The sequence below is a fragment of the Tachyglossus aculeatus genome, chromosome 17 (assembly GCF_015852505.1).
Source record: "Tachyglossus aculeatus isolate mTacAcu1 chromosome 17, mTacAcu1.pri, whole genome shotgun sequence".
Lineage (NCBI taxonomy): Eukaryota > Metazoa > Chordata > Mammalia > Monotremata > Tachyglossidae > Tachyglossus > Tachyglossus aculeatus.
This window is the reverse complement of record NC_052082.1, coordinates 28633471-28705559: the sequence shown is the minus strand read 5'-3', so window position 1 is coordinate 28705559 and position 72089 is coordinate 28633471. Positions and strand designations below refer to the sequence as shown.

The following is a 72089-nucleotide window of genomic DNA, read 5'->3' as shown; positions in this document are numbered from 1 at the left end:
TGAGCTGGATTTTCAAAGATATAAATCTGTTTGCTAGCACTTGGCAATGTGCAATTTAATAACATGACATTTAACAGCTGCTTTGAAGGCTATGCTTTAAAGGACGAAAAATCAATAAAAAATATACATCTACACAGAAATGTCAAATCCTACTAAAGGGAGAACTTGCATAATTTGAACTGAGAGGCTTTTTCTCGGGCATTTCAGCAGTGGCTATTTCTCTAGTTTCAGCCCCACAATCTGAAGGTTTCAAACATAATAATCCCACTCAAACAAGAGAGTCTTAACATTTCATTGCTCTAAACTCAAGGAACAGAGTGACCAACTATGGTCACTTCGCTTCTCTGGGCCTCAGTTACCTCAACTGGAAAATCTATTTATATTGATGCTATTGATGACTGTCTACTTGTTTGGTTTTATTTTCTGTCTCCCCCACCTTCTAGACTGTGAGTCTGTTGTTGGGTAGGGTTTGTCTCTATCGCGAATTGTACTTTCCAAGCGCTTAGTACAGTGCTCTGCACACAGTAAGCGTTCAATAAATGATCAAATGAATGAATGCAATACCCAATATAAGATGTATTTAGTCCTAAAGAAAAGATGACCCCTAGATTGGTAGCAGAATATTCATCCTGGCCCCAGGAAGAGGAGGAACAGTGACTGGGTCACCTCCAAACATGTCCAAAAGAAAACTCCTCATCTTCACACCCAAATCCTGTGCTCCCCATGACTTTTCCCATCACTGTAGAAAGTACTGCCATTCTCCCTGTCTCTCAAGCCAACAACCTTCGCATTATCCTCGACTCCTCTCTTTCAACCCATATATTCAATCCACCACTAAATCCTGCTGATTCAACTTTCACAATATCACTAAAATCCTCCTTGATTACTATGTCAGCCTCCTTGTTGACCTCACTGCCTCCTCTCTCCACTCCATACTTCACTCTGATGCCAGATCATTTTTTTACGAAGACGTTCAATCCATGTTTCCCCTCCTCAAGAAATGCCAGACAGAAACGTCTCACCAAAACCCTCAATGAGCTCTCCTGTTCCTACCTCACTTCACCATTTTCCTACTACAGCACAGCTCACATAGGCCGTACCTCTGTCACCCCATTCACTGTACCTCAATCTCACATGTCTTGCTGCTGATCTCTCTCCCACATCCTGCCTCTGGCCTGGAATGAGATCGCTCTCTCAACTTCTGAATCCTTATTGAAAGCACATCTCCTTCAAGAGGTCTTCCCTAAGCCCTTATTTCCTTCTCTCCCACTCCCAAATGCATCATCTTTACTTACTCCATTTATTCACCCTCCCCAGCCCCCCCACCAAAGCACTTATGTACCTACCTGTAATTTATTTCAATGTATGTCTTCCCTGCTAGACTGTAAGCTCATTAAGGGCAATGAATGTGTCTGTTATTTGGCACTCCCAAACATTAGTACAGGGCTTTGTACACAGTAAATGCTCAATAAGTATGATTGATTGACCACATTAATCTTCCTCCAAACAGCCCAATTTCCCTTTACACAGGGGCAGAATCAGGCTTAAGGACAGTGAATCGGCCCTTTTGATGGAAATGTATTTTAATCTTCAACACATTCCTACATGCCTTGACTCTGATAGAGGTTTGATTTGCTTTAGAAAAGCTTCTGTTCATGCTGAAAATCAGTGTTGTGAAGAACTAACCTGCCTTAGCCTGGAGTATACCAATTGCTATATCTAGTGCTGTAGCTGCAGTTTAACCTGGTGTCACTTCAAATTATGTTGCATTGGCAGCCGTGGTTACTTAATTTGGAAAAATGCCAGAATAAACAAACCCAGAGAAGGATACCTCAATGTATTTATTCTGTTTGATGATCAAATTTTTACTTTGTTCTAATGTCCCACAACACTTTCACCTAACAGCAGAAAGTGGCTGGACATCCAGCCAAACTGTTGTGCTACTGTGAATTTGAAGTAAACTAAAGTTAAATATCTAAATTCTTTATTAATTAAACAAAGGAATAGCAAACTTGAATAAGCTATCTTGTAAAATATAATAGGCTTGACATACTAATGATGATAACCACTAGTATGCCCACTAGGGAAGAGCATAAAATAATCACTTAGAACTACAGCTCGTGTTCCCAAGTTTCTCTTTTTATTACTATTATTTGTTAAGTGCTCCACTGTTGGGTAGGGACTGTCTCTATATGTTGCCAACTTGTACTTCCCAAGCGCTTAGTACAGTGCTCTGCACACAGTAAGAGCTCAATAAATACAATTGATTGATTGATTGTAGGCACTGTATTAAGTGCTGGGGAAGATACAAGTGAATCGGGCTGGTTACAGTTTGTGTCCCAAGTGGGGCTCAGTCCTAATCCCATTTTACAGATAAGGTACCTGAGGAACAGAGAAGTTAAATGATGTGCCCGAGTTCACACAGACAAGTGGCAGAGCCGGGATTAGACCAAAGTCCTCTGACACCCAGGCCTGTGCTCTTTCCACCGGGTCATGCCACTTCTGCTTTCAATCCCACTGTGCCAGGCACTTCACCTTCAAAGCCCTACTGAAGGCTCACCTCCTCCAGGGGACCTTCCCAGATTAAGCCCCCTTTTTCCTCTGCTCCCCCTCCCCATCACCCCAACTCACTCCCTTGGCCCCACCCTCCATCTCCCCACAGCATTTGTATATATATGTACATATTTATAATTCTATTTATTTATATTAATGTATACATATATCTATAATTCTATTTATTTAAATTGATGCTATTGATGCCTGTTTACTTGTTTGGATGCCTGTCTCCCCCCTTCTAAAAATAAATTATTTAACAGATAAAACGAAATAATTTTCAACACTCCTGCATGGCTTTAGGGGAAAATATGGGCTCCAAAAGCTGGTAAACAAATCTGACTCACCAAGTTCACAGAGATTATTTGACTCTTCCTCACTGGTAAATATCATCAAGACAGAGTTATAGATGTTGTATCATATCCCTCCCCTATCATAAGTGAAAAGCACACCTGTGTGGTAGGTCAGCCCTGCGCAATTTATGGCATGCCTAAAGATGCAGTGAGGGATTAGGATGCTGGAGACTCTTCCAACTCAACTGATTAAAAGCATAATCAATAGTCGAATGGTAGTGATATTTTATAAAGCATTTACTACAGACCAAATAATGTGCAAAATGCAGGGATAGGTACAAGACAATAAAGTAAGACACCAATCCTGAACTGGATAAACAGTTAAAGTGGACTGAGAGATATTTCATCACCATTTAAAACATGTTGCTTCTCTCTGCCTGTGTCATGATTTATAATCTGTCTTGTAGGTTGTAAGCTCCTTGAGGGTGAGGATTGTGTCTTACTGGTACAGGGCTGATATTGTGTACTCTCCCACATTCATAGCACAGTGCTATGAACATAATAAAGACTTAATACTATTGATTGATGTATTCATTCGTCTCATAAGGTCCACTTGGCCAAGTTATGTTGTCATGACCATAGCCTCAAAGCTGGATACAAGACCTCCTTCTTGATTATTTGATGCTTTGAATTTTGACTTGCTTATGAAATTGATAAAGGGACAAGAAGGGTTTGTAAAGAGGAGAGGCACAGGTTAGAATTGTTGACTAGAATTTAAGAAGAGAAGAGAGCAGGGACTTGAAGTGAGAACATTCCATTAGTAGATACAACCCAATTTATATCTAAAGACACTGAGCTGATAACTGTTCTTTGCAAATCTTTTTAGAACTAGGTTAACCCTTGTGGAGAATCCTTAGCCCCAAAATTATTCCCGTAGCCTTTGCTGTTTTCCAGGTTAGACAAACCCCAACGTCCTTTTCATTGATCTATTAATTTATAGTTTGTTGCCTCATGTGAATGCACCATAAAATTATTCAGCTATTAGAGTTTGCTTGTGCAGACAACTTGGAGGAACAATTTATCATTTTCCATTATCATCCCCACTCGTACTTGTCTCCAATGAATTGAAGATACCTTCATTCCAAAATTATGCTGAGTTTGATCCAATGAAAGCTTCAACCATGTAAGTACTATTTATTGTTCTTTATTGTGGGTCTTTCAGTGCATGAAATAGAACAATTAATTTCACCAAGAGCCATTAGCATAATGTGGCTGTCTCCATATCTATATTGTTTAGAGTAACATACCGTCCTTTTAGTGCATTGTATCGGTGTGTGAAAATTAGTCTTGTTAAATAGAAGACACAGAATGGGAAAAAATCTTTCCAGATATTTGACAGAAAATTATTAAACAAAAATTAGTTCCTAAAAATCCATCGATACACTCCTTCCTTGAATCTATATTTTCTATGTTAATGAGACTACCAAGATTATGTAAAATCCCTCAACAGTTAGTTTTCTTTTCCAGTGTGTAAAGGAGAGTAGGCTTGGGAGTCAGAAGGTCATGGGTTCTAATCCCAGCTCTGCCATTTGTCTGCTGAATGACCTTGGGCTAGTCACTTCACTTATCTGTTATCTCATCTGTAAAATGGGGATTGAGACTGTGAGCCCCACATGGGACAGGGACTCTGTCCAACTCGATTTGCTTGTGTCCACACCAGCACTGAGTACAGTGACTGCCACATAGTAAGTAATTAACAAATACTATCGTTATTATTATATTAGAGGAGGGAGAGGAGGGAGAGGAGGGAGAGGAGGGAGAGGAGGGAGAGGAGGGAGAGGAGGGAGAGGAGGGAGAGGAGGGAGAGGAGGGAGAGGAGGGAGAGGAGGGAGAGGAGAGCATTTCAAGTGTAACTGTTCCTTTAAGGTAAATGATGCAAAGTCAGTCTTTTGTCCTAGAGGTAAATTCCCTTATGAAGAACAAGTTTTGTGCTTGCTGTGAATCTGTTGGTAGGGTTACTTTGCAGTGTAACTCACTGTTTTGAAATTCCAACAAAATAGATTCAAAACCACAAGGTGTCCCTACATACTTTGGAAAAAATAATGAATAAGCACATTGATATGCACAGGATGCTTTCCTCAGGCAAACACATTAATCTTACCCTTCATAGGATAGAATTTTATCTTAAGTTTGGCCAATAAAACCACCTTTCTAGACAAGTTTTTCTTTGAAAAAACTTAGCTCCGGCATCATTGTTATTTAGTTCAGTGACCTTAAATCCAATTTTAGAATGATTCCTGAGTCCTTCATTGAGCACCTGTGTGCTGGCCACTGCACTAAGCACTTGGGAGGGAACAACAGAATTGTTTAGCAGATGTAAATCTGCCCTCAAGTGACCCAACTTTTCTATGAAAACCAATACACGGTAAATGTTAAGTTCCTTTGGATAAAATATGTGACCACACATATAGAGCCTAACATTATTCTATACATAAAATAATTACATCATCCTAGGGCAAATTTATCATTCGTTGCTCTGTCTGTTAGGAATAACAGACAATATCAGAATGCCCACTCAGCTGCCAAGGGGAAACGGGAAATAAGATGCTCCTTTAGAGGGCAGAAGATAAAATATTTTAAAAGACAGGGTGAAGCAGTCTAAAACAGTGCAATAACAGTGAACTTTATGGCGATTCCTGAAGATGACAAAAGCCATGTGGCCAGAAATTGGCTGACTGGTGGTCGCCTTTTAATGAACAGAGGGTGCAGCAGTTCCATGCCACCAGTCAAGTGGTGGTGCCAGCATTTGCTACTGCAGATGTATGAGTCTCACCTAACAGTGGCGTGAGACCCGGATGAGGGCATAGCTGGAAATGTTGATGAAAGGGAAAACAGTAGTGTGATGTTCCACCACAGGACTGCATATGTACCCTAACCAACCCCCGTGCTCTGCGTTTGTTTGCAAGAGAGTGTAGATGGTTCTGTGTAATCCATCACCACTACTGAAAAATGGAAGCATGTGTCCTGCTGCTAGAAGGATTTCATAACTTTTATTCAGAAACAGCGTGGCGTGGCTGGATAGAGCATGGGCCTGAGTCACAAGGTCATGTTTTCTCATCCCAGTTCTTCCAGTTGTCTGTATGACCTTGGGCAAGTCACTTCACTTTTCTGTGCCTCAGTTACCTAATCTGTAAAATGGGGGTTGAGACTGAGCCCCACTTCGGGACAGGGACTGTGTCCAGCCCAATTTGCTAGTCTCCCCCCCGCACTTACTACAGTTCCTGGCACATAATAAGCGCTTAACAATTAGCATAATTATTATTAAAAGTGCTACATAAGTAGGCAATTTCAGGATCTTGGTCATTTGAAGGCCAGAGAAGCAACCCTGCAGTTTAGCAATTCCTTGGATGCCAGAGCCTACTTAGGAATGCACTGCCCACTTTGGGAAAGGGGACTGGAAAAAGGGGTCTGAGTTCCTGCCTCCCTCAACCTAAACAGGGTTCAAAATGAATATTCTAAGAAAATGACTGTTGCCGCTTGGAATATCAGGACACTGAAACAATCAGCAGCCTGTAAGATCGTTTGTTATCACACAAGAACTGGCCAGCCATGGAGCCAGTATCGTGACAGTAGGTGAGACTACTGCTCCATGGTGGCCTGCAGCTCACAGGGATAGGGGCTGGCTACCCTGTGTTTTAGTGAGGTCTTTCCTTCTCAACACTTCCATCACCACAATGACAAACCATGAAAACCAAAAAGCGTTATCTACAATGACTTAGTGCTAGTGCTGGAGAAGCTAATTATGGCAGTTTAAATATTAGGTGGAAAAGATGCCACTTATGGAGCAAAGTCACTGGCCTTCAGGGGATTGGCAAATTCATCAAGAAAGGCTTACATTTGCCAAGTGACTTTGCCAAACACCATCTCAAGGTCAGTCACATTTCCTGCCTAGGCTGTAAGCTTCTAAAGGACAGGGATTGAAGCTATTTACTCTGTGTACTTTCTCAAGCACTTAGTACAGTGCTCTGCATACAGCAAGTGCCCATTAAATACCGTGGATAAGTTCTGCCTGCTAAATAAATGAAAAGTTTCATCCATTACATAAGCAGTGGCATCTCACTTACCTAAATTATAGCCTGGTGGAAGGATCTCAAGGATGTATAGATCCTTAGCAGTTGTGCTTGCAGTTGCTGAGCACAAGACAGACCATTGTCTGATAGTCCTCCAGCTCCTGCTAACGAACTGTGGTCCTACCAGGAACCATGGGTGAGCCTTGGTCTGAAACCTCCTGAACCACTATAAAGGAATTGACTGATTATAGTGCTAGGATTTCCACAGTCTCACTTGTACCCTCTCTCCCCCTTCCAGTTATATACCTTGTGGGCATGGAGTGTGCAATGAGCAGAGAGGGCTAAGGGTGCAGCACCATGGTAAGAACCCACTAAGATTCTTCCTGGGCAATGCCTATTTATGGCCACTTATGGCACAGTGCTCACACTGGGCTGTAGATTCAAGGCTCATACCTGTCAGCTCTCTTATACTCTCCCAAGTGCTTAGTACAGTGCTCTACACATAGTAAGGACTCAAATACCATTGATGATGAATGAAATTCTCAGATGGAATTCTTTAATGGAGCAGGAGGAGGCAGAGTGACAAGCAGAGAGGCCTGAAGTAAGACAAACCTATCTGTGCAACAATGATCTTCCTTGTGATAAAAGGAACAGGGTACAATCAATCTCACATTGGCCTCTATAGCCGTATTCACATGTGCAGGGGAGAACTCACTATCATTAGTGACTTATTCAAAGGCTATTATAGACATTTACTTATGTGTAAAGTGTGTGTGGACATAAAGGTAAGGGAATGTAAGGGAAAACTAAAAAAAAAATTAGAGGAAGAGCGTCTTCTACATTATTCCCTCTAAAAATGTATTACCACACTTTCCATTCATATAGAGTGAGCAGTTCATTCCAAAACAGGGCTGAGCACCAGATTGATAAAGGTTATGCATCACTTTAGTAACCATGAGAACCCCATGGGGTTATCTTCATTTTAGAACTGGTGGTGGAGGTAAAAGATCAATATCATATTCAATAGTGGTTTCTACTGGCCCTTAATGAGTAATAATTTGCACAACCTGACAGGAGGATACAACCCAACCTAGACCCTTCCTTGCTATCAGATGGCTCACATGCTAACAGGGTGTAGAAAGAAAGATCAGAATAGTTTAAAGTGCATAAGAATCTAGTAGATGATATTCTGCCATCAGAAGGAAAAATATTTTGCTCTCATTTATAGTCATGTCAAAGAGCATGAATTACAATTGGCAGAGAGAGTAAGTGCAGTGTATGATGAGGGAACATAACTCCTGAGCCCATTTCCCAAGTGTGGCACTGCCACTGATTGTTGGAGTTGTGGGAGGATGAAAAGAGTTTTTAAGTAAGCTAGGCAAGCTTACTATTGCATGGAAATATACATGTACTTTTCATAGTACTGAAAAGAACTAGGGACATTTTATTTTACTTATTAAATCCATGAAAATATAGTCCAAGTTAAATCTCTATGTGTTCCAAGTAATTAATGTCTTGGCTACATTGAATTGAACAAGAAATACATCTTTCTTTCCTTCTTAATTGGCCATGCTATCCTGGTTCTGTAATTTGTAGGTTTGTATATCTTACAATGGGATTAAACATATAGTTAAAACTACAATGTCCCTACTCCCCACCCCTACTCAAAAAAACAAACCCAGTACTGTCCAGCTAAAAACAAAAAAAAAAAACAACAAAAAAAAATCATATATGGTCATCTCAAATAAAATGTTTTTCCTCATAGGACAGATTTAATAAATTTATCACTACTTTTAACATTCATTAGTCTCTCAATATTCCACAAATCCATAGGTGTGCATGAACATGCACATATGCAAAAGCACGAACTCACACTATTGAAAGACAAGGCCATGTTTTCATTCTTTTCCAATCCTGCCCCGTATTTCTTAGCTTGATTCTCTGTCTCAGTATGGGGAGTTAAAGCAACAGCAGGTACCTGACACTTTCATAGTTCCTACACCCTGAAGAAGGATCAAGCAGCAGAGCTCTCACTGTAGCCCTCAGTTGGTCAAAATCTTTTCTTCAATAGAGTAGCAGTAACATCAAAGACCCACTGGTAAAGGGGTAATAATAATAATAATAATAATAGTGGCATTTGTTAAGTGCTTACTATGTGCAAAGCACTGTTCTAAGTGCCGGGGAGGTTACAAGGAGATCAGGTTGTCCCACGGGAGGCTCACAGTCTTAACCCCCATTTTACAGATGATGGAACTGAGGCGCAGAGAAGTTAAGTGACTTGTCCAAAGTCACACAGCTGACAATTGGCAGAGCTGGGATTCAAACTCATAACTCCTGACTCCAAAGCCTGTGCTCTTTCCACTGAGCCATGCAGGCTTGTAGGGCAGAAGCAGACCAGGGGAGGACATGAAAGCAATCTGGAAGGCCACTGAGCTACCCAAACCTAAGTGAGATTTTTCATATTAAAACACAAAGTTTAAGGGCATGATTTGGAGTTTTACTGCTTGAAAGCTGATCAGATCTAGCAGTCTTGTTTTACTGTCCTAGGTTAGTCAACATAGCACTTCATGACTTCAAATAAAAAAGAAGTTAGTTGTCAAGTAGGGGTTCAAGGCTAAAGATACTCAATCCTTAAAACATCAGAAGTGTCATGGGACTCTCCCAGCAAATAGGGGATAGCTCATGAAAAGTCTAAGTGGAAAGATTACTAGGGGTGATTCTGGGAGACTTGTGCTCTTTGTGGTCAAGACCCAGCTCTGTCTCTTGCCTGATGGTCAAATCATTTAGCTTCTCTATACCTGAATCCTAATTTGTTAAATGGGAATAATGATCCTTACCACACAGTAACACTGTAAGGGCCAAAATGAGATAAGTAATGTGAAAGGGCTTTGGGAAATAAACAAGTGCTGCATAAAATCCAAGGTGCGTTCATTTCTGTATTCTAGACCTTTGAGAACTCCTGAAGCAGTTTTCACTGAACTCATCCTAACTATAGAACCCTTGTCCCTATTCACTTAATGAGGACTCCAATCGGGGTAGCCAGAGAGCTTAGAGATAATAATAATAATAACAACAATGATGGCACTTGTTAAGCGCTTACTATCTGACAAGCACTGTTCTCACTAGTGCTTAAGGAAAATACTAGAGCCCATAAGTCAGTGAGGTACAGTTATAAAGGCAAGTTTGAGAAGAGCTGATGTGCTGGTGGCTATTGGTGGGAAATGGTGAATACTGGATGAAGTTAGTATATAAAATTCAAGCAAACTGGTGGAGTATCTTCTACACAAAGAGAATGAATGCAGTATATTCAAACAGCTGTCCAATGGTAATGTAAAATGATGAAATTAATTAGGATGGAAGAAAATTGTAAAGACTCAAAGATATAAAATTCTGTCTTTTAATCAAACCCTTAGCCCTGGTTCTTCAGACTATAACACTCAATTATACAATACATCCAGATAATTTGTCACCTAGCTCAATCCCTTGATTGACAACCTTTCTTCTTGTTCTAATGATTCAGTTAATTTAGTTACAGTTTGTTGTACTGCCTTTAATAGACACTAATGAACACTTGCTAAATATCTCAAAGCAAATTCACTTTAATTTAATTAACTATGGAAATATACAGTTGTCTTACTATTCAGAAAACAACTTTTACATCCTCATTTAGAGTGCACCTGTAGCTTTATTGTATGTGAGGCACTTAATTATGATTATATTTTCCAAACTTCTTGAAAACTTTTTTAATTATGCAGCTATAAAAACAAGGTGATTTTCACAGTGGATTTAATGAACATGGGACTGAAGAGTTTAACAGCAATAATTTATTCCCAGTTTGTTTGTGGGTTAAGAATAAGTTCAAAAATCAATAATGGCATATTCAGTAGTAGTGATAATTATTGTGCACCCTCTGGACAGCACTTGGGAAGTAGAAAAACTGAAAAATGTCATAAGCTCTCTCAAAGGAGCTTACACTAATGGAAGAGAAAGATAATTGCAGAATCAACAAGATGAATACTTCAATAAGACTTTATAAAATACAAATTGTACACACACAAGTTAAAAAGTGCATAAGTGTTTGAGATGGCTATTGGGTTAGAGAGAATGGGGTGCCTGGGAATTAACTGAAGCCTTGTTGGAGGAGGTTAGATGGTATAAGGGCTTTGAATATAGGTAGAATTGTGATGGGGAGAACTGGGATGGTGGGGGAATGGGGGAGCAAGATTCAAGTCAGGAGAACAGAATGAGCGGGTGAAAGTAACAAATGCAAGTTGTAGAGAACCTTGAAGGTGACAACAAGGAGTTTATGCCTGGTGAAGAGAAATGCAGTTAATGCAGAGTCTTCTAGCAGTAGAGAAATGTGTCAAGTCACTGAACGATGATCTCTGTAGCAGTGAGAGGTACAGATTGAAGCGGGGAAGAGGCAGGAGGTAGGGAGACTAGCCTCCAAAGGGACGTTCCTTGGAGGTAAAGATCAAGTCTATTTTTTAAGACTGACCCACACATCATTATGGACAGGGATGGGGATGTGAAGTGGCTGGAGGAAGGGAAGTATCAATCCTTTGAGTGAAGAACCATCATGGGAATCTCATGTGGTGAACCAGCATAGCACAGATCCTGAAAATAGCTGCATTTATGTGGGCAAAGACTTTAAATGCCATCAAGACAGAAACCCATTTGCCAGTCTCCAGCTCCAGCACTAAATGTTCTGACTGTGACTTCCTCCATCCAAAAGGCTGCCCTACCAGGCATATAAAAACTAACCAAAAGGTACAGTGAGGCCTTTGGGAGACAACTAATGCAAACAGAACCTCTAATGGGCAGTAATTACATGAACAATTCTTCTTTTGAGTAAATAATTCATTAAGATTGAGGCTCATAATCAGAGCAACGATTCCATTCTTCCATTCCCTAAAATTAGGGAGATAGCATTAGTCTTTTCAGACGCTCGTACACATGGAAAGGATTAACATCTGCAGTGTGACTGAAAACTGAATGACTATATATATTTTCAAAAACATTGACTTAATTATACAAAAGCTTTTTAAAAGTTAACAGCTCTGCTCTTGAAACACACAAATGAAGAATCATGGACTGTTTTTTTGAGTTCAGCCTTGGGCTGAAGATTAAAGATTCCATGAAATACCCAGGCTTGAAATAGATCTTGGTGTTGAGTAGCTCACTGTGGGAAAGCATCTACCAACTCATTGTATTGCACTCTCCCAAGTGTTTAAAATGGTGCACTAAAAAATGCCATTGATGGATTGGGTACAAACTAGACTGAACTGAGGAATAGTTTGATTCAGAGAGACCCATAAGGAAGCTAATATAGCAGTTCAGCAGGAAATATGGACAAAGGATTGAGTTAAGACTTTAAGTGCAAAGAAATAGGGACATATTCAAGACATTGAGAAAACACATCAGGATTTATAAATAGTCTAAATATAGAAGGTGAAGGATACAGAGGAAGCAAAGATGAAATGGGATGGAGGTATTTTCAATTGTGGTGCAAAAATTAGAAGAAGGTAAGTTTAGAAGGAAAATAGAGTTCCTTTGTGCTATATTGAGTTTAAGATATTGGTCAGCCATATGCGTTTTGCCCAAGAAGCAGGAGGGAAGTGATAAGCTGTAAGCTCCTTGAAGGCAAGGATTACATCTACTATTTTACTGAACCTTCCCAGAAACACTTAGGACAATGTTTGGTTCACAGTAAGTGGATCAATCAATACTGCTGATTATCAGTAAAGCAGCTGAGAAGAAGCTGTCCAGTTCTGGCCACACATCCAGTCCCCTCTCAAATTAAGTCAGCTCTGCTTGATTCCCCATGGTACTACACTTCTAAACTCAGATTTCTCCTCTATTTCCCCCAAACACACAGAACCTTATCACATCAAGGATACCCCAAGCTTTCCAGGGGACCAGGAACTGCAGCTAAATTCATCTTGGCAGTGGGTCCCAGAGGCAAAGTTGGGAGAGACCTGGATAGGCAGTGTACTCACCACTATCACTCTCAACTTTGAGTACATTACTAAGTGGCACGATGTGCAGTTGAGGGTTTTATGGACAGTTCCTGACAAGTACTTGTGAGGAGAAAGCATGGTGGAGTGCCATCTCTCCTTATCATTCACTTTCTGACTAGAAAGCACAATGGGGCACCTCCATGATTTTAACTGGAAAGAAGAAAGAACTTATACTAGCGCCAGAAAACGCATGTTGCTGTAAATGGAATATATAGGAATTAAGTTAGTTTTTTTGGTTTTTTTTTAAAATAATCACTCTGGAAGTTGAGTGCCTTTCTGAACTTTTGTAACCTTTCCACAGGTTTACCTGGGGCCTTCCTATCTGTCTCTCACCCTCTCCTACATTCTTCATTGTACAACTGTGATAACCTTTTCCCCTTCTCAATGAATGTCGTACTTCGAAGGGTAATCACTGCTCTGTGGGAAGCAGGGTGGTCTAGAGGAAAGAGCATGAGCCTGGGAATCAGAGAACCTCGGTTCCAATCCCAAATCTGCCATTTGCCCACTGTCTGCTCTTGGGCAAAGTCATAATTTCTCTATACTGCAGTTAATTCATTTGTAAAATGGGAATTAAATCCTACTTCCTCCTGCTTAGGCTGCGGAACATGGACTGTGTCCAACTTAAATATCTTGCATCTAACTCAGTGCTTAGTATAGTGTTCGGTACATAGCAAGTACTATAATAACAAGAAATAATAATAATAAGAATAATGGTATTTGTTAAGCACTTACTATGTGTCAGGCACTGTACTAAGCACTGGGGTAAATACAAGCAAACCGGGTTGGACACAGTTCCCTGTTCTATGTGGGGTTCACTGTCTCAATACTCATTTTACAGGCATAGAGAAGTGAAGTGATTTGCTCGAGATCACAAAGCAGACAAGTGGTAAGGCTGGGATTAGAACCCATGACCTTCCAACTCGCAGGCCCATGCTCTATCCATTGTACCATCCTGCTTTTATACCATAATAATCCTATCACCAGTTATACTGTAAAATATCGAGGGCAAGGATTGTTTCATCTGCCTGTTGTACCCTCCTGAGGACTTAATATAATGGTCTGCATACAGAAAATTCCAAGTTCTAATGAGTTTTTGGTTGATTAGAATAAGTACTTGATTTTTTTTTTTTTTAATTCAGCTCTGATTCAGCCAGTCTCTCTTGTGCAGTCTCCCATTGCCAAAAGTGCACACTGGGTGATAGCTGCTATAGGGAATCTCATGAGTGGTCCCAAATTTCTTAGAATGCTCCCTCTTAACAGCAGTGTGTCCTCATCCACCCCTTTCTATTGTTGAAGGTGTATTCCAGATACCCATCTCTCCAGGTAATTGAAGTCTGAATTAACTCTATTGAGGTGATACTTACTTCATTCTCAGCAGCTTTTGGTGAAAGAGTGCTCCTTAGTTATTGAATATATTCTATGCTCCCTGGGATCTGGCCAGGACTGAGTTTTCCTGAATTATTAGCCTCTGCTAATTATGTACCTTGGAAGCATAGGCATCTTAGCAAGAATTCATTTTTCAAAATATGGGACAATTTCACTTGCCTCAGACTGAATTGAATCTGAAAGTTGCAATCCGTTTAAATCCCTTCATTCCATTTCTGTTTTATTTTTATGCAAACTAATGCTTTCCTGTTCAAGCTTCTCTCTCCATTCAGCTAATTTGTTTGGCCTGAAAATAGAAAGGAAAGGGCAGGATCTGCCAGTTCTGCATGATAAAGAGATATTGGCAAGTTTTATTAGCAAAAATGTCCAGAGTAGTGACTTCCTGTCTTAAAGGGGAGAAGCTTAAGAATAATTTTGAAGCATTAAGAATGTTATATGCTTTATCATTGAACACTGTGTGGACAAATATGCTCTTGAAGCAAGTGATCAAATAAAGGTCAAAGTTCCAATTCTTCATCTAAAATGTAATCATTGAATAAAGATGTACTTGACATATGTCAGTACATTTTACAGGTCTTTATGTGTTTGGAACTTACTAAAGCTTTTAAATCAAAATGGGAAGGTAGCAGTTGGTGAAGACATGGATGGAAGAGTGCGAATATATATTCAGTCAGTCATATTTATTGAGAGCTTACTGTGTGCAAAGCATTGTACTAAGCACTTGGGAGAGTATGACAGTAAAGTGTCACATTTCCTGCCCGTGAGCTCACAGTCGAGATATACATACTAATATACATAGTAGTCTCATTAATCTAAGCTAGTACCAAACCTTAACTGCAGCAGCTTGTCACAAAATTTTAACTTCAGAATAGTGAACCTGCAATATAGGCTTGTGAGTTTCATTCATTCAATCATATTTATTGAGTGCTTACTGCATGCAGAGCACTGTACTAAGCGCTTGAGAAGTACAGGTCAGCAACATATAGAGATGGTCCCTACCCAACAACGGGCTCAGTCTAGAAGTGGGAGACAGACAACAAAACATATAGACAGGTGTCAAAATCATCAGAACAAATAGAATTATAGCTATATGCACATCATTAACAAAATAAAATAGTAAATATGTACAAGTAAAATAGAGTAATAAAACATTATGTGCATACAATACCAATTTTTATCATTTATCTCTTCTATTCTCTCCCTTCTTTCTGTGTGACCATCATAATCACCCAATGTTCTTGCATCCTCCCTGGCTGACACTATCCATCTTCCATTTATCTTGAACTTTTTCCTGACCTGAAGACTCCACCTCTTCACCATTCTTTTAAAAAGAGAGAAGTAACTGCAATAAGTTCTTCAAAAATGCCACTACATTGTGAATGGCTTGTGGTAATATACGTTAAACACTTATTGTGTACCAGGCACTGTAGTAAGCATGGGGATGGATAGAAGCAAGTCAGGTTGGCACAGTCTCTGTCCCACCTGGGAATCACAGTCTCAATCCCCATTTTACAGATGAGGTAACTGAGGCACAGAGAATTGAAGTGACTTGCCCAAGGTCACCAAGTGGCACCACCATCCTTTCTGTCTCACAAGCCCTTAACCTTGGCTCCTCTCACTCTTTCAACCCACATATTCAATCCAGCATTAAATCCTTCAGTCCCACCTTCACAACATCACTAAAATCCACCCTTTAATAATAATAATAATAATAATGGCATTTATTAAGCACTTACTATGCACAAAGCACTGTTCTAAGCATTGGGGAGGTTACAAGGTGATCAGGTTGTCCCAAGGGGGGGCTCACAGTCTTAATCCCCATTTTACAGATGAGGTAACTGAGGCCCAGAGAAGTGAAGTGACTTGCCCAAAGTCACACAGCTGAGAATTGGCAGAGCCAGGATTTGAACCCATGACCTCTTACCCCAAAGCCCGGGCTCTTTCCAGTGAGCCATGCTGCTTCCACCCTTTCTTCTCCATTCACACTGCTATCACATTAATACAATCATTCATCCTATCCCACTGGATTACTGCATCAGCCTCCTTGCCAGTCTCCCAGCTTCCTGTCTCTCCCCACTCCAGTCCATACTTCACTCTGCTGCTCGGGTTATTTTTCTACAAAAACATCCAGGATGTATCTGGACAATCCTCAGAAAACTCCATCCACCTCTGCATCAATCCAAATTTCCTTACCATTGGCTTTAAAGCTCTCCATCATCTTGCCCCTTCCTCCCTCACCTTACTACTCTCCTACTATAACCCAGCCCACAAACTATGCTCCTCTAATGCTAACCTGCTCACCGTGCCACAGTCATCTTTTTTGCCACCGACCCCTCATTTGTGTCCTGCCACTGGCCTGGAATGCCCTCCTTCCTTAAATCCAACAGACAATTACTCTCCCCCATTTCAAAGCCTTACTGAATGTACATCTCCAAGAGGCCTTCTCTGACTAAGCCCCCATCACCTTTCCTCTTCTCCCACTCCCAGCTCTACAGTACTTATGTACATATCTGAAATTTATTTGTATGAACATCCATCGCCATCCTTCTAGACTGTAAGGAAGCTGTGGGCAGGCAATGGGTCTGTCTATTGTTGTATTCTTTCAAGTGCTTAGTACAGTTTCTGCACACAGTAAGAATTGAATGAACAATTGAACTGTATAAACACTTAGCTGTGTGACTTAGGGCAAGTCACTTAACTTCTCTGTGCCTCAGTTACCTCATCTGTAAAATGGGGATTGAGACTGTGAGCTCCCATATGTGACAACCTGATTACCTTATATCTACCCCAGCACTTAGAGTGGTGTTTGGCACATAGTAAGTGCTTAATACCACCATTATTATTGTTAAGTGGCAGAGCCAGGACTGGAACCCAAGACCTTCTGACTCCCAGGCCTGTGAGCTATCCACTATTCCATGCTGCTTTCCCACTGACTTAAAATGTTGTTAGGCATGTTTTAGCTAGCAATATCCTTTGACCAGAGGTTATGTAGGATGGCAGGAATTGGACAAGCCCAGGTAGTTCTCTCTCAGATCAAGAGAATGGATGTTTGGGATATATCATTTTAGAATACAAGTACCTATCTGGTTTGCTATCCCCCTTTTTTTGGATTCTTTACAATTTTTGCAAAGGCTTGGCTTGAATGGCAAAGAGTCCACTTTGTGACCATTAATGTCTGTGGTCCCTCTTTATCAATATTATTTATTGAGCCCTATTGTGTGCAGATCATTGTACTAAGCACTTGGGAGAATAGAGGTAGTTACATGCCCAGCCCACAAAAAGCTTACTCTTTTTTTCCCCTCTGTTTACTGTGCTTTGAGGATAATCTGACTTTCTCCAAACTACTTCTACATCCTTTCCCTTTGTCTCATCATAATCTATTAGTAACTCAAATACCAGTGGAATAAGGGAAGAATTAAGATGTAATGACTTTGCCACATTCAGTTTGAGGTCAGCCTTCAGAGATGTTGTGATGCTAACAACAGCTATGAATTTTTTTTTTTTATTTTTATTCTCTCCTTTTATGTACGCAGATCCTTGGTGTGGAAGGTCAGAGGACTTTCATAGACCTTTCTCTTACCTCCCATATTCTTTGGTGGATGTTAAGTGCATAGCTATGATGTTGCTTTAGAGGAAATCAAAACGACAGTTCCTGCCCCAACTGCCCCATCCTTCCCCTGGTCCTTCTCCTTCCCAGGCCCAGAAACAGACTGAATTTCTGTGGACCCAGCCAGGCAAAGTCCACCATAATTTGGCTGACAACCAATGGGAAGTTTCTAACTGAAATGACTTGCTAGGTTATGAGGCTGCAACCCTCCCCTGAAGATATGAAGTTTGAAGCCTGAACTTGAATAAAGAGTCAAAGGTTTGTGCTGGTGGTGATTAGCTTTGGTACTTGACATACTTCACACAGCTGCCTGGATAATTTTCTATAACATCATTTTGCACAGCCTCCATGCTCCTCAAAAATCTAACAGTTCTTCCTGTCTCTCTGAATCAAGGAGAAACTACTGATTGTTGCCTTCTGTGTGACCATCATTATAATTACTAAACTGAGACACCCATCAACTATCTCTCTTACTTGCCACTCAAGCTAGTTTACCATATCTCGCTCTTCTCCCTTCCTCATGCTATTTTTCACCCCCCCTTTCCTGCCTGGAAAACTCTTCTTCAAATCCCCAGAGGACTCCACCATCTTTAAAGTCCCTCTGAAACCCCTCCTCCTCCAGTAAAATTTCTGCAGTTAATTTTTCTTCTTCCAAAGTCATATCACCCCAACTCCATTTGAGTATTTTCACATTAGTAATAACAATGTTGGTGTTTATTAAGTGCTTACTGTATGCCAAGCACTGTTCTAAGCACTGGGGTAGATACAAGGTAATAAGGTTGTCCCACGTGGGGCTCACAGTCTTCGTCCCCATTTTACACATGAGGGAACCGAGGCACAGAGAAGTGAAGTGACTTGCCCAAGGTCACACAGCTGACAAATGGCAGAACTGGGATTAGAACCCATGACCTCTGGCTCCCCAGCCCGTGCTCTTTTCACTGAGCCACGCTGCTGCATTATGTCTCAACTAATGCATTTAGAGACATCCTTAACAATTTTTGTGTACATGAACTTGAACTTCCTGATCTACAAAGTCATCTTCCAGTCTCTCCCTTCTAGCTTTATGTTGTGTCTGTTCCTCTCTCTATATTGTAAGATCTTTGAAGACAGGGATCAATCAGTGCTATTTATTGAACACTAACTGTTCACAGAGAATAGTACTAAGTGCTAATGAAATTGCAATACCACAGAGCTGGTAGTCACAATCCCTCACCACAGGAAGCTTACAGTTCCTTGATGATTGCTAAAAATCCACCCTTTCCTCTCCATCCAAACTGCTTCCATGTTAATACAATCACTCATCCTATCCCACCTAAATTACTGTATCAGCATCCTTTATGACCTTCCAACCTCCTGTCTCTCCCCACTCCAGCTCATACTTCACTCCCCTGCCCGGATTGCCTTTCTACAAAAACATTCTGGATATGTCACCCCACTCCTCAAAAGTCTCCTGTGGTTGCCCATCCACCAAGGTCTCTCTCAATCAGTAAAGTTTCTTTTCAACAGAAAGCTGGATGACAATCCCTGCTTCATAGTGTGTTGCTAGGCAACTGAGACATCATTGTTCTGTAGCTTGTGGCCTTGACCTAGCAAGTTATAGGGGCCTAGAAGAGTCCAACTAGATATGGGAGCCTTGTGGAGCCATGCCTATGGTGGTCTTCGAAACTACCCCACGGTAGCATCTTCCTTGCCCAGATGTTAGTGTAAACTCTAACTAGGCCTTTTTTCAAGCCTGGATGAGCAGGGGACAGGTTAGCAGAAGAACCATTCTCAAATCAACTTCAGACAGTTGACCTCATTTTCTAATGGATTTATGCAAAAGAATATCCTTGTGTTTATATATCCTTCAGCTAGCTCTCAGAAATATTGACAAACCATGACATGATCATCTTTCTCCCTCCAAGTGTATTTTGTTTACTTTATTTAGCACTTCTAAAAACCAGTCATTTTTACTACTTGTAAGCAGCTTTGTGAAAAAGTTCAATGAGGGACTATGGAGGAAATATTAGCCAGTTGATGTTTAGACATTACTTGAGGATTTCTGTTTGGAGCTATATTATTTCCTCCTCAGGAACTGGAGAATTTATAAACTAAACATTGATGTGAGTAGCTGTCTTGATGAATGATTCTGTTAGCAATCTTGAAAACACCCTTTGCCTTGGATTTGATATAGACATTGTCAAGGGAAGTAAAATACCTCTTTATCATTCCCAAACAAAATCTTTCCTGATTTCCAAACTTTATCATTCTACTTTAGGTATAACCATCCTTCACTTTTGAAGGTAAAAAATTTTACACTGAGATTCTATTCTTGCGTGAAAGTGACTGAAAAGACCCATACATAAATACATGAAGATAATAGTTACTATGTTAATGGGTTAGTCCCATTCATGATCTATCTGTCCTTAGGCCTGCCTATTAAAAAGCAGTATAGCCTGGTTGAAATAACATGGATCTTCAGGTCAGAGGATCAGGGCTCTTATACCAGCTCTGTCACTGTCCTGCTATGTGACCTTAGACAAGTTACTTAGCTTCCCTGTGCCTCAGTAACCTCATCTGTAAAATTGGGATTGAAAACATATTCTCCCTCCTACTTGGCCCGTGAACTCAAGTGGGACAAGTACTGAATCTGACCAGGTTATCTTGCATGACTGTACTTCATTCTTAGTGCAATTCTTGGCACAGTGTAAATGCTTAAAACCATTATTATTGTTCACATCCCAATTTTCATAAAACTTTAGTTCCCAGAGAGCAACTCCTCTCCAGATTGCTGCCTGCCTGGCATGTCAGTCTGCTAGATAATGCTACTAAGGGTGATGCCCTATTATTTGAGTGAGAGAGCAAAACCTAACTTTCTATTTTAAACCAAAAGTAAGAAAAATATGAGTGAAAACAAATGTCAGGGAAGCCTAGAACTCAAAGCAATGTGGAGAGAAGCTTTGGTAATGTTTTCTTCTTTTGAATTTGAAATGCACAAATTTAGGACAACAAGTGAATGAGGATGAAGGAAGAGTATAATAAACATGGAATTTGAAAGCAAGGAACCATCTAAAGTCATGTAAACATTAGGCTAACCATTGCAGATTGAAGAAAATGAAAGTAGTGAAAGTGGAAACCCACACTTGCTTAGCAGATCAGTGTTTCCAGATTTCTTTCAAAGGAGGAATGGCTCTTCCCAACTTCTCAAATTCTTCCAATGATTGCCATTCTTCTACACATCAGACACTCCTGACATCAGCTTTAGAGTCCTCAATCAGCTCTCCCTCCCTTATTTATCTTCACTCCCACTACAACTCAGACCACACTTCACTTCTCAAGTGCCAAACTACTCACTATGCCTTGTTCTCATCTCCCTCACTGTGTACGTCCTGCTAACACCCTCTTTCCTGGTTGAAACTCCCTCCCCATCCAGCAGATCCTCATCAATGCCTGTGGCTTAGTGGAAAAAGCAGGAGCTTGGAAGTCAGAGGACGTAGGTCCTAATCCCAGCTCCGCCACATCTGCTGTGTGACCTTTGGCAAGCTGCTTAACTTCTCTGTGCCTCATTTATCTCACTTGTAAAATGGGGATTAAGACTGAGCCCCATGTGGGACAATCCGATTACCTTGTATCTCAGTGTTTAGAACAGTGTTTGGCACATAGCAAGCACTTAAATACCATAATCATTATTATTCTAAAAGTCATATCTTCACCAAGAGACCTTTCCTAATTAAGCCTCCATAGCCCCATTCCACAACCCCTGCCCACCCTTACTTCAACACATGTGTCACCTAGGCACTTGGATAATCCTTTGGTTATTTTGGATAATCACTCTACTCCTCTTTCCCCCACTCCTCCCACCCCAGTAGCACCCATAAACATATCTTTAAACTCAACTATGCCCCCCTAGAGTGTCAGGCTCCCAAGGTAGATTCTAAGCACCTTGAGTCTAGTCATTCTGTTTTACCCCACGAAACACGTACTATTATAGTCCAATCACACGAATATTATAGCTTTATTGATTGAAGTGCATTGTATACATTTTTCCATATGTGGTTACTCTTGTTCCCCAAAGTTCACACAATGGAGAGCTTACACCTAGGTCCTGGTGGCTTTGCACCTCACTGGAAGCCTGTCTGGATTTCAAGAACTACCCAGTCAATGATGGAGAGCAAGAAAACCTGAAATTCTCATCAATTATAGGGAATGTTCTAACATACAAATTCCTGCCTCTTTATGGATATTTGTCTTCATAGGCAAAAAAGAGTTTGTGAGGTTTTGCACTGGCTATTAGACTTGTTCTGAATTATAATTATACCTTGTGTAAAATAATCTTGTTATCTTACAATCTTCTCTGTCTTTGACCTCTACAATCAGTTAATTGCTATTAATCCTGCCAGTTCTTTTATAATGTTTCTTGGATACTCTTATAGCAACCATCTTCTCCCTACCTGATTATCATACTATCATATTAATCTTTTTTATTGGGTGCTTGTGTGCAGAGCACTGTACTAACCACTTGGAAGAGTAGAACACAGAGTTGATAAACACACTTCCTGTCCACAACGAACTTACAGTGTACAGTGTTAGACATTAATGTCAATTACAGATATGTACATAAGTGATATGGGGCTGAGGGAAGAGTGAAAAAAGGAAGCAAATCCAAGTGCCAAGGTGACACACAGAAGGGAATGGGAGAAAATGAAATTAGGGCCTAATCAGTCTCCCTGCCTCAAACTTTTTCCCTTTTCACCCAATTCCAAACTCAGTTGAATGAATCATCTCGAAGCATCATTCTATATACATCACTGCCCTCTTCAAAAACCTCCACTGACTATGCAGTTTTTTTGCCTAAAACAAAAACTCCTAAACATTAGCTTTAAGGCTCTTCATCAATTACCTTCAACTTTTCTATCTGCTCTGATCTTTCAGGACACTCAGGAGTATGGCTTGCTCCTCCTAAGTAAACCGCAGGACTGTTATTTGCTCCCAACTTCCCCATCTCTGATCCAAGGCATTTCCCTCTGTGTAGAATTTTTTCCCATTCAAATCCAAACCACAGTCAAGTCACCTTTTAAAGGAAACAAAACCCTCCTAAAAAGACTCATCTACTTCCTGTCTGATCATAACACCCTACTATTCATGTGTATATGATTCTTTATTCATTTATTTGTTATTTTTCTTGTGTGGCAATGATTGTGTTTAAGCACTTACTACATGTCATGCACTATAAAAAGTGCTGAGGTATACAGAAGATAATCAGATCGGACACCATCTCTGTACCACATAAGGCTCACAGTATAAGGGGAAGGGAGAATGGGTATTGTAAAACGGGGATTCAAGTGAGTAAACAGAGACACAAAGAAGTTAAGTGATTTGTCCGTGGTCACACAACAGGCAAATAGTAAGACCTCATTAGATGAAAGCTCCAGAAACGTTCCTCTAATTGCCTAGTACCATGCTCTGAAATTAATCAATCATATTAATTGAAGTCACAAGATGTCATGGTCCCTCCCCCTCAGGGGTTCTACAATTCTATAATCTAACTGGGGTGAGGGGAAATGGGACAGACAGCCATATTATTTACAAATAGAGTGAGCTGGAGGAAGAGCAATGATGCAACCAATAAAAAAGAGAGCCATTACCTAGCAAATATGCAAGATTTTAAACAATAATACTAATAATGTTGATATTTGTTAAGTGCTTACTATGTGCCAAGCACTGTTCTAAGCACTGGGGTAGGTACAAGGTAGTCAGGTTGTCCCACGTGGGGCTCACGGTCTTCATCCCCATTTTACAGATGATGGAACTGAGGCCCAGAGAAGTGAAGTGACTGGCCCAAGGAAACAGCTGACAAGCGGCAAAGCCAGGATTAGAACCCATGACCTCTGACTCCAAAGCCCGTGCTCTTTCCACTAAACCATGAGTCAGTGCAGAATTATGAGTATTTTATAATTCCAAACAATTTTCTAGTTTCCCATTCTGCTCCTAAAACTATTTTTCCCCCAAATGCAAGTCTATTACAGTCTTAAAAGAATGAAAAATTATTTATGGTATTTATTAAGTGCTTGCAATACACCCAGAGCAGAGGTAAGTGCAAGATAATCAGAAAGGGAGTGATCCTTGTCTCACATGGGGCTCAATCTTAAAATTTACATTTTTCCTCCTGTTCTCATCACATGGTACAATTTATTAGCCTGTTTCCCCCATAAGACTGCAGGTATTACAAGAGCAGATTCTTCATTTCTCATCTTGACTATATTAGTATAGTATGCTCCCCATAGGAGGTGCTTAAAATACTGTATGATATAATTACTACCATTGTGCTATATTCTCCCAACAGTGCTTCGCACATACTAAGCGCTTAACAAATACCACCATTATTACAGTGCTCTGCACACTGTAAGCCCTCAGTGATTGATAGATATGCACAGCTCAGAAAACACTGGACCTGTCTGCACAACACAGTGTCTGCTAATGTAAGATTGCCACCTAATTCTAGGTTTGGCCCATATGAATTCATACCAAAAAGAAGTATCCTACAGGAAAAATAACCTTCAAAAAGTACACTGAAGATATAAACTATGTGAATGTCAAAGTGACAAATCTATCCAGGTCAGGTATTTTAAGAGATTCTCTAAGAACAGGGAGAAAAATCTCCTCCAGCCTGAAAAATGTAAAAAAGACAGTTAACTGGCCACATTTTGAGTTAAACTGACTATAGAGCTTCTAACAAATAGGAGACAAAGTACTCTGAACACAATGGAACTAATAATAGTGTATGCCCAGGGGATGACCAGAAATGAACCCAAATTATCAATGTCCTGGAATCCTTTTCCTCTGCCTTCTTTTTCCTCTTTTCCCCTTTGCCTCTTGTCTGTCCCTTGCCCATCTGAGAAGATGGAAAACAGATTTACCATTATCTCCACTAGTGAGTTTATGCTGTTGCAATGAGTTTACAATATATATTGAGGGAGGGAAGAATTTATGGAAATATTATGGTCAGAATCTCTTGACGGAAGCATAATTACTTTTCTTTCATTCTATGGTTTCCTTGTGGTTCTCAACAAAAGCAATAACTCCCTTTCTTCCATGACCCCTATGCTAAGTATTTAGTTTGGTCATCCTCTTTTGGGGATATAAGGTGCAAACTCTTCAGAGGCAGGAATCAGCATTTTACTTTTCTCAGGTGCTCCTAAAAAAGTAAAAAAAAAGAGTTCCATGTATCCTGAATGACCTCAATATTCCTTTTGGAGACTTTTGCAAATTGAAATATTGCTAATGGCCCAAGAGAGGTCACGGAGAGTCTTCCAAAGCAAGCAACTAGAAAAATAAAGTATTGCTTTTTAAAAAATTTCGGCTAGCCAATCAGCCCCATTAAATAATGATGGGGTGGAGAGAGTTGGAAGAAAAACTACAGAAGCAGCTTCTCCTACTAGGTCCATACAGTTTGAACGTTCCCTTGCCATCTTCTCCCAAAATCCTAGAAAGGCGAGCTCTGTTCTAGCCATTTGGCCTAAAGCTATCAGTCAGAAAATCCCAACATATTCTTGCTTCACTCAGACCAACATTATGGTATTAATATAATAGTCTCCTGCTGACATTACAAAACTTGACTCCACATCATAAGACATATTAAATGATTTATACTATGTGGAAGCTTTTATCCCATTTATGATAAACTTGGCTGTTACAGAATGATCTGTTAGAGAAGCAGCATGGCTTACTGGAAAGAGCAAGGGCTTGGGAGTCAGAGGACAAGGGTTTTAGTCCCAGCTCCACAACTTGACTACTGTGTGACCTTGGGCAAGTCACTTATCTTTTCTCGACCTCAGTTACCTCATCTACAAAATGGGGATTAAGACTGTGAGCCTCACGTGGGACAACTTGCTTATCTTTTATGTACTGCAGTGCTTACAACAGTGCTTGGCACATAGTAAGCTCTTAAATACCCTAATTATGTTACAGAAACAAGGTGGCCTAGTGGAGAGAGCACAGGCCAGGGAGTTGGCACAGGCCAGGATTAGTTGGTTTCTAATTCCTGCTCCACCACATTACTGCTGTGTGGCCTCAGGCAGGTAATTTAACTCCTCTGTTTCTCAGCTTTTGTAAAATGGAGATTAAGACAGTGAACCCTAAGTGGCACATCAACTATATCCAATACCAGTACTTAGTAGACACCCCTATATTTACCCAGGCACTTAGCACTTAAACATTTTTAAAAGAAAAACGATCCAGAGCAAAGTCAGACTCACTTTTAATCCAAAACACCGATATTTAAAAGAAAAAGTCACATTCTATGCAGGTGTGGAGAGACTGCAGTGAGAATAAAATCTGACAGGTTAATTGTCAAGGGGAATTTAACACATAGGTTATCAGCAATGTTAAACTATGAAAAAGCATTTGAAATTACTTGGGATTGAAAAGTTAAAGAAGCACCTTTTCAGAGAACATGTCAAGTGAAATTCAAAATCGACAACTTTATCTTTTGACAGTTGCTCAGTATAAGACAGACATTATGGATGCACGTAGACACTGACATTTCATCCATCTCACCAATGAGATCATTTTTCAGGAGCTACATCTGGACTTCTTCTGCCTTGGAATACATATTGTCCCTTGGAGTTACTCTAGGCCAACAATTTCTACATGTGTTTGTGGTTATACCAATGCATTAAATGCGGTTTGTGAGCCTTCTACATCTTTCCCTAACCCTTGTTTTCTTCAGTCAAAGCTCCCTAAGTTTGATAACAGGAGGTTGTTCATAAATGGCTCCTCAGATAGCAAGTGCTTACGGCACATTTAGTTCTTTAAAATTTCCAAAACACATGGCTGCACAGCTTAAATCAAGGAATGATCTCTGCCCATGCACACTTAAACATTAGACATGCACTGAAGTGTCTGGCTGGGAAGTTCCACTGCTGTTTGCATAATAAAGGACTAGGCCCCTTATAGACATACAGTGCCCCAATCTCATCTATTGCACTGCTGACCCCTTTTCATCATCATCATTAATTGTATTTGAGAGCTTACTGTGTGCAGAGCACTGTACTAAGCACTTGGGAAGTACAAATTGGCAACATATAGAGACAGTCCCTACCCAACAGTGGGCTCACAGTTTTCCTACTCTCTCCCTCTCCATATATACCAGACTACCACTTTTAAATCATTAAGGTCATATCTCCTCCAAGAGGGCTTTCTCAATTAAGCCCTCTATACCCCAGCTCACTTGCCCTTCTGCATCATCTATCCATTTGGATCTGAGACCTTTGGACATTTGATATTTGCCTCACTCCCAACTCCACAGTACTTATGTACATATTTTTAAATTACTAATTTTTATTCATATTAATGTCTCTCCACCTCTAGACTGTAACCTCATTACAGGCAGAGAATCTGTCTAATTCTGTTGTATTGTACTCTCCCAAGCACTTCGAGCAGTGATCTGCAACTGATTAATTGGACTGTGAGCCCCATGAGGAACAGGGACTATATTAGCATGATGTAGTGGATAGAGCACGGATTTGGGAGTTAGAAGATCATGGGTTTTAATCCCAGCTCTACCATTCATTCCTGCAATCGTATTTGAGTGTTTACTGTGTGCAGAGCACTGTACTAGGCGCTTGGGAAGTACAAGTTGCCAACATATAGAGATGGTCCACTTATCTGCTGGGTGACCCTGGGCAAGTCACTTCACTTCTGTGCCTATTACCTCATCTGTAAAATGGGGATTGAGACTATGAGCCCTAGGTGGGATAAGGACTGTGTCCAACCCCCCTTGCTTGTATCCAGTCCAGCACTTAGCACAGTGCCTGGCACAAAGTGCTTAACAAGTACTACAATTATTATTATTATATACAAGTTGATTATATTTTATCTACACCAGTAATTAGTACAGTGCTTGGCCCATAGAAAGTGCATGGCCTATAGTAAGTACATACATATGTGCATAACACTTAGTTCTGTTGAGGCACCTAGGATTATGAAAGTCTCTGCAGACTTAAAAGCAGTGGCAGAATATACATATGGTTAACTTCAACAACATTGAAGTCCTATTAAGGATTTTTGAACCAAAAAGATTATCCTCCATATTCTCTTCATGAATGGAGGAGGGTAGGTTGTTAAAGCAAATCAAGAGGTACCTTCTGGTCTTCACAAGGGTGAGAGAGAATAATCCTTGATAGCTAAAGAGGCAACCCAGAGTATGGTTGTAAAGGCAGAGGGGTGAGATGTCATTGGAGCCCAGTTACAAGTCTTGCTAACCTACAGTCAAAGCCATTTGATTGAATTAAACATTTGACCACCTGTGAGCACAGCTTCATCAGATACCATTAAGGACTTCAGAGGGGAATCACTGCACAAACTATGCTTCAACATATGGAACACTGGGGAAAGAGTCATCCTCAACACTTTCAAGAAGACATGAAAAGATTAAAGTAATCACCAAGTATTTCACTGGTCTCCACTGCAGGTGAGAGCATTGTCAGACAACTTCTGGACTGAGGATTCATTCAGTCATGTTCATTGAGCACTTACTTCTGGACTGAGAATTCATTCAGTCATGTTTATTGAGCACTTATTGAGCATGCTTATTGAGCAATGCAGTGTGGAGCACTGCATTTAGCACTTGGGAGAGTACAGTATAATAAGTAAACACATTCCCTGCCCACCACAAGCTTACAGTCTAAGAGAACAGCATCAGTGAATGCTCCCCATTCATAAGGTTGCTTCAGGGGAAGCAGCATTGCTTAGGAAAAGAATGGGCCTGGGACTCAGAGGGACTTTGTTCTTATGCCGCCTGTGTAACTTTGGACAAGTTATGTAACTTCTCTGTGACTCAGTTCCCTCAAATAAAATAGGTATTAAGATGTAGCTCTACATTGTAGCTCTACACAGACCGCTTCTAATCTGATTAGCTTATATTTAACCCAGACCTTAGTACATTGCCTGAATGTCATAAAAAGATTGCACAATATCAAATGGAAATACAAATAAAATACTTGATCAAACTCATTCTCCTAGAATTTAAGCAATGATTATTTTTAGCTAAGCTGAAGTCCTCTAGATTGCAAGCTCATTATGGGCAGGAAACCTTTTAAATTCTGTTGCAGTGTACTCTCCCAAGCACTTAGTACAGTGCTCTTCACATTGTAAGCACTCATTACCATTGAAGAGGACATGAGTATATAAAAACACATGACAGCAAGATACCCATAGCACTGTATAATGACAAATAAGGACTCTAAAAGTCAGAAGAGAATGTGGCTTAAGGATTCAGTAAAACAAAGCTTCACAATATTCTGTAAATCTACCAATAATTGGGAATCAATTGCTGAAGATAGAACCAACATGGCACACTGCTATCAAAGAAGAAATAAGTCTAAGCAGAAGCTTCCTGAGAACTGTGAAAACAAAACCAAAATCAGTGACAAGATCAGCAAACAGACAACACAACAAAGGACCACCTTCATAAATACAAAATGCAACCAGAATTGTGTGTGGGTCCCACAGTGGCCTTTCAGTCACACATGTCCCTAGGAGAATTTCACCATCAACCAGGAATGCCCACAGGGAGGGACACTGAAGGGAAACATTACAGAGATGAAAAAGAAGGAAGAAGGTGCTGGAGAAAGAAAATAAGAACTAAAAGAAACCATAGAGAAAAAAGGGGGAGTGGGGGGGAGAATAAGAGACATGGGGGTGAAGAAGAAGGTACTTACTGGAGTTTCTCCACCTTCTCTGCTGATACTTTTAAGTCCTGCCTAGGTGCTGGGACTGGCAACAGCAGTGTGAAAAAAAAGAAGAAAAGGACACACTTTAAAAATACTATACCACAACAGCTCCAAAAGAACACTAGGCCAAAACACAGCCACTTTTCTCAGCCCTAATCCACATTTATACTAGAACAGCTCACCACCCACTCTGTACCTCCTGAGAGCTACCCGTAAGGCAACACAAGCACTGATTGGCTAAGCACTCTTTCATTTGTGGCAGTTGTGAAAGTGGCACAGCTGCAGGTTTCAGGTCTTTAACCAGATAGCTGATGCTTCTGTGGTGCCAAATTAATAGTAGGAGTGGTAGAAGTAGCAGTAGTAATAAGCACTTCTTTGAAGTGGAGCATTGTACTCTACTACTTGTACTGGGAAAGTACAAAATGATCAAAAGACACACTAACAAGGAGAGACAAACATAAAAATATATGCAGTCAGGGGGCTTAAAACACAGCAGGTCCATAATGCTGGATTCTACTACCCGGATAAGGGTAAGGTCCACAGATGAGTCCTTCTCCAGGGGAGCTAGAGCAGAAACATGAGGAACTAATCACATCTGGTCAGGTGAATTTTTTTAAAAAGCTGCAGTGACAACCTCCTCCTTCTGGTCTTGCTTCCAAAACGCTGAATTTAAGGGGCAGGGCTCCCTAAACCTAGCTCAGGATTTAAAAGTCACGTTTGCTTTTGAGCACAACAAGCCTCTGCATCTCAAGGAATCCAACAAACCCTAAGGTTTTTAGCCAGAGTGTATGCCATTCTCTGCGCACCCAACACTTCCTCTTTCCCTCTTGATCATAAGCAACGGAAAATTTACCATTTTGCAGGTGTTGGATGCTGGTCTTACCACTGTCCTTTATTTTTTAAATTATGATTGAAAATAGTAGTAGAGTTTCTATTCAGTTTAACAATCAGTTTATTCAGTTAGAAATTTGCATGGAAATGCTATAAATCGTTGTTGGAGAGATTATGTACTGAAGTTCCTGACTATTTTGGGTGAGAGCCCAAGGATTTAAAATTCTTCCCCTTATTCCAGATGCCCTGGAAGCAGTTCCTTGTTCAGGTGAGATCCATTGAGCTGACTGATGAAGACAGCCATTCTTCAATGAAGATCACTTCACCAGATTCATTGACCCAGGTAATACTGAACTGATTGATGGCATCATAATTCAAACAGAGAAAAAGAAATCTCTGACCCAGAGCTGAAGGGTAAATGGATGGTGAGATTTTAGGTAAGAAAGCAAGCCAAGTAAAGGAAATCACTGTTACTCCTTTGGCAGTTAGGAGTTTCATATCTCCACTGTGCTGCTGTCCTGTGTTTTTATTTTTAACCAGGGTCAATTATAAAAATCCTATCGATGCATAGTTTTAAACCATTATTAGAACAAAGGTTGAGTAAAACTGGTTTTGAGTTTGATCTCATCCCCTAGACAATTAAGATGAGTGAATTTTTTGAGGACATCTAGGATCTGGGGAAAGATCTGTTGGAGAAGCAGTATGATACAATGGAAAGAGGCTTGAGTCAGTCTGCTATTTATCTGATGTATGACTCTGGGCAAGTCACTTTTTTATTTTAATGGTATTTGTTAAGTGCTTACTAGGTGCCAGGTACTGTTCTGAGTGCTGGGGTATATACAAGTTAATCAGGTTGGGCACAGTCCATGTTCCACATGGGGTTCACAGCCTTAATCCCCATTTTACAGATGAGTTAACTGAGGCACAGAGAAGTCAAGTGACTTGCTCAAGGTTATACATCAGACAGGCAAGTGCAGAGTCAGAATTAGGACCCAGATCATTCCGTGATTAGGTCATGCTACTTGTCCTTTTATACTATTTTCATGACTGTCAGTATTCTGTAATTTCCGTGGATTTTCCATCAAGAAATAATAAAGATCCAGGAAGCTGTATAAATGCACTTATTAACATTGGTTGGTCTCTCTATTTAGATTGTTGATATTGAAGGCAAAATGAGTATTGTATCCAGTCTCTTGTTCATCCATGAATTTTGCACCACCTAAACTCAATTCTGGCTCATATCCACAGAAAGCTTCCTCTTCCCCTATGCTCGTTTTTCAGAGGACTATTGGTGGAAATCCTGGCAATAGGCTGACTTCAGTCCTTTCAGATTCATCCTTGCGTAATACAATTTTGCTCCCTTTTCCCCCATTGATTTCCATAGCTATCATCACTGCCCATTATTCCAGACATTTAACTTTCTCCTCAAGCCCTAAGTGCTCTCACCTGTCCCCTCTTGTCCTTACCAACTGTTTCTGAACAGGTCAAATTCAACTACTTTTCCCCTCAGTTTCTTCATCAGTAAAATGGGATTACATAATTGTTCTTTCTGACACTTAGCTTATAAACCCCATATGGGACAGGGACTATGTTTGATCTGAATGCATCGTATTTACCCCAGTGCTTAGTACAGTTCTTGGCACACAGCAAGTGCTTAACAAATACCACAATTTTCATTATTATCACTAATCTCCCCTTTGGTGCTCACAATGGGTGGGAAGTGGTTCTTCATGGAACCATAGGCTACATAACTCTCTCGGGTTCCCACCTGGAGAGTTTCCAGTATTCTACCAGTCTCAACTTTAGGAGGGAAAGTCAAGCAGAGGCCTACCCATTTCATTCCTAGCTTGGCCGGTAGCTAGTGAGTGGAAGACAATCTGCTACAAGTTAAAACCCACCTGAGCTGAACAGCAGCAGCATAGGAGAGAGTCAAGGGTGGATGTTCAAGTTTACTGCATGGAAGGAGGCATTGGTGAACCACTTCCATATTTTTACCAGGAAAACTCTGTGGATTCACTATCAGAATGGCTGCAGATGGAGTTGGGGTGTTCTGGGAGAGATCAGTCCATGGCATCGCTATGGGTCAGAGATGACTTGACAGCATAAGACAAGGCCACATGACAAGTAGAGTAAGACAAATAAAGCAGTTTCCTTCTTGGAAGATCATTAAGCCTTTCCAACTCTATGTATAAGTTTCCAGGAAAGTGGCGGGTGACTTCAATAAAGATTGATAGTATTTATGACCTCAAACTCAATATTACTTTCTTAGAATTTTTTTTGGAACTGAGCAATAGGCTAAGTTCATTGCATAATCAACACACATCTCAAAGAAGTTCATTTGGCTTTTAGATCAGATTGGTCAGGACAAAATCTTAAAATCTTAAAAGTCTCTATTTTTATCAACAATATATTAATGAATGTGTCAGTACAGTGCTCACTTAAGAGTGACATTGGTTTGACTCAGCAGGACATTAAGGTTGAATGCAATGGAAAACAGTCAGATGAGTTGTAGGAGCAGAGATTTGCCAGAATTAATTATTCTTAGACTAGATATGTAACTGTCCTTCATTTCTAAAAATGGATCCAGGGCGGAGGTACGCAATTTGCATAGTCTGCCTGTGATTTCATTCATTCATTCAGTCGTATTTATTGACCACTTACTGTGCACAGAGCACTGTACTAAGCGCTTGGGAAGTACAAGTTGGCGATGCGGGGAAGATGCCATTGACTTGGTTTGCTGGAAGAGCATTGACCCCTCTGGCTGTTCTCTCGTCCTCTCATGGGGCAGGATAATAATAATAATAATAATAATGGCATTTATTAAGCACTTAATATGTGCAAGGCACTGTTCTAAGCACTGGGGCAGATACAAGCTGATTAGGTTGTCCCACATGGGGCTCACAGTCTTCATCCCCATTTGACAGATAAGGTAACTGAAGCCCAGAGAAGTGAAGTGACTTGCCCAAAGTCACCCAGCTGACAATTTGCGGAGCCGAAATTTGAACCCATGACCTCTATCTCCAAAGCCCTTGCTCTTTTCCACTGAGTCACGGCAGGGAGGCGGGGAGGGTAGAGGAATTAACGGGAGGTAGGGTGCCATAGCCAGGTGTCACTTAGGTCATTTTTGCTTCTGTACTTTATGGATGCCAGTTAGATAAATGACAGATTTCGTGCATTGTAGCTCAACTTGGCAGACTGCGTACTGGAGAAGGTTGGGCCTGAACTCATTCACGGTGGTATGTGTGAAGCGCTGACTAGGTATCAAGCACTTTTCTAAGCCCTGGGGCAAGTGCAGGTTTATCAGATTGGATGCAGTCCCTGTCTCACATGGGGCTCCCAGGCTTAATCCCCATTTTACTAATGAGGCCATTGAGGCACAGAGAAGTGGAGTGAATTGCCCAAGGTCACACAGCAGGCAGGTGTCGGAATCTGCTTAAGAACCCAGGTCTTAACACAGGTCTTCACTGTGCCTCATTCTTGTTTTCCCTTGATTAATCTGTTTCCCTGATTATTGGCACTTCAAAAGTTTCCTATCACCAAAGCATCTGAAGACTCCCTTTCTCTTCTGCTAGACTGTAAGCTTCATGAGAGAAGGGATCATGCCTATTACCTTTATTGTGCTTTACCAAGTCGGTGCTTTATATAGAATAAGTGCTGAATAAATACTATGAATTGATTGATTGTAAGATCCCCGTTTTCAAGTTATGAATACTTGCAAAATGATGATTACTTGGCTGCAGTACCTTTTCGATGTTTGTTATTTTTATCAAAGTATTCCCAGAAATGACACCTGATTGTACCCAAATTTACCTGGTATGCATTGTTACATAACAGTCATTAATTGATTGTATTTGTTATAGGCTAATGAGTTTTGGTGGGAAGAGAAGTGACATAAGAGGGCGGAAAAGAGACGTGTCAATTTGGGGAATTATATTTTTTTTCCAGTCTTTTTGGTCCCCTGTTTTTAGAAAAGGAGAATTTAGGATTAAAGATGCCTCTAATTCATTTTTTCATATATTTTCATAGTATCGCAACTGAGACCCTGAGCATGCACCTCTGATGTGAATGGAGACTTTGATAATTAAAAAATATTTGCTGAATAGATTTCCCCAAACATCTGGCACTACTAAATATGCAAAATAATATAAATAGTGATATGTCCTGCACCTAGAACCCACCGAGCACATAAAAATCACTATAGGAACTTGTTTTGATGGATTAAAATAATCTCCTATGAGTTTCCTTCTAATGGTTGAGTGATTAGTAGATGGATATCTTAGCTGAGGAAATATTCTGTGAAAGGTTTAAAATGAAACAATAAAAGTAGAGAAACAACAGTTGAAAACCCGATTTCAAGCAATAATAGTAGCAGTTTTATTATTATTATTATAAAGAAACTACGGGACCTATTATCCTGGGGACACACAAGAGCATAATAAGTTTTCCTTTTCTTTATGCATGTCACTTTCTTCATGTGGTAGCAAAATTGAAATATGATAATAAAGAAAATGGGCCTTGTGGATTAAATGAAATCCTAAAATAACTACACAAATCATTGACAAGATTCACTAGTGTCTGGTGTCTTCATGTTTGCAATTGTCAAGTTATTTACCCAAATCTATATGATTTTTCCTTATCCACAGAAAGAAATAAATGTTCATAAAAAAGTTCATTATTTTAGATTTTCAATCGCTGTGACTATCACCAAGAATGAGGTCAAAGACAATTCTCCACTACGCGATCTAGACTATAGTAAAAATACTCATTTTTTGGTGTCAAGAAGGTATGTGAAACAACTTTTGAGAGAGGCAGCTTTGTTAGAGAGCTTTGAAGAAACTATTGCAAACCATCTGTTAGGTTTTCAAGAGCTGCCAGCTACTCCTAAAAAGGCATATTTTCAGAGTCCAGGTTTCTCTTTAGGCCTGCAATTAAAGGAGACCAGAAGTCGTGTCTGTGTGCCCTTAGTCCTTTAGATAGATATCCTTGTACTGAAAACAAAATTATATCTGCAGGAGTTCCTTCTGTTTAGCTGGCTAGCTGACTTCTCATCAACTTATACTCATGAATTCATCTGATTTTGTGTTAAGTGAAAAAAGAACACAGTAAAAATAGAGTAGGATCCTTTCACTCTTTAAGAACTTCTCATCTATAATTATGTTGATAAGTTCAGATGAAGGTTTTTGCTTTTTTTGTTTTTCTGGGGACGAGAGTGTTTTTCGGTTTTGCTTCAGCACAGGATGAGACAGGAACTGCCACCATCTCATTCACTCCTCCTACTTCATCACCCAGGACAGCTCGAAAGATCTTCCATTAGGGTTTCTTCAAATTACAGCTTGTTCCTTCTGCTCTCTACACTTTCTGCTTGAACCCCCTTCTTCATATTTGCCTTTTTGATGAGTCCTCTGGATGAGTCCCTAAATTTACTGATGTTGTTTTGCTTCAGAACCTCTAGGACCTGATTTGTACTGGACAGCATGTCAGGTTGATAAATTCTGGTACCTCCCCCTTTGTGATTGGACCCAATTCCCGTAGCTTCTGCAATTGAATCAGTGCTATCAGCCAGAACTCTCCAGGTGCACATGCTCCAGTGCTCTGTCCCAGAAGTAAGGGTTCATCTAGGCTGAGTACGTATTTGCTATGCCACAATGCCTATTAGAGGTGCCAGCTGCAAGGGTGACTCAGAAGGGGGTGAGAGAAGCGGAAAGCAGGGCTTAGTCTGGGAAGGCCTCTTGGAGGAGAGATGCCTTCAAGCAGCATGGCTCAGTGGGAAAAGCATGGGCTTTGGAGTCAGAGGTCATGAGTTCAAACCCCAGCTTTGCCAATTGTCAGCTGTGTGACTTTGGGCAAGTCACTTCTCTGTGCCTCAGTTACCTCATCTGTAAAATGGGGGTTAAGACTGTGAGCCCCATGTGGGACAACCTGATCACCTTGTAACCTCCCCAGTGCTTAGAACAGTGCCTGGTACATGGTAAGTGCTTACTAAATGCCATTATTATTATTACCCATAATTGTCAAGATTCCATAAAGGTCCCTAGATTTTACCCTCATATTTTGTCCTCAGTGAGTCCTCAGTGGACTCACAATCTAGTTCTAATTCCAACTTGCATATTTTTTTCCAGCTTTTCTGCTTTGCACCCAATAAGTACTTAATAAACAGTATATTACTATTACTCCACAGATATCAGCCTTGAAAGTCAGCAAGTCTCAATACAAAGTCTTGATAATTCCCATTAATAATAATGGCATTTGTTAGGTGCTTACTATGTGCAAAGCACTGTTCAAAGCGCTCGGTGGGCTACAAGGTGGTCAGGTTGTCCCACGTGGGGCTCACACTCTTAATCCCTATTTTACAGACGAGGTAACTGAGGCTCAGAGAAGTTAAGGGACTTTCCCAAAGCCACACAGCTGACAAGTGGCAGAGCTGAGTTTAGAACCCATGCCGTCTGACTTCCAAGCCCGGGCTCTTTCCACTGAGCCACTGAGCAGTGCATCAGTGCACTACCCCCAAGAAAATTTTATATCACTCCTGCCCTACCTCCCTACCTCAATCAATAAATCACTTACTGGCATTTATTGAGCATTTACTGTGGGTAGAGCACTATAATAAGTGCTTGGGAGAGAATACAACTGAGTTGGCAGGCACATTCCCTAGACATATTCCCTAGACACAGTGAGCTTACAGTCAAAGGATATGTGTTTCCCCAACTTCTTTTATTATAAAGGTGAGTGTTAAATCCATAGTTGAAGGATTTAATTCATTTTCATGTGAGACTTATTAGTTTGGGGTCTGAAATTATGATGCTTCATTTTTATTTTTTATTTTTTTTTTGTTTCAAAGGTTAATGTTGTGATGCTGCATATAATGGTTGTCAGGATGTAGAACCCAACGGTAGTTACTTTCAAGGGACCTGAATATTACTATTGTTAGACTGAAATACCATTCAATGTAAGTGTAGCTGCCAGCTCCCAAGTGTTTGTATTTGGATCATCTTTTGCTATATCCTTTTGGAAATGCTTTTTCCCTGTATTATTAGCTACCACTGGGAGAAGAGGCAGTGTGGTGTAGTGGAAGATCTATGCTATGGTCTGGAAGCATAAAGGACTGGGTTTAAGTCTGATCTTGGACACCAGCAGACTAAATGACCCTGGGCAAGTCATGTAATCTCTCTGTACATTTTCTCATCTGAAAAAGGGGAATAATAATACTTTCCTTTATACTCCGTACTAAACAAAACACAAGGTATCATTACTCCTTTTCATATGCGTGTGTGGGCACTAGTGGGATGGGGGGAGTAAATATCCAGCATTTAACATAATAGCTCTAAACAAATGAATTTTTCTGTGGCTTCATAGGAGTTAGTGAGGTTAGAAAAACAGTGAATAATCATAAGGAGGGTAACACCCAGAAGTTAAAAGCATCAAACTGATATATGTGCTCAGGGAGAAGTACTGATTATTCAAAGATAATTTAGAGCCTCCTTGCAGATCTCCTTACAGCCTCTTTGTTTAGCTTCCTCACTCTCCTATTCCAGTTAATTACCAAGGAGAATACTTGTCTCAAACGTCCCAAGATTTTCCTCTTTCTGAAGGAGGGGAGACACACTTGATAGATAATATGTTCTGAAGAGGAGGCTGAAAGAGTTGAACTATTAAAATGAGTAGTGGCTTTTTCTCCTCTAAAACTTCTCCCTTCTTAATCCAACTCTCCAAAAAGAGGAGTGTTTGATTTCTACTTTTTAGAGACAATGCTGTTTCTGGATTGAGGAGCTGATTATGTTGATGTTCCAAGCATTTTCACAGATGGCACTGTAATCAAGTAAAAATGCATGACACCTAGGAAAACTTGCCAGGAACAAGCAGTGTACATTTCTGCTCCTATGTGAAAGCAATAGAACCAGATTTGGATGGTCAGTTAGTTCTGCTACAACAAAGGGATGGTGTTCCCAAGGAACCCCTGTTAGAGAAAGCACATATTGTAATAGTTTTTATTCTGTGTCCAATGCTACATTCATATATTCATTCATTACTATTGACTGGCATTTCCCTGTATCCAGACAGATGAATCTTACCAGAAGAATGTTCCCCAATTCTGTTGCTGAGCTCTATCCAAAATACATAGTGAAACATGCTTTAGGTTTAGTATTAAAAATTAAATTAAATATATAACATCAACTATACTAAATTAGCTATACCGGTGTACAATTTTTGGCATCTATCAGATAATTAGAAGTTTTACCAAGCTGTTTGCCACAGTTTTCAATTGGGAATAGATATAAAAATATCTTTAAACTTCATGTTAGATTGATGTTAACTCTTGTTAACTGTCATTCAAACCTGAAATTGCACAGGGTATATTTAAGTAGGTCAAGCACTGCTCCTCTCAAATGTGCATTGCTCCTGGTATTGGAGTTAATTAAGCTTCAAGGTAAAATCCACTATTAAAAATATCAAGAATATAGTCAACAGAATTCATCATTGATTTTATTTTAATTCCAACTGGTGTTTTTTGCAGTTACAGAGTGGATCCAAGGTTCATGTAAAGAAAAGGTGGATGCTCCCCAATGTGATCATTGCGATATTGTGATAAATATTACATTTATACTGTAAGAATATTTCAGATCAAAGATCCATTCAGCTAATTAGTGTCTTAATGGTGGTAACGAAGGTCACAAAAGGCTCCATGATGTTCAGTATGGCTTAGTGTTTTGAACCTGGGCTTGGGAGTCAGAGATCATGGGTTCTAATCCTGACTCTGCCACTTGTCTGCTGTGTGAACTTGAGCAAGTCACTTCACTTCTCTGGGCCTCAGTTCCCTCATCTGTAAAATGGGGACTAAGATTGTGAGCCCCATGTGGGACAACCTGATGACCTTGTATCTACCCCAGCGCTTAGAACAGTGCTTGGCACATAGTAAGTGCTTAACAAATACCTACATTATTATTATTCAGCACTATCCTAATAATAGTGCAGAATTTAGACGTCACATTTACTGCTCTGACAACTGATGGGACAGTAAAATCTCCTACATCTAAATGACTCCCTGACTCGCAGCACCAAAGTATGTTCTAAAGAAGGGGCTGAAAGAGTTGAACTATTTAAAAGCTGGTCAGAATCACTCCAGAAGAGTAAAACATGTTTTTTTACTAGTAAAACACATTTGCACATATGCTTTAATTTAGTTGTAAAGATGACAATTATACTCTTAGATCCATCCATTATGCTAGAACTGAAAAATGATTATTCTCTTCAATACAAAAATAAAGTTGATTTAGAGTAAGCGAAACTATCTGGGTGCCATACCAGCTTCCAAATGGAGCTAGGGAGGTAGCTATAAAACAGAGACTGCTATAAAATAAGGTACAGAGAGAAGAGAAAGGAAAAATATGTAAATAGGCAAGTGCTTAAATTGTAGGGGAAGTTAGTATGTAGATAAGTGCTGTGGGACCCTAACTGTATAGTTGCTGCAGGGTGCTTAGGTGGTAGATGGGAGCTAAGACGGTTTGAGAAGAAAATATAATATGGGAAAGCCTCCTGGAGGAGATGTGATTTCAGATGAATTTTGTAGAGGGGAAAGTTGTGAACTGGCAAATTTGAGATGGGGGTGTTTCCATGTGGGATGGTTGGGTTTAGCAAGAGATTGACAGAGATGGAGAACAGAAAATCATTCTGGCATTTGTATTCTTAGATTGAGCCTTGTGTGGAACAGAGATATGCCTGTACTGATGATCTTGTATCAACCCCAGGGCACACAGCATATGGTAACTGCTCGATATATACTATTTTTATTGTTATTATTCCCTAGCCAGGGTTGAAGCGCTTAGTACAGTGCTCTGCACACAGTAAGCGTTCAATAAATACGATTGAATGAATGAATTATTGGAATAAATTACTTAGTTCTTTTCTGTTTTTTTTGCACATATTCATTGATTCATTCCTTTAAATAATTTATTGAGTGCCTACTATGTGCAGAACATTATACTGAAGTTGGAAAAGTGCAATAAAAATAAAAGACACATTCCTGCTCTTGAGGAGTTTACATTATAATGGGATTTCACCTAGAGTCAAAGCAGGAGGAAATAAAGATATAACAGATAACAGCAAGGATATGGAAAATGAAAAAATACATTAATACCAAATGGAAACATATGCAGAAGTACTGGTGATGGATGTAAATGGGCCAGAGATGAAAGAGTCAGGGGAGATCAGTTAGGGTAGCTTGACAGGAACTAAATGAGTATGATTTGGGGGGTAGTGGGTGAAGAGAGTGGATTTATTACAAGGAGACCCTTGAAACCAAAGGCAGGGAACTTCTGTTTGTTTGATAGTGAAGGAAATAGGTAGCTATAAAGAGAAGAGTGATGTTTTATGGAGATGATCTGGCCTTAATGGGGAGAGATTGAAAGCAAAAAGACCAATGAAGAGAAGGATGAAGTAGTTTAATCAGTAGACAATGAGAGCTCAAATGGGCCAGATCCTGGGACTACTATGAAATAAAAACAGCAGGTTTTATCAGCACACTGAATAGAAGAGATTAAATAAAATAAGGAGCTAAAGTTGACTATAAAAAGGTTGCCAACTTGGGGACTGGCCTGGTGGTGGTGTTATTTTGTTTGTTTCATGGTATTTGTTAAGTGCTGACTATGTGTCAAATATTGTTCTAAGTGCAGGGGTAGATACAGGTCAATTAGGTTGGACACAGTCCCTGTCCCACAAGGGGTTCACAGTCTAAGGAGGAGGAGGAGAAATGTGGCATAGAGAAGTTAAGTGACTTGCCCAAGGCCACACACAAAGCAATTGGCAGACCCAGGTTTAGAACCCAGGTCCTTCAGACTCCCAGGCTCATGTTCTTTCCACTAGGCCATGCTGCTTCTTTATGTTATCAACTGTGATGGGAATTTTAGGAGGAGGAGTGGGTTTAGTACGCAAGAGGAGTTTGGATTTAGCCATATTTAGTCTCCACATAGGGATACCTTGTAGACAAGACAGAATGAGGAACTGTAAAGCAGTTGAAAGGTGAGGATTGCCATGGTAGCTTTATCACATAGAGGTGGTAACAAAATCTGCAGCCACCATAACTATTTGTGCAGAGGGTCTGCATAAACTTAGGTAATTGCTAACAAACTATTCCTCTATAAAATACATATTTTCAGTAGACATTTTGGATATCTTATAATGGAAGCATTAGGGCATTGTCTTCACTCTATAAACTGTTCTGGGCATAACATGATGCAAACGTTTGGTGCAAGTAGATTCAGTGTGGGAAGAAGCCACTGCATGCTTGCTCATGGCATCAGTCAAGGCATGAGGCTGCTAATAATAATAACAGTGATAATAATGATAATAATGGTATTTGCTAAGCAACTGCTATGTGCCAAGCACTGTTCTAAGCACTAGGGTACATACAAGGTAAACAGGTTGTCCCTTGTGGGGCTCACAGTCTTAATCTCTATTTTACAGAGGAGGCAACTGAGGCACAGGGAAGTTAAGAGGCTTGCTGAAGGTCACATAGCAGATAAGTGGCACATCCTATCCTCCCTCCTCAGCTTTACATATAATATTTTGTGTTTTTACAACTTTACAGTATTTAATACAGGAAAAGAATAATTAGAACAAGAGCTGTGGTTGATATAAAAATCACATGAAAAATGTGTATAAAAATATGGTTGGATTTTTTATTTATCTATCTACCCATATTGACTCTCAGTAACTCAGTGCATCCTCTGTGATTTTCCCACAGCTCTACGTTTTTCAAGAATATAACTATGACATTATAAATACACATGGCTCAGTGGAAAGAGCATGGGCTTAGGAGTCAGAGTTCATGGGTTCAAATCCTGACTCCACCAATTTTCAGCTGTGTGACTTCAGGCAAGTCACTTAACTTTGCTGTGCCTCAGTTACCTCATCTGTAAACTGGGGATTAAGACTGTGAGCCCCACATGGGACAACCTGATCGCCTTGTAACCTCCCCAGAGCTTAGAACAGTGCTTTGCACATAGTAAGTGCTAAACAAATACCATTATTATTATTATTATTATGAGTTCTGGAGGTGAGCAATGGGCAGAGCTCAGCCCAACCCTCCTCCGGTGCCTCCTTTTCCTTCCACATCCCAGATTTGGATACACCTATCCCCTGGTGGTTGGAGGAAGTCTGACCTAGGCTCCTCGCCCTGCACTTCAGGTCATGACATCTGACTGATTTTAAGAAGTGATTCCCGATCAAGTACATGTCTTCTTGAGTGTTTGCCTCTGGGGCACAGTCATTTTCATATTGTAATTCTTCAATGACTGTTCCTAGGATGCTTAAATCTCTTCAGTTAGAACAGTCATTTTCATATTGTAATTCTTCAATGACCGTTCCTAGGGTGCTTAAATCTCTTCAGTTAGAACAATTTTCCGGAGTAGCAGAAATGCATTCTGACACCTGCATCCCGGTCTGTTACATCTTCTAGTATGGCTGCACTGAAGAATCAAACTGGACCAGATCCACTATGCATTCTTGATTTGCCCACTGACACCATAGAATGGATTAGATAGGGCACCCCAGCTCTGCCACAGTCAACCACACCATCATGAACTAATCTCAGATTTTTAAGTACATTTTCAAGGTAACTAAATTTACAAAACACACCACAGAGACCAGGTGTATGGATGGTGTCGTATGTCTTTATAAGTCATTGCTCTGATCTAGGCATGGCATGTTGTTAAATCCTTAGGATAATTCTAGTCATCACACTATATAAATTAAAAGTAATATATTTCAGACTATGAACATAATTAGGCATATTCATTTTCATTTGGAGCACAGTTTGAATCCTAGTATAATTGAACATCTTTAATACCCTTGTTCTCTTAATGAAAGATGTCAACAAACAATAATAATCAATCTTTAATGTTCTCCATTTTAATTGAGAGAATAATTCTATGGCATAATTACATTATTTTCCAAAGTAATGTGACCTATTATCCCGATTGAAAGACTTGAATTAATACTTTGATTCATTTTTTCATATATTTCTCATACTTATTCCGTATTTAATAATGAAAGAAATGATTAAAAAAAACTTTTAAAATTCCCATTTTCTAAAAAGCTTACGGTCTTCTGAAAGGTGAAAATACTTTCTATGACCTCTTTTGATGGTCATAGAGTGTAAACTCTGCCAAAAGAGCTCCTGTATTATGGTGAGACCCACAAAATTCCAGCATCCTCCCTTCCCACTCCTCCATTCCCCAAGCTTAATTTATGTTGAAGGAGGCACTGGTCCATTTCACAGTAAGTGAGTCTGAAATATCTCTTTCTGATCCAGAAAGCTTGAAAAGGAAGAAAAACAATGGAAGGTGGAGGAAGCGGGAGGAGGACTTGAGAAATTGAAACAACACTACTTCCACCCACATGAGTGCCAGTGTTCCTTACTGTTGAAACACTCCTGGATCCAGGCAATCCCAGTTCACCTTGAAATTGTTTAGCACATCTACCAGGGCTAAAGAGATCCAGGAATGTCACTAAAGATGCTAATGTTTCAGGATACAACTTGCAGATGAACCCTGAGAAGACATAGGGAAAATTATACTCTGCCAGCACCTTTGGAACCACTCTTTTGAATAATCTGCTAGATTGTAAACTCCTTGAGGACAGAGACAGTGCCTACTTACTCTATTGTAGTCTCCCAAGTGCTTAATTCAGTGCTCTGCCCAGAGAAACTCATTAAATAATAATAATGATGGTATTTGTTGAGTGCTTACTATGTGCCAAGCACTGTTCTAAGTACTGGGGTTGATACAAGGTAACTAGGTTGTCCCACGTGGGCATTACAGTTGTTATCCCCATTTTACAGATGAGGAAACTGAGGCACAGAGAAATGAAGTGACTTGCCCTAAGTCACACAGCTGACAAGTGGCATAGCAGGATTAGAACGCATGACTTCTGACTCCCAAGCTCGTGCTCTTTCCACTGATTGATAGATTTATAGAGACCTGAAGACTTTGGCAGGCTAGTGCATGGCCAAGGGAAACAATATGAAGCATGGAGACATCATTATTACTCTATTTATTTATTTATTTTACTTGTACATATCTATTCTATTTATTTTATTTTGTTAATATGTTTGGTTTTGTTCTCTGTCACCCCCTTTTAGACTCTGAGCCCACTGTTGGGTAGGGACTGTCTCTATGTGTTGCCAACTTGTACTTCCCAAGCGCTTAGCACAGTGCTCTGCACACAGTAAGCGCTCAATAAATACGATTGATGATGATTAGGCAGCTGACTAGGATCAAGGGTCAGAGTAATCCGCAACCATCAGCAACAATCTGAAATAAAAGCAGTGGGACTAGTGGCTTCCTAGATTTCTCTCAGAATCCCTCCATTCCCTCAATTTAGCCTGCTAGTCACCCTCGACTTCTCTCTTTTTTCCTCAGCATTCCCCCATTCTCTGACAGTAAAGCTAAATTTTGTAACATCTATCACTGAAATTGACTAACTGACTTAGAAATCTCACTTATCATGGCAAACGGCTACAAAATGAAACAAAACAGTACAGTTTCAACTGATTTTGCCCTGAAATTAATGAGTGATTGTAGTAAAGAATACAACATTCATAATGTAGATTCTCCCTTACAAAATACATAAGATCTAGTGCTTTGCACATACTAAGCACTTAATCAATGCCACTAAAAAATGAAAAAAATTAAAAAATGGACATGCATGATGTATAGAAACAGAATGTGAGAAAGATGCCATTGCCAGGAATAGGATGTTGCATATTTTTTACCACATATGAAAGCATCAATCAATTATGAATGATCTCATGATTATTAAATATTACATAGTTGGGCACATCTCACCAACAGATAGAGCATCACAGCCAGGGATTTACTCCCAGCTTGTTATGTGCGTTGAATAAAAATCATGGAGTCTGTCATCAAATGTTCCATACCTCCTGATGACTGGCTTGCACAGGAGGCAAATATGGAGGGGTAATACGTTTTTGGCTAGCCAAATTCTCTCCCCTTAGTAGGGAACTGGAAAACTTGGTTTAGGAGATCAAACAGAAAAAGAAACTCCTCAACTGTCTGGGGGCTTAAGGGATTTGCCTCAATAGCCCAGTGAAACCACCTCTAGAGAATAATGCTCTCTAAGGTGAACATAACTCGATTCTGTGAATCCCGGGGCTGGGACATGACAGTCAAGAAGAGTGAGACTGGGACGGGGGAAGGTGAAAACGTACAATCCCAATGTTCTTCAGCTCTGCTGCACTAGGCCCAACACCAGAGTGTGAGAAAACTTCCTGCTCCATCCATTCATTCATTCAATCATATTTATTGAGCACTTACGGTGTGCAGAGCATTTTACTACGCGCTTGGGAAGTACAAATCAGCAACATATAGAGATGGTCCCCGCTCCTCCTCCAGCAACATCCAGTGTCCTATGCTTGAGATACTGGATCACTAACAAGTTCGTAGTGGTACAAATACATCCTTTAGACCATAAGCTCCTTGAGAGAAAGGATCATATTCCCCGGTGTTAATGTTCTCTCGCAATCCCTTGGTACAGCACTTTTCACAAAGTGAGCACTCAATAAATACCAGTGATTTAATTAAGATGGAGTGAGAGATGTTTCCTTCCACTCTACATTCCATACAGACAAGCACTGAACCTTTCTCACTCACACATTTACCACTAGACACGGGCTACTTTTAGTGCCTCATGGAGTCTTTCTGAAGCTTCTGTTCTATCACCTCACAGGTAATTATTGCTCAACAGGATCTGTACATGAGCAGTCCACAGCTGTTACACCTTCTGAGATTTTCTTTAATTTGTCTTTTAAAACATTTTTTCGATCCACCTTAATTTTTCAACTTACCAAACAGGAGTTAATTGGGTGCCCTGCTCTAACACTTTCTCCCCTCATGTTCTATTCAGCACAGATGAAATGTATGAGCAATGATTTGAGCATAAAATAGTTGAACAAGATCAGACTAAATAAATGATATTGCTTTACTCAGTACTTAAAAAGGAAATGATCGGATAAATATTTTTAACCTAAGTATCTGTTCATGTTATTGTAGAATAATTCTTTAGTTTTCTATGAATTCTAGGCAGAAAAACTTGCTTAGGGAGTCCTATATCCCAGTCACGCAAATGCTTTTGAATATTTTGTAAAGCATAGGAACACTGTGTGGAGGTTTTGAAATTTTTCCAGGGAATTTCTGATTGAACTGAAAAAAGATTATATTTGGTAGTCTCAACTATAGACAGGAAAAATGTGTGGTTATGGTAATATACAGATTGTACTCTTCTTCCTTAGCTGGCCTAGGAGGCCAGGTCACTTTGCATCTCTGTGCCTCAGTTCCCTCATCTGTAAAATGGGGATTGAGATTGTGAGGCCCTCATGGGGCAGGGACTGTGTCCACCCCAATTTGCTTTTATCCACACCAGTGCTTAGAACAGTGTCTCACAGATAGTAAGCACTTAACAAATACCATGATTATTAAATGCTGGAGTAGACCCAAGGAAAGAGAAGCGGTATGGCTCAGTGGAAAGAGCACGGGCTTGGGAGTCAGAGGTCATGGGTTCGAATTCCAGCCCGCCGCTTGTCAGCTGTGTGACTTTGGGTAAGTCTCTTAACTTCTCTGGGTCTCAGTTTCCTCATCTGTAAAATGGGGACTAAGACTGTGAGCCCCACGTGGGACAACCTTGATCACCTTGTATGCCACTCAGTGCTTAGAACAGTGCTTGGCACATAGCAAGCGCTTAACAAATACCACTATTATTATTATTATAAGCCACGTGGCCTAATGGAAAGAGCAAGGGCTTGGGAGTTAGAGGTAATGGGTTCTAATCTCCACTCTGCCATTTATCAGCTGTGTGACTTTGGGCAAGTCCCTTAACTTCTTTGTGCCTCAGTTATCTCATCTGTAAAATGGGGATTAATACTGTGAGCCCCATGTGGGACAACCTGACTACCTTGTATCTTCCCCAGTGCTTAGAACTGTGCATGGCATAGAGTAAGTGCTTAAAAAATACCATCATTATTATCATTATTATTACTAGCAGCTAAGCTCTTGATCTAGTAATGCAATTTTTCATTTCAAAATCAGCCTCTTCATCTTTTTTCTTTAAAATGGTCGTAATGGGGCTATATTTAAACCCTACAGCAATTCCTTCTCATTCTGTACATTGAGACAGAACCTGTAAAGGCATCTGAGCAGTATGCCACTCCACCTATGCATCTCGTCAGGTGTAACTAGGACCTTTGCCACAGTTAAAAATGCAGCAATGACTTCAATAATGACATATCAAAACATATGATATCACACTGGAAAATTAACCATATTTTATTGAGCACGACCCTCTATTAGCAGTGTGGCCTAGTGGCTAGAGAACGGGCCTGGGAGTCAAAATGTCATGGGTTCTAATCCCGCCTCCGCCACTTGTATGCTGTGTGACCTTGGGCAAGTCACTTCACTTCTCTGTGCCTCAGTCCCCACATCTGTAAAATGGGGATTGAAACTGTAAGCCCCACGTGGGACAACCCGATCACCTTGTATCTACCTCAGTGCTTAGAACAGTGCTTGGCACATAGTAAGCACTTAACAAACACCATAATTATTATTATTATTACTATTATGGAAGATCATGGAAAGGCTATGATCCCTTCCTTATCGGATATGAGAATGGAGTTATCTGTTATCTTCACTGGTACTAGTTAGTGCTCATGCATCTATATAATATTTTCAGCATTGCAGAGATATCCTTGGTTTAGTTCAATATTTATTGTTGTATGAGCTCAATTAATGATATTTATTGAGCACAGACTGTGTGCAGAGCACCGTATGCTCTTGGGAGAGTACAACATGACAGAGTCAGTAGGCATGCTTCCTGCCCTGCTTCTTCCTCTGTAAGTCCCAGTGTAGTCACAGAGTAAGCCAGAGTCACAGAACTATGCAAGGTGTTGTTTTATCTCAGATGTCTTTTCATGGTGCCTACAGTCAGTGATGGCCTGGACAGAGAAGCTAGGAACAGCTATGTACATTTCCAATAAAATACCACCCTTTCAAATGTCAAGGTAATGATTGGATTTGCATTAGGCTGATTAGTCTTTTTTTCCTTTGATTTTCTTTCATCTTTGGACTCAAGAGTTATCAAGACCCAGATATTCTCCCTTCTTCCCCAGATAAAGAGCTGCTCTTCATCCTGACCCCCAGTCCCAACCACCTTCTCAGTTTCAGAGCAAACAGAATTTGAATGATCTGTTAAAGGGAACTTTACAGTTGCAAGTGTAGATGGCTCAAGTTTATCATTATTATTATCATTATTATCAATTAATGATGAATAAAGGATGAATAAAGGCAGCAAATCAGGACAAAGCAGAGGGGAATAGTGGAAGAGGAAATGAGAGTTAGTGTATAGGGTTAGGCCTCTTGGAGGAGAGGAAATGAGAAATTAGTATAGGGAAAATCCTCTTGTAGGAGATCATCATCATCATCATCAATCGTATTTATTGAGCGCTTACTATGTGCAGAGCACTGTACTAAGTGCTTGGGAAGTACAAATTGGCAACATATAGAGACAGTCCCTACCCAACAGTGGGCTCACAGTCTAAAAGGGGGAGACAGAGAACAAAACCAAACAAACAAACAAAATAAAATAAATAGAATAGATATGTACAAATAAAATAAATAGAGTAATAAATATGTACAAACATATATACATATATACAGGAGATGTGCTTTCAGTAAGACTTCGAAGGTGGGGATAGTAATTGTCTCTCAGAATGAAAAGGGAGGGCATTCCAGGCCAGAGGCAGGACTTGGGCAAAATGTCAGTGGTGATTCAGTGGTAAGATAGATGAGATGGAGTTATAGTGAGTAGGTTGGAAAATAAATGTCACTGACAACCCATCAACAAGACTCAAGAACAAAGAGCAAACTACTTAGAGCAATGGGAGACATAGTTTGGCACCCAAACTACCCTATCAGCTGCCTCTACAGAACCATTTGCCCATTCACAGTTCAGAGACCTCTGGATGGCCCAGGGAGAGAAATATTGCCCAGCAGCAAGGAAGCAAAATCTGCAGAGGCAGGAGTGAGGAGCTATTCACCCCTGGGAAGGCAATATGGGAGATGTCCATACTGAAGGTGCTGAGGAAGGAGGCCACTTGAACAAGAACAAGGCTTACGCACTGATAAAAGATCTTGCTAGGATTTGGAAACCTTGATTCTAGCTGAGGAAAGCAAGTACATTGATGATTTGGGATTTGTAACTGGGTTGAAATTCCACTCTTTTGACCTAACACACTTGCAACCCGTTATCTATCATTAGCATTACAGACTCTGACAACTGTTTAACAGCAGCAGCTGAAAGACTAACAAGTTCCTGACTGTGATGAATTAGACACAGTTGGCGTTCTTGAATGATTCAGCAAAGAAGGGAAGACAAAAACCTCAGATCACATGATGGTAGACACACTGTTTACCTTTATTATAATTTGGCATATAACCAATTTTTCCTCATAATTTCATCTCCTTCACCAGACTCCATCCTAATCCTATGCCGGATCCATTCATGTGCAAGCACTTTGAAAAACATGCATCTCTTTCTGCACATTCCTGCAATTGACCTGTGGCTGAGCAAAACGATCAGTATCTGCCACCACCCCTCCATGTCACCCTGGGTCCCTGTCCCTGAAATATTCTTTGCACTCTGGGGTGTAGGTGAATACCCTTGGCATCTCCTACACCCAACAGCTAGTCTCGCTATCTCTCTGGGAATGGGCTCTGGGTCGCCCATTCATTCATTTATTCAGTCATATTTATTGAGTGCTTACTGTGTGCAGAGCACTGTACTAAATGCTTGGGGGAGTACTATATAATAATAAATAGACATGTTCCCTGTCCATAATGAGCTTACAGAGAAGCAGTGTGGTTTAGTGGAAGGAGCATGGGCTTGGGAGTCAGAGGGCATGGATTCGAATCCCGGCTCCTCTGCTTGTCAGCTGTGTGACTTTGGCCAAGTCACTTCACTTCTCTGTGCCTCAGTTGCCTCATCTGTCAAATGGGGATTAAGACTGTGAGCCCCACATGGGACAATCTCATTGCTGTGTATTTACCCCAGCACTTAGAACAGTGCTTGGAACATAATAATAATAATGGCATTTATTAAGCGCTTACTATGTGCAAAGCACTGTTCTAAGCACTGGGGAGGTTACAAGGTGATCAGGTTGTCCCACAGAGGGCTCACAGTCTTCATCCCCATTTTACAGATGAGGTAACTGAGGCACAGAGAAGTAAGTGATGTGCCCAAAGTCACACAGCTGACAAGTGGTGGAGCCGGGATTTGAACCTTGTCCTCTGACTCCAAAGCCCATGCTCTTTCCACTGAGCCAAGCACTTAACAAATACCACAATTAATATTATTACTAGAGGTGGAGACAGACATTAATATAAATAAATTACATATATGTATATTAAGGAGACCTGATCCAACCCTGCTTTCCACCACCCAAATGAGAAAGAGAAGACCCCCCCCAGCAACATAAGTCCTTCACAAAATGCTGGGAAGAATGGTGGCTGCTGAATAATAATAATGATGATGGCATTTGTTAAGCACTTACTATGTGCAAAGCACTGTTCTAAGTGCTGGGAAGGATACAAGATGATCAGGTTGGGTTCACAATCTTAATCCCTATTTTACAGATGAGTTAACTGAGGCACAGAGAAGTTAAACTGGTGCTGGGACTTCAGGTGTGCCTTGGACTCTGAGACAAGAGTAGCAAAAATTCTGTTCTTCCAGTCACAACAGCCTCCTGCTTTTTTGGTTTCTGTTTCATGCATTTGTCCTTGCCTTTCATGGTGTTTTAATGTTTCATTGTTTCACCACTCCTAATGTGTCAATTTCTAACCCCTTGTTCTTCATTTATATCCTTAGATTGTGAGCCCCTTGAGGGTTAGGAACCCTTTCTAATTCCCATCTGTGTATTCTTTCCCAGCACTTAGTATGGTTTTCTACACCTAGTGAGCACTTAATAAATCCAGTGCTATTTCATTTTACTACCATGACCCTAATATCTACAACCCTTTAGTTGCCATACCTGTCCAGGAACTGACATCCCAAATAAGGATGTGGAGAGTTTGGTCCACCAATCTCACCCAACTCACCCTGGTCAACCCAAGGTTTAGTACCCTAACCTTATATATAGCATTATGGCTATATTGGTTTAAGGTTCATCAAACCTACTTAATCGTGACTGCTGCAGTACATTCAAGTGTGTTTGTCCTTTGAAACACTGATTCTAATCACAGTACAGTACATAAAAGGAAATACTACACAGATGGCAGGAACACTATACTGACCACCAAAATATTATTCCACTATGGAGGAAAAGGCATGATATGTATGTGTGATCTTAGCTCCACTGTGAGGCAACAATCTAACCAACAGAAGCAATGAAACATGGATAAGTGTCCAAAGCTAAAGGGAAACACATTTTCAGATGTCTGCATGAGTTTTTCTTCATTACATGAACCTCCAAAGATGACTCCACAAGCACTATTTTCAAGAAGATAGGCAGGAGAGCTGACTATGGAAGCCATCTAGAAACACCCCTGCTTTCCATTGTAGGCAATAATCTAACCAGCTTCTAATAATAATAATAATGACATTTGTTAATTGTTTACTATGTGCAAAGCACTGTTCTAAGCACTGGGGGGATGCAAGGTGATCAGATTGTCCCACCTGGGCTCACAGTCTTAATCCCCATTTTACAGATGAGGGAACTGAGGCTCAGAGAAGCTAAGTGACTTGCCCAAGGTCACATAGCAGACAGGTGGTGGAGTCAGGATTAGAACCCATGACCTCTGACTCCCAAGCCCGGGCTCTTTCCACTGAGCCACGCTAATCTAATGCTGAACAGACTACTGAAGAACATAACGAGCTACCTGTATCATAGTGTGACAGACCGAAACACAGCAACAGATAACGAAAATTGCTGAAAGTAATATCTAGGACTCATGGCTGTCGATGCAGAAGCATCTATCATTGCTACCAACTGTTCTTTTTCCAGTCTTCTTGAAGATGATGTTAATGGTGACATCTCTGAGATCCTGAGATAATTAAATGTCTCAGTAGATCTACTATTAGGTCCAGGTGTTCTTCAGCCTCTGTGTCAAGTGGACTTCAGCCTGGGAAAGGTGAGGCAATTCCAGCAGTTCAAACTCTAGCTAGTCTCTGTTCCATTGGACTGCCCACAGCTTGGAAAATTGGGGTGAAACTGCCAATGGGACTTTCCTTCAGCTCCTGCTCCAGAGCAGGAAGGGTTAAGAAATAGCAACAGGGTGAGCCCTAACTAATTTGTACCAAAGGATTGCCAATTTCTTCAGGGGCAAGACTGTAAAATTACACAGCCTCAATGCCGCACCATCAATAGCATCATGGTCAATCTGTATGATAGTTCTTTCTGACACACCTGCTGCACTTAGCATTTTCCAGATGGTTTCCCTTCTAAATACTTCCCTGTTTATCTTTCAGTATCAGAGGACAAGTTGAAATTTTAGGATCATATCAATATACACTCAATTTATATGATTTTGATTGAATAGAAACAAGAATAATTGAAATGAAGAGGAAATAAAAAAAGAAACAGAAGAACAAACTGTGTGGTCCTGATGGAACGTCTTACTTAGGATCACAAATAGATTATGGGTAGATGAATAAATCTATGAAAAGGGTGAGATATTGGTTCTCTGAGGCTATTTAGCTTTAGCTTTTAGACCTCTTGACATATTAGTAAAAGAAGTGTCAGTATGTGATAGTAGAATATACAAATGCATTCAGCAATCTGAATTTCATAACAAAATCCATCCTATGGAAAGCTGACTATATAAAGGAGGCAGTAAATCAAATGGAGAATAATTTGAAATATGATAATGGATAGAAATTATGCATAGTTGGTAGATTTAATTCTATTAAGATTCAACTTTTATAGTGTATGAGTTTGCGATACCAAGCATGACTGGAACTCAGACATGTGAAGCAGAACTAATTAGAGTATAATTTACAAAATAGTATTTGTTATTTACAGATAGTCATGAATATTCATGAGGCTTTAGCATTTCTTCCTTTTCTTTATGTCTGTCTTTCCATTTCCCTCTTGTTTTATGTTTACCTGTAGCTGTCAGTCCCTTTTTCTTTTGCATGCTCACTTTCTCTCTCCCCCCTTCTACTCTTACTCATTCCCTTCTTTTTTTTTCACCTAGTCTTTTTCACCTTTGATCCCCCTTTTTTGTCCTTGGCCTTGGCTATTTCCTCTCTCACTGTCCCTTTTCATCTCTTTCTCTCATGCTCTATTCTCTCCTTCAGTAATCGCCTCCTTATCTACCATGTGACTTTCCTGATCCTCCCTTTTTTATCTATAACTTTCATCTCCTGTTTTTATTTTCTTCTAATTAATAATTGTGGCACTTTAGGTACTTTTTATATACCAATCACTGTACAAAGCTCTTTGGTAAATAAGATAATCAGGCCGCACATAGTCCCTATCCCACGTGGGGTACCATGTTAGTGGAGTGGATTTGTGTTTAAAAAACCCATGAGGAAAACCGATTTGCATGTAACTCACTCCCAGTTGCTAAACAAAGTGATTATCACTTTAACAAGGGCTTTCTCTTGTCTGGATTAATGTAATCAAATATGCTAAGAAGGAGGGTGTGAGAAAATACATGGGCTACTACAGCTGGGTAAAATTGCAGATTACAATTGTTTTGAGGTTTTTTGTATTAATTTGAATGTAAAGCTCTGCATTTTTTATTCAGACAGGGACATTTATAAAACCCATGCAAAAATACCAATATATGAAAATTAATTGTTGTACTGAATGGAGAAGAAATAGTAAACTGGAGAAAAGAAAACAAAATGAAAAATAAAGTAGACTCTAATACTTAAGATCACTTGATAATTGAGCCACCAGAAGGATATTTATAAATTATAACATAATAAAAACAATAATGTCCATAACAGAAGAGTGAGTAATAGAAATGATGAAACGAAAAGGTTTTATAATTTTTATATAACAAAAGAGTGGTATATGAAAAAACCTACTTAATAATTTGAAGTAAAAATTACAGGTCCCTGTCTTCATTAATCTCCCAAGTATTCTATAACCAAAAAATTATTCCTTCAGGGACTTCAAAGCTTTAGAGAAGCAGTGTGGCTTAGTGGAAAGTGAGTGGGCTTGGGAATTAGAAGACACGGGTTCTAATGCCACCTCCACCACTTGTCTGCTGTGTGATCTTGGGCAAGCCACTTAACTTCTCTGTGCCTCAGTTACCTCATCTGTAAAATGGGGATTCAGGCTCACAGTCAGACTGTGAGCCCCAAGTGGGACAATCTGGTTAGCTTTTCTCTACCCCAGCACTTAGAACAGTGCTTGGTACATAGCAGGCTCTTAACAAATACCGTAATTAGTATTAGGATATTGTTACAGACTAATTGATTTATTTATATTTCTTCAAATCATGTGCATGCATTGTTAAAGTTGAAAGGAGCATAAAAGCATAATGATATTTTATTGCTTTAATCAATTCTATTATAATAAAACAAAATATGTTAAAATGTTGAGACTATCTAATGTATGCATTCTTACTTTCAAAATGTCTCTGATATATACTACATAAAGTAGATCCACCTGACTTTGAAGTGCTCATTCAAATCCTATTTATTCTTTAGCTTGCAAAGGAAAAAAAGGAGTGGGGGTTGAGAAGAATCTTGCAACAGAAAGGAGTAGGATGAGACAGGTCATTGCAGGCAAGTGATTTGGACAGAGTATAGGAGGTACATAATTTGCAACTTACTTGGACCATAGGTAAAAAGAAAGTTTCCTTGTAAAAAGAAAGAACAAACTTTTCAGCCAAAGGTAAATGGTGTCTGGGATTTTGACAGCACATCTTTCACTTGAGAAGATGTCATTTCATTTGAAATTCACGTAGCTGTCAGCTATTTGTCCTGATCACTGGCTACTTTATCCAGAACAGGGCTGGAGGGTATCCAAGAGACACTGAGGTTCCATTTCTAACCATAGTTGTGCTCCAGATTTCCTTTTCCTCCCCACCTGCACCTTGCACTTACCTGAATACTTTCCAGACTCAGAAGTGGGTGTCTTGCTCCTTTGTAGCCCCATTCTCTGGGTAAGAGGGAGACTATTTTTAACCTTCTTCATACAGAGGCTGGAACATAATTTGGATATCATTTCCCTTCCTGAAAACAAACACAAGGTTGTGATCCATCCCCATATAAACCCACTTAAAGATCAGAGACAGGACTTTAGATTGGAAACTCTTTGAGGCCCGGAATCATACCTACCAATTCTACTGTACTCTTTCAAGTGATCTGTACAAAGTAGGTTGTCAGTAAAGATGACTGATTGATTGTTATAATTATCACTTCATTATCCTGTAGCACCTTGCTCTTCAGAAAGAAGGTGGAGAGAACAGATTAACCAATCAATAGTATTTATTGATTGGTTAATCAGAAACAGTGTGGCTCAGTGGAAAGAGTGTGGCTCAGTGGAAAGGGCTTTGGAGCCAGAGGTCATGGGTTCAAATCCTGGCTCTGCCAATTGTCAGCTGTGTGACTTTGGGCAAGTCACTTAACTTCTCTGTGCCTCAGTTGCCTCATTTGTGAAATGAGAATTAAGACTGTGAGCCCCCCAAGGGACAACCTGATCACCTTGTAACCTCCCCAGCACTTAGAACTGTGCTTTGCACATAGTAAGCACTTAATAAATGCCATCATTATTATTATTATTTATTGGCATGTACTAGGTGCAAAACACTGTACTAATCACTTGGGAGAGCACAATGGAACAGAAGTTGCAGACAAGTTCCTTGCCCATGATGAGCTTACAGTCAAGTCTATTTTGCAGCTTGTGGATTTGGAAAGCATTTGCAGAGCAAGTGGCTAGAGAACCACTCATACAGGGTGATACAGGAGGAGGAAGTCTCAGAAACTGCCAGGAAAAGTCCAACCAATCCTTTCAGGGAATTTGCAGTGGAGATTTCAACAAAGGAAATAATTAATTGTGGAAAAAATACTTCAAGTGGAGAAAATACTTTAATGGGCTGACAAATTCATTCCCTTCAGTAGAAACGTCTTCTAGACTGTGAGCCCGTTGTTGGGTAGGGACTGTCTCTATATGTTGCCGACTTGTACTTCCAAAGCGCGTAGTGCAGTGCTCTGCACACAGTAAGCACTCAATAAATACAATTGCATGAATGAATATTGTGCCAATTGTCTAAGCCCCACATACTAGGTATTCAAGGAAAATCTCTCAGGTATAGTTTAAAGCAAAAATCCTTTCCTGAAAATAACAAAAATAAAACAAGGTTAAGTTGGATTAAATGTGCAAACAGGAATGATTTTTCTATTGCCTAAATGAAATAATGAGAAGCCTCTGATGAGAGCCCTCATCAGGTCTATCAGCTGATAAAATAAAAGTACAAAATTTGAGAAGCCTCTGATAAGAGCCCTCATCAGGTTTATCAGCTGATAAAATAAAAGTACAAAATCAATAACTGTAAGATTATAATATAATCGGTCATATTTACATGGCATGATAAAGATAAAAAATATCATATTTTCATTTTAACCTCCACCAAAAATTAAAGATTTCACACATTCTAAGAATCATAAACCCAAAGGGGTACTTCCAAAAAAATTCTGTCTCTACTGCAATTCTATATTTGATCTAGGGTAACAAAGCCAAGAACTTCTATAGGTACCTTCTGCTGCCTCCAAACATGAGATTGTCTCTATGTTGAATCTAAAAGGAAAAAAAAACTTCCAATAATTTATCAGAGAATAATAACTGTTTTTAAGTTCTTACTATGTGCTAAGCACTGTGTACTAAGTGCTGAGGCAGATACAAGATAATCAGGTTGGACACACTCTGTGTTCACAGTATAAGGGGAAGGCAGAATTGGGGGGTTAATCCCCATTTTACAGGTGAGATTACTGAGGATAGAGAAGTTAAGTGACTTGCCCATGATCACATCAGGCAAATAGCATAACTGGAATTAGCACCCAGATTCCCTGACTCCGAAGTCCATGCTTTTTCCCCTAGACCATGCTCCTCTTCTGTAGTCAATAATGAGGTATTTGGAGCTTTAATTTCACTTTATATCATGCTCCAGGAGAAAAAAAGTAAAGTTATATTTTTTTCTGATTAATAAAAATGTTTAAGGCATTTTTTTTATAATTCTGGAACTCCTTCAAAGAGAAAGGAAAGCATAAATAGTAATTTAAGTATAACTAGCTGTCATATTTGAGGAGGTCTTTTCAAAGAGAGAGTTATCTGTGGCCAAGGGTTGATTTTCTAGCTCTAGAAGCATTGGCATTTACTTCTAAAAGACAGTGTGATGGCCAAGCAGAGCAAAAAGCAAAACCAGTCATTATATATTCTCCATCTATTCCCAGGAACAAAATGTACTGATCTGAAATACCCACCACCCACTCTCACATGTCACTAGCAAGAAGCGTCTGTTGTACTGCTAGAGAAATACTTGTTCTTCTGCTAGTAGTCAAATTCAAACAAAAAGTCATGAAATCTGACCTCTTCTTTCCTCCAATACAATATTCTTTTCATTGAAGCATCTAAGCAGCATGCATTAATTTTAAGCCTTTTCTGGGAACCTAACTCCCTATATTTGAATATCATTGAACTGTTATGTTCAGTGTGTTTTGGTAGATTATACATTGCATTGAAAATGATTCTCCCTTTCTTATGTGCAGAAGCCATTTCAAGGCATCCAAAGATGCTTCAAAAGTGTCCTCATATACCCTGAACACTTCTTTGATTGCAGTTTAAACATTTGGAAAGCTTTGTTAACACTTTCAGGACAGGAAGCAGTAAGTTATGAAATAATAATAATAATAATAATAATGATAGCATTTATTAAGTGTTTACTATGTGCAAAGCACTGTTCTAAGTGCTGGGGAGGTCACAAGGTGATCAGGTTGTCCCATGCAGGGCTCACTGTCTTAATCTGTCTTAATCCCTGTCTTAATCACTGTCTTAATCCCCATTTTACAGATGAGGGAACTGAGGCACAGAGAAGTTAAGTGACTTGCCCGAAGTCACACAGCTGACTATTGGCGGAGTCAGGATTTGAACGCATGACCTCTGACTCCAAAGCCCGTGCTCTTTCCACTGAGCCATGCTGCTTCTCTGACAGAGTGTCCAAAGGGCCTACTCTTAGAGTAGTTCCAAAACAGGAAGAATATGACTCCCCATAATCAATCAGAATATGCTGAATATATCATTTTATATATTTGAAGTTCTTGTTACTGAGATAGCTTTTCTTGAGGTACTGCTTCAGTGTGTCCTTACAGAGTTTGCCCACATTATCTTTGTGGTGGTCTCAGGTCTGAAGTCTGGGAGAGTCCTGGCATATCATGGGGAAGTGATCAATACGTGTAAAGTTATCAGAGAACAAATAATAAAAAATGTGGTATTTGTTAAAGAGCTTACTATTTTCCAAGAGCTGTACTAAACATTGGGATTGTCCTGTCTTGTTTTATGCTGTCCAGTCATATCAGGCCCATAGCAACTCCATGGATACATCTCTCCCACAGTGTCCCACCTCTATCTGTAATCATTCTGGTAGTATATCCGTAGAGTTTTCTTGGTAAAATACAGAAGTGCCTTCTTCCACGTAGTAAACTTGAGTCTTCGCCCTCGACTCTCCCATGCCACTGCTGCCCAACAAAGGTGAGTTTTGACCTGTAGCAGATTGCTTTCCACTCACTAGCCACTGCCCAAGCTAGGAATAAAGTGGGCATGCCTCTGTTTGACTCTCCCTCCCATAATCGAGAATGGTAGATTACTGGAAACTCTCCAAGTGTGATCCTGAGAAGGGAAACACTGGGATAGATCCAAGATAAACAGGTTGGTCACAGTCCCTGTTTCAGGTGGGAATTGTAGTCTAAGGGGAAGGGAGAATAGGTATTTAATCCTACTTCATTTATTCATTCATTCAATAATATTTACTGAACGCTTACTGGGTGCAGTTTACTGTACTAAGCACTTGGGAAGTACAAGTTGGGGCTTGGGGCTCACAGACTAAAAAGAAGGGAAAATAAGTATTGAATCTCTGTTTTAGATAAGGAAACTGAAGCTCAGAGAAGTTAAGTTTCTTAAGTGATGGATCTGGGATTAGAACCCAGGTCCTCATGCTCCTAAAGTGTGCTTTCTCCACTTAGGTATGATACATCTTTTAGACTATGAGATTGGTGGCTAAAAGTGGAGGAAAAAATGACTAGAACTTGCCCACTCCACCCCTTTTGGCTAGAAAGGGACTGAGGGGTAATCAAGATGACAGCTCCACTATTTGCCCATTTCCTGCAGGAGGAGATTATTCTCTGTCAAGGAATGGGAAGGATACCCATCATCATCAGAGGATGGTAGGACAAGCCGAAAGGTCTATTGCTCCCTTCTATTCCCTGTGACATTTCTGGGTTTCTCAGCCCTAAATCCCATCCTAAATTATTACAGTGTCTGGCCCATAGTAAATGTTTAACAAATACCATAATTAATTATCAGTATTAAGAGCCACCAGAGTCTTTTTAAAAGCAAATGGACTCTGCTCAACCTCTGCTGGGTCCTAAAACCATCCAACTCTCCTGTTGTTTTCACGCAAGTTTTGGGGACATTTTCTACTCACTCTTCCCCAAGTGCCTGCTGTCTCTGCTGTCCATATTGCTATCACCATCCTATAACTGAAGCCAATGGTGTCTCCCTGAAGATATAGAAGTCCCTGGAGCCTAGTCTACCACCTCCTGCCCTGGAATGGCAGCAGAAAGCTCATGGACAAAGTGCTCTTTCCCGTGCCCACGGCTCCCCAGGTCCACATGTCTCCTCACCACCAGAAACTTCTTCCCAAGCCCCTTCCACAGATGGACACCAAGGCCTGAAATATGAACAATATTTAGTAGTTTCTTAAAAAGGTAATAACAAAAACAATTCTGATACAAACTGCCTTTCCCTGGATGTAATACTTTCTCCCCCAGGGTCCTCTGTACTTCCCAGTAAATGTCCCAGTGCTCACATTCCTCTTACCCCCCATTTCCTCAGGGCATACCAGATTCCAGGCTCACCCTATCTGAGTGCTTTGGTCACAGGGTGCCCTTTATCCCCATCGGGGCAGAAGCCTAGCCCCTCTGGAGTCCTACTCACTGGGCCCCAAACCTCCAGGGTATCCAAACCCCAGATGGATCCTCTTGATCACTCCCTGTATCTCATGTCTGTCCATAGTCCACAGCTGAAATTTCTCCACGTTCCGCTTTCCCAGGAATACAACTCACTTCTACTCATATTCAATATCCCAAGAGTCTTCCTCCCCAGTCCTTGTACCTGATTAGTTTGGCTAAGCATTTATTTATATTTTCCTTAGGAAGGAGTACCACGGAGTTATTCCCCTGGCTTTCCCCTCCCTCGCTTAAGTATGGGGGCCAATGCAACTGGTCATCATTCATTCATTCAATCATATTTATTGAGCGCTTACTATGCGCAGAACACTGTACTAAGCGCTTGGGAAGTACAATTTGGCAACATATAGAGACGGTCCCTACCCAACAGTGGGTTCACAGTCTAGAACGGGGAGACAGAGAACAAAACAAAACATATTAACAGAATAAAATAAATAGAATAAATATGTACAAGTAAAATAAATAAATAGAGTAATAAGTATGTACAAACATATATACATATATCATAAACTCAGCACCATGGAAACAGTAGAGGCATCAAAGTGGGCCATCCAAACTGGGCAGGGTTGGAGAATTTTCACTCTCTAGGGAGATTGGATGTGGTATATACTGTCATAGCAGCAATCAGCTCCATGCTAGACAGGAAATGCAGGGATGGGGACAAATGCAACTTTTTCAATGAGGGCTGTGTATGCTCTCCAATTTTGAGGAAAAGGTAAATTCCCCAAGTATGCCAGGGTCAGAACAGCAAATAATGATAGTAATAATAATAATGGCATTTATTAAGCACTTACTATGTGCAAAGCACTGTTCTAAGCACTGGGGAGGTTACAAGGTGATCAGGTTGTCCCATGGGGGGCTCACAGCCTTCACGCTCATTTTACAGATGAGGTAACTGAGGCACAGAGAAGTGAAGGGACTTGCCCAAAGTCACACAGCTGACAATTGGCAGAGTCTGGATTTGAACCCATAACCTGTGACGCCAAAGCCCGGGCTTTTTCCACTGAGCCATGCTGCTTCTCTAAGTGAGTGAGATGCAGCAACAGCAGGGCCAAGTTTTGCCACCTAAGGCTTCCATTCTTCCTCTTCCCAAATGGACTGGGAATAAACTTTCTCTTTCTCTCTCTCTTTCTCCTTTCTCCTTTAAAAAGGGTGTTCTCCTTTAAAAAGAGTGTTGTCTTCTTGCAGAGCCTTGGTCTCAGCAAAAATCTTACACCTTCTTACACCTTAACCAGTGTCTTTTGTGCTTTCCAGATAGAAGCACATTATTTGGAGAACTTATATCTGTATATATGTATGTATGTTTGTACATATTTATTACTCTATTTATTTATTTTACTTGTACATATCTATTCTATTTATTTTATTTTGTTAGTATATTTGGTTTTGTTCTCTGTCTCCCCATTTTAGACTGTGAGCCCACTGTTGGGTATCTCAACAGTGATATATCTCTATATGTTGCCAACTTGTACTTCCCAAGCGCTTAGTACAGTGCTCTGTACACAGTAAGCACTCAATAAATACGATTGATTGATTGATTGCTATCTCTCTCCCTCTCTCTCTCTCTCTCTCTCTCTCTCTCTCTCCACCTTTGTCTTTCCATTCACCTCTTCCAACCCTTCTGTTTAATTGTATGATTGACACTTTGCGCAAAAGTTTCATTTTACAGATGAATTTTACAGATGAATTTTACAGATCGCTTTGTCTCTGTGATAAAATGTTTCAATCTGAAAAGAATGAGGGACTAAGTCTGAAGCATTTCTGATTATAACCATAAGATCAATTTTAGGGTGACTGGATTAGGTTGGAAAATATGCTGCAGCAGCCTAGGATGAATGGATGAGGTTTTTGGCTATGGGGATATAGAGGAAGTTACAGACCTCCGAAGCAGGAACAGGAAGAAATTACATGATTTGGCTTTGGTGCAGATCAACAGCCTGTGTGTGGGAGAAAAATTGAGGGAGGATTTGAAAATCAAGCCAAGGTTTTAGACTTGAGAGTTGGGGAAGGTATTACAGAGATAATTTTTCTTGGCTTGAAATTACTTGGACTACATTAGTCAATAAAGTTCTCAATTTATGCATTTTCCAGGGAAATCATTCAAACATTGGCTGGCTCCTAATATTACAAATCCATTGTTCTGATCTAATTATCTTGTACTTAGCACGGTGCCTTGGCATATCATAAGCACTCAAAAAATGCCATATTAGCTTAACCTATTTTTGATTTTTGGCATGCCCTTTATCAGCTTTGAAAAAGCATTCAAAAAATGTCAAGAAATTGTTTAGGTCAATTAGATAAATAGCTTCTCAAAACATCTCTTTTGAAATTCTTTATGTGATGAAAAATGTTTCAGATCAGTCCAAAGTTTATGAATGTTTTAATGACTAGGTGAAAACCGGAAGCAGCACGGCATAGTGGATAGAGTACGGGACTGAGAGTCAGAAGGTCGTGGGTTCTAATCCTGGCTCTACCACTTGTCTGCTGTGTGACCTTGAGCAGGTCACACTACTTCTTTGTGCCTCAGTTACCTCATCTGTAAAAAGGGGATTAAGACTGTGAGCCTCAAACGGGACAACCTGATTACCTTGTATCTCCCCCAGTGCTTACAACAGTGCTTGGCACGTAGTAAGCACTTAACAAATATAATCATTATTATTATTACAGAAATTGGACATAAATACAAAGGTAGCAAAATCATTGACAGTGAAAAAAATAATAAGTTGCTGCTGTCTACAGATTTGAGAATAATGACAATAAATAATAATAATAATATCATTACTTAACAGACACTTAATGGTTTGTGCTTAGACAATTACAACCACAAAGAAGGATGAAGTTTATTGTTCATTGAGTGGCTGTACTCAGACTTGACATTGTATATACTGAGTGAAACCAGACAACCTAGTAAAGGACAGCTTTCATTAGTTGGATACACTTTTTTCTGGGGGCAGGGGAGGGTGAAATCTCCTTTCCTGAGAACAACACTCAGATGTTGGATGATCAGACAATACTAATTCTCTAGTTTCCCAAATCTTTCTAGAGGGTTACATGGATGACTGATGACTTTATAACTGTCTATGTCAAGGGAAGGCTGACATAGACATTTTTGACCAAAATTTGCAACTCGGAGTGGTGAGGAACCAAAAGTTCCTCAATATATATATTATTAATCCTAAAAAATCAAGGATATATATGTATACACACATACTTATACATATCCTTTTTTATTGTTGAATAGTTTAAATACTTTCTTTGTCTGAAATTAAAATGTATTTATGCTTCCATGTCTCCATCTTACCCAAACTTGACCTCGAGTCCTTTGTGGGACATGGTCCTTATTAAGTTGATTTTCATTTATTTACTTCAAGGTAAGTGCTTAGTAAATTCTATAACTAATCCATACCAAGCTGCTTAATAAAAAGCTATCAAAACTATGGAAGTGGCCAGAAGAAGCCATCAAGATGGCTTTTATGGAAAAGCATTAGCAATTCAAAAATCCTTGTAGGAAATGAAGAGATGCATCTACTCCCTTCAGTTCTACTTGATCAACTGAAGACAAAGCTTAGTTAAATAAAGTGTCAGGGTATACATCACTAAGTAGGGAACAAGCATGAACAATTTTCTAAGTGACAAAACAAAATCATAATGGACAGAGATATTGCTTGGAAAATTTAGAGTTCTAAGACTGTGATGGCCAGTTAGTAATGGAGAAGGAAGCCAGAAGAGGAGGAGGAATCCAGGAGTGTCACTCTGTGGTGCCCCTCTTTGAGGGAATTAGCTGAGCCAGTCACAGAGAAGGATAGAGAAGGAAATAGGGGTTACATGTAGTTGGTGAGGAAGACTCTTGACCATCTTGCAGTCACTCCAAGATGACTTGGAGTCTTCTGCCAGGGATAGCGGACACAGGAAAGACTCATTCTCTGGATACTAGACTAACAGAGGGAGTCATTGGAGAGGATCCCATATTCATTCATTCATTCATTCAAATGTATTTATTGAGCGCTTACTGTGTGCAGAGCACTGTACTAAGCGCTTGGGAAGTACAAGTTGGGAACATATTGAGATGGTCCCTACCCATACGAAGGTTAGAATATCTGGAGGTTCAAGACACAGAGTTAAGACTTCAGAGGACCAAGGGTCCTGCCCCAGAAGAGGAAAAAGGATGCTAAGAATCTGTGGTATCCAAAGACTAGCCTAGTCTCTGGTTTGTAGATAGTCTCTAGGATGCCTCAAGAAAATATAATAATAATAATAATAATGATAATAATAATAATGGCATTTATTAAGTGCTTACTATGTGCCAAGCACTGTTCTAAGTGCTGGAAAGGTTACAAGGTGATCAGGTTGTTGCACGGGGGACTCACAGTCTTTATCCCCATTTTACAGATGAGGTAACTGAGGCACAGAGAAGTTAAGTAACTTATCCAAAGTCACACAGCTGATAATTGGCGGAGCTGGGATTTGAACCCATGACCTCTGACTCCACAGCCTGTGCTCTTTCTACTGAGCCACACTGCTTCTCTAAAATATGGGAAATGACCAGAGAAATTTGGGCTCCAGAGTGTTCTGGTGAGGGAAGCATTAGATCCAGGGAAAGGTGGTTTGAACCAAATTTGTTTGTGCTATTACCTTGTTAAGAAATTATTAAACACTGTTGAAATCTCACATCTTGATGTCTGCCTATAGTAAGACTGGGAAGAATAGCTGCAGGAACTGGGTAGATATCTAGCCCTGAGGATGCATGGGGGTCAGGGAATGCTTTCTCTACCAGGTTCCTGCAGCCAGACCCAGGTAGGTTGGTTGGCTAGTCCCTGATGAACCATTCACCTTCAGGGAGGCACATAATAATAATAATAATAATATTTATTATTACTACATTGTGTATATATAGTATATATTGTATATATTGCATTAATATGCAATAATAATAATTATTATTATTATGGTATTTGTTAAGCGCTTGCTCTGTGCTAGGCACTGTACTAAGTACTGGGGTGGATACAAGCAAATCGGGCTGGACACAGTCCCTGCCCCCCATGGAGCTCACAAGCTAAATCCCCATTTTACAGATGAGGTAACTAAGGCCCAGAGCTTTGAAGTGACTTACCCAAAGTCACACAGCAGACAAGTGGTGGAGGCAGGATTAGAACCCATGTCCTCCGGACTCCCAGGCCTGGGCTCTATCTGCTAGGCCATGCTGCTTCTCTAGTGGTGGCCTGTGTGGGGAGGGTCCGGTCCGGCCCCACTGGGGCTGCAGGAGTCAGTAGCCTCTCCTTCTGGCCCCAGGAGGGTCATTCCGGGATTTTTCCGTGGGGACTCAAAGGATGGCTATGCACTCCCAGGTACCAGCCCTCGCCTGGCGCCCCTGAGAAAGCTAAATTGGTGCCACATAGACATCTCCCCTGCCCACCCTCACACAGCACAGAACCGCTCTCGCCACTTTGGCCGCTCATTTGAACTTCAGTTGAGGGGTGGTTGCCCATCCACCTCCGCATCAAACAGAAACAGAAACTCCCTAAATATTGAGTTTAAAGTGCTCAATCACCTTGATCCCTCCTCCTCTCCTGCTACAATCCAGCCCACACGTTTCACTCTGTGGGTGCCATCCTGCTTGCTGTACCTTAATTTCTTCTATCTCACCAATGACCTCCTGCCCATGCCCTGCCCCTGGACTGAAATTCCCCTAGCCTCTTTATTTCTGGCAAACAATTGCTCTCTCCCCTTCAAAACCTTAGTGAAAGCACATTTCCTCCAAGAGGCCTTCTCTGACTAAATCCTCATATCCTCTGCTCTCTCTCCTTTCTGCATTGCCCTGATTTATTTCATTTTTTCGCCAGCCCTCCTCATATGGATATGCAATTCATTTATACTCATGTCTGTCTTCCCCTCTAGACTGCAAGCTTGTTCTGGGCCCGAAATTGTTTCTGTTATATTGTACTCTCCCAAGCACTTAGTACAGAGCTCTGCACAAAGCAAGCACTCAGTAAGTATTAATTGAGTTAGGGCTGACATTACCCAGTCACAACACTATATGATACGTTCATAAACATATGTAGACATACATTTAGACTTCCACAAGAACACTGATTAGAGATTACCTTCATTCAGATTAACATGCCAATACATTTTGAATTAAGTAATGAAACAGAAAAATAAAAGGGAATATTAAATGTCAACCTATCTGTATCTGTTGTTTATCAATACATGCTGGCTGAATATTTTGGCAAGAACCACACTACTGAAGAATGCAGATGGAGCACATCACATCACTACAAACAAAGAAGAAATTTTACATAAATGATAAAAACACTATGGTGAATTCCTGATTATGTCTTCCACCACTGAGGTGGAGGATCCTAGAGTCATGAAAAAGCCTTCTATATCTGAAGGCATAACTTGAGCAGAGAGATGACCTAATCCTCCAATATCTGAGCAAATGCTGCAGAACTTCATAACTACCACTACAATCTCTGTCTCTGGAAACAAAGAAAACTCCATTTGAGAAAAAAAAAAAAGAATGTGAGTGAGCAAGAAAGAGCATGTCCCTCTTAAAATGTGTCAACAATGCCATGGGAGATGAATTCCACCAAAAGGCAAAGGTGAATATTCAGCTGAAGAGTACAGTAGGGACCCATCTTCCCATTCATATAATGAAATCATGAAGATTATTTATAGCACCTGGGATTGTTTACAGTTTTTCTCCATTGACTCACTAGCTCTTCGGAGCTTCTGATTTCTCAATTGCTGTGATTCAAGTATATCAATTAACTTGTCAGCCAATTTTCATATTTTCTAAATATTTCTGCATTCTTAAGGCATTTCCTGTGCTTCCTTTTTAAGTTGGCAAATTGCAGCTTGCTACTCAACAGCTCTTTGGGTATCTATTGTCCCGCATTCCCTTTACTTGTTCCACTTAGCTGTGATAGGATGAGGGCAATATAGTTGAAATATTGGTTCACTAACATTATCCAGGAGTTTGTTATCTATAATCCTGCCTTGACACTCAATGTTGAGAATGTCCAGTAATTCCTGTGAGAAGCAGCATAGCCTAGTAGAAAGAGCATGGGCCTGGGAGTTGGAGGACATGGGTTCTAATCCCTGCTTTGCCACATATCTCCTGCATGACCTTGGGCAATCAGCTTCTCAGCCTCAGTTCCCTCATCTGTAAAATTGGGATTAGATCATCCTCCCTCCAATTTAGACTGTAAGCCCCATGTGGAACAGACACTACATCCAACCTGTTAAACATATCTACCCCAGCGATTAGCTCAGTGGTTGACACACAGTAAATGCTTAACAAATACCATTAAAAAAGTGACACTGATGAGTCTGATGACATTGTCAGATGGGGCATTTGCTGAGATCAAGAGAGATCACACTTTCATATTGGGTTGAAGTCTGATGCTACACAGCCTCTACACTGTGTCCAATCTCAGTATATCTACCCCAGTCTTTAATATATATAGGAAGCACTTAAATATCACAATTATTATTGCTGCACTAATGATAGCCTATAAAACATCGAAAGTGGGCCCTGGCTTTTCTCAGGGCACTCTTCCAAGAGGTAAAAAAAAGAAATCTCAGAATAATATCATAGACATTGCAGAATGATAGAAACAAAAAAATTCTGAAGTTTATTATGTGTTGCAGTGGAAGTTGTTAAAATTGAAAAAAAAAGGTTTCAAATAATTCTTACCATTACATACTTGTTCTTTTTCCAGCATTGAACTGGCCTGATTGCCTACTTTCACCTTGAGATGTTTGTTTCCTCACAGGATTTTATAGAACTTTCTTTTGTTACGATGCTGTGAAGCTGCAGGATGTTTTTGATGGATTTTCTGTCTTGCTGCAAGTAGTATGCTGCAATTCCTGAATCATTTCTTTCCAACCAGGTTTGAAGTTGTCTCTTTGTCATACTGGCGAACTTGATAGCTACCTGATGGACTATATTTCAGAGAAGAGCTAATTCGCTGTTTATAGCATAACTTGTAGTTGGAATTCCTTGTTCCAGTATGGCTTCTAAGATGTTTCAAGTTTCCTTACTTTCCTGAAGATTGATATTTAGCCGTCTTCATGGGTTGGGTGTGTAAATTATATCGACATCAAGGGAAGGGGTATTTCTGTTATATATGAAATCTGTAACTGCTGCATGAAACTGACTACATCCATATGATGCGTTTCTAGACTGTGAGCGCATTGTTGGGTAGGGACCGTCTCTATATGTTGCTGTCTTGTACTTCCCAAATGCTTAGTACAGTGCTCTGCACATAGTAAGCACTCAAATACGATTGAATGAGTGAATGAATAGAAATCTTGATGATTTTTGTTGGATTTTTAGGGGTTTTTATGGTATTTGTTAGGTGGTTACTGTGTATCAAATACTGCTCTAAGCTCTGGGGAAGGTACAAGCTAATTAGGTCAGACACAGCTGCTCTCCCACATGGGGCTCACAGTCTAAGTAAGGTTTCAGTAATGTTAAAATTTGCCAGAGAAGAACTATAAAAGTATTTTTTTCTGAAATGAAAATTGAAGTTCTCTATTGTAACTGTCATTTTCTTGCCAAAGTATTCAGCTGGCATGTTTTGATCTAGAACAGATGCAGGGGTGACATTTAATCTTCCCTTTGATTTTGCTGATTCACTACTTAACACCTCATAATGTATAGTTTACCCAAATCTGAATGAGCTGTTTCTAGTCATCACCCTTTTGATTTAAATATATACCATCTTAGAATAACTGCATGACCAGAATGACTATTTTGTGTTTGTCACTTAGACAAATAGTGAAAATTTTGAATGCTTCTTCATGTATGCATACATTTTGATATTTCTTTTTTTTTAAAAAAAAGGACCTTGTGTGGCATTTAGGAGCCAATAGCATTTCTAGATATTATTTTTAACTCATGAGCATGAATATAGGAGAGGTGCCTGGAGAATTCTGAAGCAAACATCTTCACTTGGAGGGAGCTGATATTAAAAACTACAGAATATGTGATACCACAAACTATGTTAAGAAATGAAAAATTCAACCTACAAGAAGAATGAGGTGTTGGAGTTGCACAAGATCTTTGTCTCCCTAGCCATAGAAGGATTGTAAAAAGAATATGTAAGGAGAGATGGACCAATAAGAATAGAAACAACATTAAAGACAAGGAGCACAATAAATTCAGAAAGAGCTATAGAACACTGTGACCAAAGGGATGAGTTTTATGTACTTCCTCCCTCAGGTAGGGCTGCTCAGAGTCCAGGAGTCACAGAAGTCACAGCCACCCAAACTTTCCTGTTCTAAAAGTTTGGAAGACAGAATGTCGCTTCCCCTGTCCTTGTCACATTGGAACAACACAAGAGGAGCCGATTGGTGAGGGGGAATGGTGATTTATCTGTGTTTGAGTCAACAAGGCTCACACAACCAAATTGGGAGAGCATCCATTAATTTGTTCATTCATTCAATCGTATTTATTGAGCCCTTACTGTGTACAGAGAAATGTATTAAGTGCTTGGAAAGTACAGTTCAGTAATAAAGAGAGACAATCCCTGCCCACACAGGGCTTACAGTCTAGAAGGGGAGAGACAGACATCAAAACAAGTAAACAGGCATGAATATAAACAGAGCTACTGATATTTACACATCAAAACAAGTAAATAGGCATCAATATGAATAGAATTATAGATATGTACATATACACACAAGTGCTGTAGGGCAGGACAAGGAAAGGTAGAGCAGAGGAAGTGAGTCAGGGTGACAGGTGGGGGGGAGCTGAAGAAAAGGGGAGCTTAGTCTGGGAAGGCCTCATGGAGGAGGTGAGCTTTCAGTAGGGCTTTGAAGGGGGGAAATGTGATTGTTTGGTATATTTGAGGAGGGAGGGCATTCCAGACTGGGACTCACTACCACTTTGTCCTTACTGGACCACTCTGGATCAAAGCTGCATTTAAGATTCTCTTGCAGGCAACTCAGTATTGCAAAATGGATGATCATTAGTGGGGGTGCAATCTCTGCCCATGGAACAGATGATGATGAGCCCCCATTCTTTTTACAGTCATTTTGAATATGACACTAGATTTTTTTTAACTTAAAGATGTATATATAAGTAGATAGGTAGACGCTAGACTGTGAGCCCATTGTTGGGCAAGGACCATCTCTATATATTGCCAACTTGTACTTCCCAAGTGCCTAGTACAGTGCTCTGCATACAGTAAGCGCTCAATAAATATGATTGAATGAATGAATACATAGATAGCTACCTAGATGATCTATATAGGATGGATGAATAGATATATGTAGTTCTCCTTAGTTTTTGAAGATGGCAAGTGCCTGTGGGAATACCTGAAAAAGTTTGATTTCATTTTTTTTGCATGTAGGATAAATACCTAATGTACAAGTGATTTGTCCCTTAGAGGACCTGACTATTTTAAGGAGAAAAAGAGAAGCAGCGTAGCCTCATAGATATAGCACAGGCCTGGGAATCAGAAGGATCAGGGTTTGAATTTCGACGACTCCACTTACCCTTTGTGTGATCTTGGGCAAGTCACTTCACTTCTCTGTGCCTCAGTTACCTCATCTGTGAAATTGGGATTAAGACTGTAAAACCCATGTGGGACATGGACTGTGTCCAATCTGATTAGCTTGATGTACCCCAGTGCTTAGTACAGGGCCTGGCAAACAGTAAGTGCTTTAATACCATTAAACACCAACTGCATAATGTCCTGACTGCTTTCATTCATTCATTCATTCATTCATTGATTCATTCATTCATTCAATCGTATTTATTGAGTGCTTACTGTGTGCAGAGCACTGTACTAAGCGCTTGGGAAGTACAAGTTGTCAACATATAGAGGCAGTCCCTACCCAACAACGGGCTCACAGTCTAGAAGGGGGAGACAGACAACAAAACAAAACATGTAGACAGGGGTCAAGTTGTCAGAATAAATAGATTTAAAGCTAAATGCACATTATTAACAAAATAAATAGAATAGTAAATATGTACAAGTGAAGTAGAGTAATAAATCTGTACAAACATATATACAGGTGTTGTGGGGAGGGGAAGGAGGTAGGGTGGTGGGGATGGGGAGGAGGAGAGGAGAAAGGGGGCTCAGTCTGCTGCATGTCAAGCTGGTCTGCCTACTACAGTGATCTTCCAACAGTCCACTGTTAGTTTGCATTGTTGGAGACTGTGTAATACTCTGTATTGGTATCATTTATGGAATCCTCCTGTTTTGCATTTCATGTTCCTGCTTTGAGATGACTAACAGTAACTGCTTAGTTATCCTGCTGTTGCCCTGCACTGAGGCACTGTACTGCTATGAGTATCACTTCCTTGTTGCTGAGTTGACTGTTTTCCAGTGCTCCGATGTTGGTAATTT

The 72089-nt window shown here is 40.1% G+C and overlaps 1 non-coding gene across 1 annotated transcript; it reads left to right on the top strand.

Annotated features, from left to right (window-relative positions):
- Nucleotides 1-32221: 32221 nt before the first annotated feature.
- On the top strand, nt 32222-32359 carry LOC119939754. The gene has a single exon (XR_005454718.1). It is a non-coding gene; the product is annotated as a small nucleolar RNA SNORA7 (small nucleolar RNA).
- The last annotated feature ends 39730 nt before the right edge of the window (nt 32360-72089 follow it).